Raw genomic sequence first — 72,089 nt, 5'->3', positions numbered from 1 at the left:
TATATATATATACACACGTATGTATATATATACATACATACATACATACATACACACACACACACACATATATATATATATATATATATATATCATTCTGCTTATCGGATAATGGTCTCCCAATGCAAAAGCCTCAAGGATCTTCGTTTATGTTATTGTGAGAAGGAAGTAATGTAGGGAAGTTATGTGCCATTCTTTATATCCCTGAAGTGAAGTAGACATAAAATGCAGCTACACAACATGCACTGAGCTGTAATTCAAGCTCCATGTGAACTGTGTGGAAAGCAGTGACAGTCAGCAATGGCAGTGGCTTGGTTCAGGAAAGTTTTCAGGTAATGGATGACTTTCTGTGGCAGACAGGAGTCAGGCGGTCCTTAACTCTTGGAACCAATGGCTATAATTAACAGATCACTGTTCTGAACTTGGCTGTCTTGCCAGATTTGTACAGAAATGTGTCATTATCACCAGGGCAGTGTTGATGGGTTTGTACGAGGGCTGTCAGCATTAGCAAATTAAACACGATGGAATTAAAATCTATATGTAACGCGTCATTTTTAAAAAAATCAAATGCAATCCGGTTGACATTCCTGTCTTTAAAGCCTCTGGGAACGTGGCTTAAAATAGTAAGATTGCACATATTATATCAAAGTGTCTTATTAAGTAGCTACAAAAATGTGAGCGAAAATAAATATCTGTACCTTGTTCAAACAGCTCATTTTAAGGATAACAGCATTTCTCCAGACTGTGTGGGCATAGCAGGTCATGTTTTGATGAACACCTCCTCGGATCCCACCTTTGTCAACTGTCTCTCATCTCCACAACGACAGCTTTGGAGCAAAGCAGAGCTGTGTTCCTAAATCCAATCTGACGCTCTACACTAAAATGAGAGAGCTGTCGTCCGAAGCCACAGAGTGTGCTATTTCTCCAGGATTTAACCAACAGTTAGGTTCATCACACATTCACTCCATTTGGTGCTTTGCTCCTCCTTCTCCTCAGCCAGATTGCCCAGATTGCTATGCTCTGGATAACGAACTGTACATTTCAACAGCGCTCCAGATTTACCAAATGGTAAATGGACTGCACTTGTAAAATGCTTTTCTAGTCTTTTCGACCACTCAAAGCTCCAACGGTCCAGTTTGTTCAGTGTTCAAATTTACCTTTTTGAAAGGAGTGTTGAGGGATTTCAGTTTAGCATGTTGAATTAGTATCAACTGACAGCTGACTTTGAATTTTTGATTGTCTTTATCCATATGATGTGATATGGATTGGGAATAACCACGCCAAATCAACCCAGTCTAAGGAACCTATAAAAAACTAATGACAAAATTTCAAATTTGGATGGAGGCAAATTTCTGATCATTTTTAATGCTTTTTATTATGCATGTATGACTCTAAATTACATTTTAAAAACATTTTGGGTGATTTGGATTCCCAGGGGCTTTAAGAGAGTGTACCAGCTGAGTTTTAAAGAGTAACTAAACCCCTTGCTTTTGGCTTAAGTGCCCCCTGTCTAGAGTGTGAAAAATGTCACCTAATTGTGCTGTCTCTTGAGCCACAGCACCCCCCTGCCCTTTGAACACATACAAAGCAGTCGGTTGGTGTGAGGGTCACGACAAGGCAGTGATAGGGGTCTTGCAGGCGTATGTCACCAGAATGAGTCAATAGCAAAATTCAATTGCAGTAGCAGGTTTGAAACTTTAGAGGGCAGTCACTATGAATATTTATACACAATATGTAGAATTTTGATACTTTGCACTCAAATGTCGAGTTTGACCTGAATCAATCAACAACACTACTAGCAGTGCTAAAACACTGATCCAAATAGAGACTGAATAAGTAAGAGATATAGAAAGAGAAGAAACCACTAAAAAGTTTGCAAAGACCTATGTTCCTGCTGCTGTCAACTGTTTACCTGCATTCCTGCCTGTCCGTAACGTTGCACACAAAGAAAACAAAGTACAGCTGGAGAACATGGTTAGAAATAGGACAGGAAAATATAAGTTTTTTTTTTTTTTTTTTTTTTTTTTAATTTAGTCAACAAGTTGTGTTTATTTGATTTTTGGTTTAAATGTATCAAGGTATGTAAGAAAACATTGCTGTATAAGCAGATATGTATTTTTTAATGTATTATTAATATTGTTGTTATTATTAGTATTGTTGTTATTATTGTTGTTATCATTATTATTGTTATATTTATTATTTACAATTGATACGTTTGTCTAAGTTTTCCCCTTTACCGAGATTTTGTTATGAAGTATGGGAGGGACTGGGTTTGTGAATGCTGTTCTGTTTACTTCAAATGGTCAAAAAAGCATATAAACATCACTTGAAAAAAAATCAATTAATAAATAAAATAAATAAATAAATAAAAATAAATAAAAAAAAAATAATAAAAATACTGGTACAATTTAACACTTGCGTCACTTTTTTGTGCTGCATTCAAATGCCATTTAACCCTTTGGACCCTGATCAAATTGGTTTGTCTTTCAAAAACGTGGGAAAAAGGCAAAAAGCCACTTGGCAAGAAATTTCCCGCTAACAAGAAATTATTAGATTTAGAAAATGTTTTTTTTTAAAAAAAGCTAGTTAGAAATTCACAGAGAACTACATCTACATGTAACACAATACAATTATTCATATCCTTAAATAATTTTTTATAGAATTAGTGTGATTTTAAGCAGTTTTTCACGCCCATGTTTCAAAGGGTTAAAAAAAAGATCCAAGAACCCAGATCTAAAAATAAGTTCAACTTTAAAGAGGGAATTATTTAACACAAGGTTAAATGCTAAATTAGGTCTGTATGAAACCACCCATGGTTAATATGATGAGATGGTCATGTGACAGTTGTGGAGCTATTATACAGGATAGTATTAGAGCCTACTGGAGGTAATGTTACAGCTTTGAATGCAACAGCAGATCGGACTGGACAGCAACCCTGAAACAGCTGTTAAAAAAGGGCATCTTAGAGCAGCTTATGTAATGTGTAAGTGCTGTACTGATGTATACCAAAAACAAATATGAATAGAGTTTGGGGATAAAAAATATTTTTTTTGCATTAAGTTTATTTGCAAAAAAATATGATACTGAAATTAACCAAAAATCAAATACATAACTAAGGCATTATGATTTGGGGTCAAATGACTGCTCAATGCCCTGTAGAGAGAAGCAACTCGCCGGTTTAGACCACTCCTGAATTCTGTTTGTCTGACTGTCAACAAGAATTTCAGTTGGAAACTTCCGGTCACCAGTTTTGGAACACAGTTCTAAACATTAAGCAGTTAAAATCTGTTTCGTTACAGATTTTGGTTCAGTTTAGAAACTATGGCACAGTGTTTTGTAGCAAATTACAGTTTTGCATTTTTATTTGGTACTCTTCTGATTTACGCCTCAAACCAGCTTCTCCATAGCCATTTAAACCTATGTTATTATAATAATTATTATTATTATTCAATTATCCAGGTGACTGCTGTGCTTCTATGTGTGTGATTATGTAAACACTTGATTACTAGTGTGTGGTGTATCTGATATTACTAACTTTCACAAAAACATTAATTGAATAGTCATAACAAAAGCATCTTTCAAAAGCAATAATTGCCATTGGTATAGTGATCCACTGTATGAACATAGCAACATCTGCTAATGACTAACGAGGAGAGGACAGATGTGTTCCTTTTAGTCTCTCTGATCATTATTTTTTCAGATCTACTTTGTATGATTCCTCTCTGTATAAATGGCACTCCCTTGGTCAAAAAGCAGACAATGCCATATTTCACATTTCCTTTCACTTCTGGTGGCAAACCAATTAGTCCCACATATGATTTCCGAGAACAATTTATTCGTTAACCAAACCATTAGAGTCGCCTCCATGATGGTGCCAGCTGTGGTTGCTAGGAGACGTGATGCAAATACAAAGCCTCCGTCATTATCATGCTGGTGCTCCAGCATAGCTACAGCACATTTACATGTACTATTTTAGACAAAATAATTATGATTAATGCCACTCTACTCTGCCTCCTTTATCTTGTACTTTCCTTCTTCATGTAGCCTACGTCCTATTAAACATAACTTCCCTTCCCTGTCACTCTTTTCTTCTTTCTCTTCTATCCATCTCTAATCATTCCTATTTATCTCTTCCTTAATCTGAATTACCCCTCAGTCTGTGGGATTTGTAAAGCATTTGAGTGCTGCAAAAAGCAGAAATCTCATAAGTTTTCAACCTGTTCGCTCGCAACTCATAAGATTTGGACGCTTGGTCAGTAGCCCTCGCCCTCTGATACCGGGGCAGCCTGTCGTGTCTGTAAGAGATGCACTGGGCCGTGCCATTACAGGGTTCCCCACACTTTCATTTATAATTAAAACATCTGCCGCCACAAATAGATTTTTGGAGCTGGATTGGTCATTAGGAGTGCTATTGGATTATGTAATTTATAGCAAAACATCAGGTGCATTCAAACTGAAACCATTCATTCTGCTGGGTCTAAAACTTTGCTTTTACTTACAAACATCTCCTAACAGTTCCTCTCATTCGTTGATATGATCTGATCAGCTGTGATCAGATCGGCAGAACAATTAATCATCCCTTAAGTGACAAACTGCTGTGGGGGAAAAAAGAAGTCATAGAAAGTCCGCCTGCTGCACTGCGTTTAGGAACCAAAAGTGTTGGATTTTCAAGTGAGGATGTGAGGATAAAGGATAACACAAAGGATCACAAGCTCCAATAAACTAACATAGTGTAAAGAGAAAGACAGTCCGTATAGTGTGGAAAAAAAGGTGTGGTGGATGGGTCAAACAACAACAGGACTTTCACCCACATGAGCACTGTTCCTTTCTTTCTAAAACCAAAAGTTAATGTTCAGTAATTTCAGCTACGTAACAAAGTATGTCACGACTTATGTCATCTAACATATGTGATGTTAAGCTACATATATACAGTATATATCTATATATATATATATATATATATATATAGAGAGAGAGAGAGAGAGAGAGAGAGAGAGAGAGATACATTGAGATTTAAAATCTATTTTCCAAGAGTGACCTGGCCAAGAGAGCAGCTTAAAACAAGGTAACAACAATAAATATAGACAGACAAATACAACTATCATATTGACACACATTGACATTCACATTGACCAATTGTGCTATTTTCTCAACCTTTTGAAAAGTGACTTAAATTTTCCCCATAGTGATAAGCTCAGACAGTTTTAAGTCCATCTGTAAGCTTTTTACAGTGTCCAATTTCTTTAGGCAACGATCAGGTGCATTCATAAAAAGCAGATCACCATAACCCAAGAAAGGTCAAGCTGTTGCCGAAATCAAGTGTTTCCTTGACTGAAGCAAGAAACAGGATTTATTTCTGAAAAAGAAACTTAATTTGAGCTTTAGCTTAGAAACAAGGTTATCAATGTGAGGTCTGAGTGACAAAGTTTGGTCAATAGTAATACCAAGATACTTATAGGCAGGGCCGGCTCTACCCAATTTGGTGCCCTAGGCGCCCTAACCCTAATCTGCACCTCCGCACCAAATAACGACATATCACATGCTCACACATAATTTAGGAACATGTCACTGTTTATTTATTTGTAATGTTAATATATATATTTTTTTCTAGACAGAAAACACTAAGTGAGGGCACCAGTGGGCATAGAAAATTATTATTTTATTATTATTTTCCCTCGAGGCCAAGGGGGACTGGCAGCGTAGCAGTGCCCCTCCAGCAGATTGTGTCCTTGGCGACCGCCTATATTGCCTATGCCAAGAGCCGGCCCTGCTTATAGGTGTTAACCATTTCAATTTCAACTCCTTGGGCAGTTAGGATCTTAGGAAGAGTATATGGGAGTTTTTTTTCCATTTGAAAAGAGCATGGCTTTAGAATGGTCTGCATTTAAAACAAGCTTGAGTTGAGTCAGATGGGACTGATAGACATCAAAGGCAGACTGCAGAAATGTTGGAGTTTGGGCTACTAAGTAACAGATGCACTTATTTTAACCCAAACCATGAAGTTTTTTTCTGACCCCAACTATATACTTTTGTTGCCTAAACCCTGAATGAAGTATACATAGTTTTGTCTAAGTTTATTTTGAAAAGCAACTATGCATGTAACAAGCAGAAACTGGCATTCCATCCCTGAGTGTCCAAAACTAACCTTGACAGTAAGATATTGTCACTGACTAAGCATGGGTATTTTACGAGTTGGGAATGAAGATGTATTAGAGTTTCAGCCCCTACTCTTACATATGTTGTGGTTTTACAGGAGCAATATTAAAAAGGAAATACATTTAGTCCGACAAAGTGACTTGAATTTAAGAGATCTCTGGTTAGTGAGATGTCAGCCGCCACGGAAAATAGCCATAACCACCCCTAACAGAATGGGATCCTGAGGCGATACTGATCTGCAATCACTGTAATTTGAGGGTACTGTTTTCGGACAAATAATGCATGTGGCTAAACTCATAAATTCTACCTGCAGTTTTGCAGCAGAAAGGGTCAACTATACATTTAATGACACATAATGGTAGAAACAGGTACCTCAGGCATAACCATCACCCTGGACTTGAATTACATGATGCTCTTCTACACTAACGGACAAAGCACTTTACAATTTGTCTGGAATTCATCCTTTCACCCACAAACTGATGGTGCTGCCAAACAAGACGGTGGCTTGACCATTGACACCACCTTATGTATAGTGTCCTGCTCAGCTGCACTTGGACATGGAGACAAGAAGAGCAAATCAAACCCCAAACCCTGTGATTAATGGACAACCCGCTCTACCTCACGAGCCCAGCTGCCCCTGAGATAATTAGTCCAGATATTTCACACAGTAACCTTTCACTTATTTACCATCAGGAAAAGTTTTGTGTTTTAAGATGCATGTGAGTAGTAATTAGCAGAGAATTGTCTAGCAACAAAATGTGTAAAGTTTGGCGAATCATTTGGTAAAACTTTTTCAAAAGAAGCCAATTATTGATGCAATCTCCTCATTAAATTTGACAAAACTCTTCTCTAGATGCTATTAATTAAAAAAAAAGTATCAGTGTTTGTATTGAAGTTGGTTATTCTGGCCTTGGTGTTAGTTGTTTTCAGATCAAGACCAAATTGTGTTGATATCCCCCCCAGTAATAAAAGCTGCCTCCAAATACAGCCTGTTCTCATTCTGAACTCATAAAATACCATCGCTTTGACAGTGTTTTTACTGTAAGATTCCGACACGAAAAGCCACCTGTCATGTTTGCATGAATTACAGCTGGACCGCAACATCTGAGAACATGGCTGGACAGAACTGGTCACAGTGTTCTTACCTGTGCCAGCAGGTGCCACTTTGTGGCAGGTGCAAAGCTGCTTTCACATGATACACACACGTGTGGCATCACTTGACAACATGGCTGGACAGAACCAGTCATGTCCACATGAAATGCATAGGCTGGCATTAGACGAAACAATGTTGGTAATAATGTAATATAAGGAACACAAGGGCGCCTATAGGTTGGCTAGAAATGGTGTTTGGATGGGTCAAACAAACTCTAGACTTTTATGAGGGAGTCCGGTGTTTGCTTCCTGTCTGAATGTGATGTTTTTTTTCTACACCTTACCATGTGCCTCCTTCCCTTAATCCTAACCATCAATGACTTTGTTGCCTTATCTCAATCATCCATGACAACATATGCGCTGGTTTTTGTTGCCTAAACATAACCACGTGCAGTGTAATCCCACCATGTGCTTGTGTTGTTATAACAGTAGCGGCTCTCCAGAACTTAGAGAGCAGACGCAGAAGGATACCTAGAGTGTAAGTCCACTACAGAGCAGCAATATGTGATGACTTGGAATGAAACCGTGTTGCCACATACTCACACATGACTGCTACAGAAAGCAGTACTAAGTAACTGCTACCATAAAGTAAGGGGTCATGTCTTACCAATGTGAGTGTGCTGTGTTGAATTAATGACCACTCTTACATCCTGGGAAATTAAACCTGTATGCTCTGAAATCCATAGTCATGTGAGATGATCAGAGTTTCATCTTGGTGCATGCAATGCAAAATATGTCTGAGATGTGTGTTGCTAAGCACAAAGTCCCTGACAGAGCTGCTTCACTCCCTAAAAAGTGAAAAAAAACCCACATAACTGCAAGGAGTATGCAGAGCATGTCCACCTTTAAAGACCGACACTCATCTTTACCTGTGGACTCATTACAAAGCAATTACTAGTAATTAGCTTATATGAGAGCTGTTTTGACTTAATGTGATGGTGGGGAAAAAGTGTTAAATTTAATTTTTATGGCAGTTGTTTGGCTTGATAAATATTATTATCTCAAGGTATTAACTTTTTATTTGCGTCACTGCATCCCTGTTCACACCTGGAGGATGAGCTTGTCCACAAACGGTGAACATGATGTGATCCCGGCTCACTGAACTGAACTGCCAAATCATCACATCTCAGTCCAAGTGAGTATTTGTGATATACATCTGAACAAGGGTTTTCAGTGTAAGGATCAACTGCCAGCTTTTATGACACCACTGTTGGAAGCATCTGACCTGTTGGCCATCTGCTCTGTAGAATACCTCTGACATCTTGAGAGTCAATGGCCTGATAAACTATGACGGTTCAGAGAAAGGGACAGGCTGAAACTCTACATGAGTCCAGTGTTTCTGTATTATTTTACACATCAATATAGCAGTGTTGACTCATGGCTCACTTCAAGTAATTCCTTCAACCTTGATCAAATCTCTGTCTCAGAAAACAGAGGGTGACTGCCAAGGGTGACAACGCATCATTAATGCTAAATACCACCAATGAGAAGGTAATTGGTGGAAATGAATACCATACAGCGAATTTGCATTTTCATAATAAATGCTACACCACATAAACACAGCTGCCAACAAGTAAGAGTAAGCTGAGCAACCACTGTAGTTACAGTATTTAATGTATTGTCATAGACTGTGTCACTCAGAATTTAAAATGTGATTCATTGCCAGTGGCATTGACAGCCATAGAACCATATGGACACATGTTTATACACAACACAACTAGAATTAGAGCCACGTGGTTGTATGCCTCTGTAAACTAGTCAAGTTTCTCTCACAATTTATACTCATGTCTGTGAAAACATGGATGCTTTACATACATCTTCAAAGATTCATGTCACCAAAAAGTCTACCCTTCTATTCCTGACTGATGTAAGGAGTGATGGACTGAAAAGTGTTTTTGCACAACATTATGATGTCAAAACTGACCTTTGACCTCTTGGATAAAAACATACAACTACATAATTTTATCTTGTTTAGACCTTTGTGTGAAATTTGAGCATATGAATTCTCGAGTTACAGACAAAACCACGGTCCCCGTGACCTTGACCTTTGACCAGGTCATGGTCAGTTTACTCTCAAGTCCAAGTGGATATTTGTGCTAAATGTGAAATCCACAGTCTGTTCCCTCAAGCCCATCTTTAGAAACTGCGATCATGCATCTTATCTAATCTAATCAGTTCATCCTTGAGTCCCCTTGAACATGTGTACCAAATTTTTAAAAAATACCTTCAAGGTGTTCTTGAGCTATAGCATTCACAACGATGGGTCAGATGGATATATGTACGTATGGACAGACAGACAACCCAAAAACATACTGCCTCCAGACTCAGCTTTGCCCAGCATGGAGGCATAAAAACTATAGACAGTGGAAGTGAATAACTGACCTTTGCATCACAACGCGATGTGCTGCTGGGAAATGTGGGGTCCTCGCATTCGTGTAGCTGGCACTTGTCATTAACCACCTAACCAAACATCATTTCAAACAAAGCACACTCCCTTGTAGCATGAGGAACGTAACAAGGCGCTCAAGGTTTTGAACCACCCTCCAATTTCCCCACAGGACTCTTTTTCACCAAATTAGCTCTGGTTCTTGAGCCGGTTCTGTTCAGGATTCTTGGAACCTTGGTCTTATCTAACAAACCAGCCCCGTTTTTCCACCAGCTTTGTACAGAACCATTGTAATCAAGGATGTGTCATCAACAGAGGGCATGACACAGTGCCCAAGAGAAGTTAACAAAATTGCACATTGCACTGATTACCTGAAAACGCTTGTTCTGTTATCACAGTTTTTACCCCCAAAACAAGCACAGACCAACAATAAATAAGACTGCTACACACTATTTTTATGACAAATTCTCACTTGACTTTTCAATCCTCTCTTTCCAACCTGTAATATATGACATGCCCACTGATGTCATCATGGTTCCCACTTCAGCTCAAGGAAAACCTGCTATTTTTTGGCTCAAGCTTAGAACCAACTTTTTAGGTTCTGAATCATTATATTTTGGTCAAAATGCTCTGAATGGTACAAAATTCGGTGTGGGAACCAGAATGGAACTGGTTCCATGTTGGTGGAAAAGTGGTACCAGAGGTCTTGGGTACATGACTTCACGCATCAGAAACCCCACCATGGATAAGAATTAGGATCTGAGGAATTATGAGGGTTAATGGAAACCTACCTAATACTATTCATCTCACCTATCATCAATTGTAATGCTGTGTCTGATCAGTGTATACACAGTTTAATCTGTGTGTATCACAATACCTAAGTGGAAACATTACGTATTATGTACTTTTTATTGACAAAAAGGGCAACACATTGCCAAAAATTTCAACGCTAGGCAGAGGTGGAAATGTTGGCATCCAAAAAGAGTCCACTTGATAAAGGCGGATGGAAACATATTTGCGGCAGCAGCTTCTTCGACTATAGACAAAAGGTTCATGTTATGCACCCACTCACCATTACACCAGAAAGCCTGCAAAATAAAAAGGAATAAACAAAGTGGGCATTACATAACCACAATGTCTCTAGTTGAAGTCCAGACAGGGCCTGATCCACCCTCTTATCCATCAGAGGGTTGATGAGGGTGGCTGCTTCCACCCTCTCTATCAATGTTACATTTGAAAGGACACAAGGATTGGAAGAAAAGTCACTTATTATGTAAAGGAAACCTAAATGTCATCTTTTGTAGGCAGCAGCAATCAAATGCTGTGGCACCATTTCATGATGTAACCTTGACACATCTTTAGCATATTTCCATAAAGGTAGGTGATGGGAACACGCACTGATTCACAGTAATTATACTAAATGACTTTAGTCATTTACTTGTGCAGCATTTTTATGATGTGTTCAGATGGAACGATTTTAGAGGCAGAGCAACTGGATTCAATGTAAAGACACAAGTGGATGCCAACACACGCAAATTTGCCCAAACTAAGGTGACGACTGTTTGCAAGTTGAAAATGTTTCACCAATGTTTCAAAAATATCTCACTTCTCCTGAAACTGTTTGACTCCACAGCAAATCATAGTTTTCAGTCACTTAAGTGGCAGCAAATAACAGACTACAAAAACATACCAGTTTAAAAGTTAAACAAATAAGAGAGGCAGAGATGTACTTCCTGTTCAGTCTAAAGAGTGTGAAAACCCCAAAGAAAACTCCTCCATCCACTGCCAAAGTTCAGTGCCAAGGTTGGACGTGACTGTAATACACAACAGCTGTTTACAGTGACATTAAAATGATTAACATTAAATTGTCTTTTAACTTTTTTTTTTTTTAATTGGTGACAATTCTTACAAAATGATCATAAAACTACTGAAAAACGTCCAGAAAGCTAGAGGTTAAAAAAAAAAAATTGCACATTGGGGAATTATAATTAATAACTAATTATAATTAATCATATTTTAAAATGAAGATGTTGCAAAACTTATTATTGAAAAAATCTTTCAAAAAAGTTCCTAATGATTTTTTGTTGTTAATGATAGCAGGTGGTCTTTAACCATCTAGGGTTAAGGTGGATCATAAACCAGTTTTCTTGCAGATCCATCCATCAGTGCTCTTATCTGGCTAAAGGGTTAGCCTAAACACACTTAGACCAAACTCCACATGGTTGATTTGCAAAACACTACAGTACACCAGCATGGCATTCTGCCACATGCCAATGGACAGTATAAGCACAGCAGCAATTCTAGGGGTTCATTTGTTAAACTCTGTGGAAAATCCACATTAAATGTTTGTGTACATACAAATAAGGAAATGTACGTTCATTCATTAAGTCACCTTTACCACTTATCCTCTTAAGGGTCGCAGGGGGCCCGGAGCCTATCAGCTGGATAGCAGGGTCAACCCTGGACAGGTCACCAGACTATCGCATGGGTGACACAGAGACAACCTTTCACGCTCACATTCATACCTATGGCTATAGAGTTAGAGTTTAGAGTCATCCATTAACTTGCAAGTCTTTGGACTGTGGGAGGAAGCCAGGGAACCCGGTGACAACCCTCGCTGAAACAAGAGAACAACTCTGCAAAAAAGGGCCCGCCCACCCAAGATCCGTACCTCGCCCCAACCACCGTGCCACCCAGAAAATGTGCTTACGTCAAAAAATATTCTGATTTACAAAATCATGCATATGCCTTCCAGTGCATGATTTTTTTGTATAAATCACAAATCAACTCAGAATTGCCTGCATGTGGATCAGTCTCATATCCCATCCTCTACATGCCAACATTCTACCAGAAATGGTCAATGCAAAGCACTTCATGAATGCTGATGCACAGAAATTAGCCTGTTGATCAGTGGCTTTTTATGGTGATGAAAGGCAACAACTGGAGGAAAGATCAAGAAACTTTTTTTCTGACACAGCGGTGCTTGTGGGTGTACATACATAGTTTGATGGTTGGTAGAGTCACAATAGAAAGGCTGTGAGTGAAAAAAGTCACTGCATTTAATGCTTCATCAAACAGGACATACCTTAAATTAAAAAAAAAGGTCTGATCTAAAAATGGAGGCCAAAAAAAATAACTGCACTCCACTGTCTTTGCCAACTTACACAATCCATATGTGAAAGGTCGAGAAGATGTGTCGAGTGGAGTGACTGGAAAAGATACAGTGAGTATGGCAGCCTTTGAGGTGTCTCCAGTGCGTTCTGTGCACCTGACAGCATAGCCATGTTCAACGTAATAATTTTACACACATCTGAATACTAGACATACTTGGTGATTTATGAACAGTAATACAATATATATATAAAAAAATTTGATACTATTCTGCAGTACTTTAATGCCACTTGATTTCTATAACTAATGATGATGATTTCATCAGGTAATGTGGTTGAGGTAAGGAAGCACTCAGTATTTTCACACATGGTATAAGGGAAAGGAAAGCCAGACACTGCTGAAATTTGTAACCTGCTACAGCTTGCCATTATCCAGCTGACCATGAGTGTCAGCAGCATACTGTCCAGCCTTGACCCTCTCCTCTGTGCTCCAGAGATGGGGAATGTGATGGTGAGTCAATGCTGATATTGAGCATGATTTGATTTTAGATTTAAGGTAACTTATATATTTTACAGTTAAAAAATGCTTATGGAAAAGTCATGGCTCACTAGTACAAGCACAAATAACAGTGCTGCATCTGATTGTTTTTTAAGTGGATCTGTCAGAAATGTGCAAAATGAAATCAATTTAATGTGTGCAAGACATAATTATAGTACGTCTAATGATTCCTCCATGTTTTCATCTAAAATTGTCACATGTTGCAGCTTTGCAGTGAACTTCCCCATCTATATATTATGCTCTCGGTATCCTTTTGTGTCTACTGTTTACGTTTCGAGATGCAGCTTCTGTGATGTCAACACAAACACATGGTGGGATTACACTGCACATGGTTAAGTTTAGACAACACAAGCACATGGCAACCAACACTAGGATGTCAACAAACACACATGCCGGCACAAGTGGTTAGGATAAGGGGAAGGAGGCACAAGGTAAGGTCTTGAAAAAAACATCACATACAGACAGAAAGCAATCACAAGACTGCTGCATTAAAGTCCTGGGTGTCTAGGATCCATCCACCGCTGCTTCTACCTGCCCTATAGATGCCTTTGCACCCCTTAAATTGTGTTCCTACCAGAAGCGTTTTCACCTGACGCCATCCGGTGGCACATCATGCGTACCTGGCAGGTTCTGTATGCCCATGTTGTCAGCTGATGACATCAGCAGTCAATACAGATGAAAAAGGAATCGGGCTCTTACACAGGAAACACTGCAAAAGCAGTATTTGACAACTTAGAAATTAGAACGGGCTGGTATGTGCTTTGTTTGTATGCTAATGAGCAGTAGAAGCACAGCAGCACTTCGGCCCTTTTTTTCTGCCACCATGTTTTTCTTTGTTTCTTTTATCACTTAACCTCCTGAAGCACTTTAAGGATTTAAAGAGTTGACCTAATTTAGAGTAACATAAACAAATCTGTCTCCTCTTCACAACTGCTCTCAGCCTCTCTAATGTTACTGTAAACTGAACAGCCTCGTTCTTCTGGTTCAAGTCTACCAAGATCACATGTGCAGAGCAGCACCAAGCAGCGAGGAGCATGGGGGAATGGTTTGACACTCCCATCTGACTCAGGCCTAATGGGGCGGCAGGGTCATGCTGTTTAATGGCAGTTAGCTAGCTGAGTGACAGCACTGCACCAGGCCAGGGGCTCAGCTGTCACGGATCGCAGGTGTGCTGCTGAGTTATGTGTCATTGTGGGATGCGATAAGGTCGAGAAGAGACTGAGAAGGAGAGTCAGAAATTGATACAAAAAGATAGAGAGAAACAGAGCAAAGTGAGGGAAGAGTGCTGAGAGAGCCCAGCAAGCATTTGGCTGGAGGTGAAATGCAGGAGGTGGATGAATCCAACCAAACAGGCACAAAACTGACAGGCATTGTCAGTTTTTTTTCTATATTTAAACCATAGAGCCCACTTTAATATTACACACACTCACATCGCTCTGTGCAGAAAATGCGCTTTTCAAAATCAAGCTTTTAAAAATATTATACATTAATATTATTTTCTACTTTTATTGTTTTTTTTTGTTGTTGTTTTTTTTACCAACATCAGTCCTAATCATAAATATCATATATTCATTAGTTTTCAGAAAGACCATTTAAATGCCAGGTGATGATGCCACCATGTTTTGAGATTTAGAAAAAAAGAAAAGAAAAAAGGAAAAACAGAGTATTTTCAATATACTAAATGCTAAGTAGATTTTTTTTTTTTTTGGGATGATGACAGGCTGGGATATGCTAATGATTAGCAGCAACATTGATTGTGACAGTGCAACTAGTGCAAATAGCATGTGTTTTCTCCAAATGCCAAATATGGTAAAAATGACATATTCAGGTGGAAAACAGTTAAAACTACAAATAGAATACCCAGAAATAATTCAATGCATGTTTTCATGCTTTGATGGCTGTGGGGTCAAAAATTGCAATTGAATGGGTTTCAATGGCATATTTTTTGCACTTTGCGCAGTATGAATGTAACAATTTAGTTTCCACAGTGTATTTTGGACTTATTGTATGAGCTGAGCTGGAAATTTCATGATCAATCAAAAATACACAATCTTGCCAAAATTGATGCCATATGCATGAAGATAGCCAATATTACTAAAATATGAAGAATGAAAAAAAGAATGAAAAATGCACCAAACAATCCCTAAGGGTTAAACATGAAACTGATACATGTTCAAGTTCAATCCACTGACTGAGTCTTTGCCATGTACTGACAGAACCATGGAAGTAAAAGAAGACAAAAAGTGAGTCAGTCAGTCTGCACACAGCTGATCCCAACTGCATGACTCGCCCCTGCCTGCAAGTTAAGTGGAAAATGTCAGCGGCAATTATAATGCAAAGCTAACCTTTTGTGAGGGAGATTACTGCATTGATATGTTGTAGCTTGTCATACATGGTGACAAAGGATTCTTCCCTGACAATTCTTAGTAATTCTGAAGAGGGAAATTGCTTTGCCTGCACAACCCGGAGGTGACTACACAATGCTGACAGAAATAAGGCTTCTTCAGGGGCTGAACACTATTGTTTGCTGTAAATAACATATTAACACGGAAAAAAACATGCCAATGTTCAGGTAATACAATTATTAGAAAAGTATTCCTGCACTTTATGTTAAAATTTCATAATATTATCTAATAAAAGTTGACCGACTTTAAATATGCATTTTTCAAATCAAGTAATAGTAATAGATGTTTGTTTGTTTGTTTAGAATTTCTGGTTTACCCCTTTGAAACGTGAGCAAATTGGTTTAATTTGAAATGAATAATTGAAAAGAAGTGACTTGAAAATAATGAAAAGTATACCAAAATTACCTGAAAATTAGTCAATTATAAGTACTTAAAAATATAATAATAATTTTGTAAATTAATTTTACATATGTAATTATGTTAATCGGTGTCTTGTTTTTTTCCCCGACATTATTTGTCTTCGCTTCCTAAAAATAATTTCTTATAATTTGTAAATGTTTAATTCAAATTTGCTCATTGCCTTTTTTCCCATTTTTGTAGGTAGTGCTTCAATTTGCTCAGGGTTCAAAAAGTGATATACTTGTGCAAGGCATCTAAAAGCAGCACAAGGAAAGTAATGTTGCCTCAGATATCAAAGGGTTAAAAGGTGAGTGTACAATGTATTGGTTATTAAAGCATCACTGTGCATATGATAATATGCATATATTTTTAGAGGATAATACAAGTCCACAGATGCTCTGTGTGCAATTCAGGTACCCTGCTTTCTTGCTCTTTCAGGCATATTAGGGCTCTGAAGGTGTAAATCACTTTTGTGTTTGCACTGACATTATTAATGATTGGTAGCTGTACTTCCCAAGGCTTGAATGCACATGAAACTCTCCAGCAACTGTATTAAAAAACATATGCTTCTTTTTTTTTTATAAAGGCAAACGTACAAAAACATCAACTACGACTCCCAAGATGCATTGTAGAAAGGAAATATTCAACCACCTAACTTGAAAGGATGCTTCCCAAGTTGTTTATAAGGGAGGAAGATATTTAATTTAGCAGTTTAAACCATATAGATTCTTGGCCAATTTTGATTCATTCAGCACTTCAACACAACAAGAAAAGCCTCTATTACAGCATGGATTTTCTGCTGGAATTTGCAACATAGAAATGACCACTGAGGCTTATGGGTAATGTTGTATTTAGATTTACCAATCTAAAAGAATGAGTGATCTCTTAGAAACAAAGTTGAAATATTTATCACCTATGGCTATTTTATGCTCTTTATTCAGGGGCAAAAAAAGATGTAAAAAAGTATTTTTTCTGTGGCAGGATAAAAGCAGGTGATTCTCTGATTATCTCTGAACAGAGTAATATGATATAGTATATATATATACATATATAAGGTACAAGGCAGATTTATTGTAGTAGAGTAATATAGAGTAGAACTGAGAAAATGCCTTTAATATCAAGTTCATGTAGTAGGTTTGAGGTTGTTCTGGGTTTTAATTCATCAAAGTTTATTAGTTTGATCAGTAAACCTGGACCATGAAATATGGCCCCAGGTAAGTGTAAGTAAAACATGGGACCTCCTCCAAACATCAAACACTCTTTGTGGTGGCACTGCTATACTCCCCCAGGAACCGTTTGTTTGGTCCTTTAATTAATCAGAAAAAGATAATGACACCTGAGTAAGTTCACAACAGCACTTCCTCAGATAGCAAGTTGGTATTTTCAGAGCAGTATTATCATCATCATTATTATTATTATGCACATGGTATAAAAAGCCTTTGTGAATGGTCTATGAAAGGGACCATACATTTGATGTGTTGACTAAATTCAAATCCATTCAACCCACAAAATGAATTTTCTTTGTCCTGTAATTTTAACATTTTTTTTCTCAAGCTTTTTTCTTTTTTTTAAATTAAAAAACAAATCCAATATAAAGGAGCAAACATGAAATAAGGACAATTCCACATTTTGGTGATGATAACCACAGCTGTCATACAAAGTGTCACAGATGGAGTGCGAAAAATTCTAAGTAGGTATATTTGTGGTTGGAACGTGACCGCCCACGATGCCTACATAGTCAGCTCCCTTCACTTCTTAGTCTGGAAGCAGACAGGCCGAAGAAGTCCTCAATGAGCATATAGCTTTCGAGGTTAAAAGAGAGGCAGTTGGGCAAAAGGTAACAATGAGGAGTCTCGTCAGTTGTTTGGAACTGGTTCGGTTTTGTGGCGTTCGATCTGGAGCAAACCACAGTCCTCTGCAAAGTTTGTTTAAAGGCTGTCGCAACTACAAAGCAGCAGCATGACTGATTTATTTCACGATCTCAAACAGAGGCAGCAGCCTAGTGGGAGAAATGTGTCTCACTCGGAGATGCACAAGACCACATCAGCCCACAAACACCCAGTAAAAAGCAACTGACATTAGTGGAATCATTTTCCCGTTGTGTCCCGTATGACAGGAAAGTGCAAAGCTGTTACTGATGCAGTTGTACTGCATATCAGTAAAGATACAGTGTCCATACATTCAGTGGAAAAGCCTGCAGGTTTATCCACAAGCTGAAATCTATCCACCCCAGGTATGTGCTACCAAGTCGCTCTGCCTCATCTGTACAGCTGCACACATGAAAAGATCACAGAGAGCTGGAGGGAATGTGGTTTCCACCAAAAACCAATGGCTTTATTTGTTAACATGTAACTAATGTTGAATGATGATGATGCTGTCTTAACTGCAAAACTGTACAATATGCATTGCTGAATTGAAGCCTCTACATTTTTTAATTTGCCCTTTTAATTTTCATCATCAGAATCAAAGCAAAACTTGTTTTGAGTAATTTCTTTGTCATTTGTAGGTTGTTTTTAAGAGGGGAAAAAATCTATTACAAATGTAAATCGAGTTTGGTGTGAAAAAATCTGAGATTTTATATTTCAGCCATATCGCCAAGCCCTACATTCTGGACATTTTGTTTGGTTGTTTCTTAGCTTTTAAACCTATTGACTGGAAAGGCAGTAACTGCATTGAAAGTGTAAAGAACTAAAGATAAGATCTCTCTTTCTTCAGTCATTTTCTGGATTCTGAATGAAAATGTAATGATAGAAAAAGAAAAAACTCACATCATAAACAGTAAATAAATGGAAATATCATCAGCTCTGGCAGTGTTTGATGGGCCGAACAACTAACCAACAACTCTTGGGTGTTCATACAGAGGGAAACACATCTGCAGCATGTTAAGCTTTGGATTTTTTCCTATCAGGATTCATATTTAAATTTTCAACAAAAAAGTTTCATATTACACAGTTATGCAAACTACACAGAGGACAGATTTTATGGGATTAGAAAACACTGGATATTTTCAAGGTAATGCAGATGTGAGTGATAAAGCCTCCGTATCCTTTGCCTGCTCCTCGGAAAATATTCAACAGCAGTGGAGACAGCTTTCATATATTTTTGAGCTGTTGTTACGGGCTGCAGTGTGGCGACTATACATTTGATAAGCCTGCTGATTGTAGAGACGGGAGCTACAGCTTCAGGCTGACACAAAAAACAATCTATGTGCCCCTTTGTGTCAAAGCAGTGTTGTGCAACACAGTGAAACTGTTGCCTTGAGCAAAGAAAATATCATCTTGCATCAAGGTGCAGAAAACACTATATGGGTTTGTGGTAAATCTGTCTCTGTGCAGAACTATTAGGTCCTGCAGGTCCATTAATCAGGGGCCTCTTGGGGTTTTATAGGTCCAGGTTAAGTCTGATAGGTGACATGGGCTTTTGCTGCGGCTGCAGACAAACTGTGGGTTAAAACTCCCTAAAGCATTAGATCAGTCGTCGAAGTCAGAATAGTTAAAGGGCATCTTAAAACCTATTTGTTTCCTTTTTATTCAGCTTTACAAGTTCTTCTGGGCAGTCAAGTTGTTTATTGCTTCCAAAACAAGCCTTTTCCCAGTTTTACCATTTTTGTAGGTTAAATGGTGTTAAACAGATCACATTCTTAAAGGGATACTTTGCCAATTTTTACCCAACTTTGTATCCAAACAATATGTGTGGTATGTGTATGTAAAATGTGGTAAACTTCCCTCTATCTGAGCCTCAGAACCCTCCTCCCAGTGACGTGCTGTCAATTGTAAATCACATTTTCTAAATCAACAGTATTCCATAAAATAAACTTGATATATCACTGTTTATTATTGTGTTTTCTATCTTTAAAATGTTTATTACTTCAACAGTTAAGACATTACAATGAAAAAATATGGCAGTTGAGCATCAGCAAGTATGAAAATGATTGGGAGAAAAGCAGTCCTTTTAGTCCACCATTAACTGTTAACATGAGCCAAAAAATCATGTTGCACATGCGCACTTCAATCCTGTATCCTAAAACATTAACATCAAAAAGCAAAACTCTTCTGTGCCTTATTGCAAAATATGCCAGAAATGCTCTTTGTTATGTGTTGCATACAACTGAGACTCCACACTGGAAATGTGTGCAGTTGGATTTGAACGTCACTACGTGGTGGCCACTGCAGACAGCTCAGGACCAAATGATTCTGCAAAATAAGATTTTCAAAGCAGAAAGGAAATTACAGCAAGAGGGAGGACTACCTTAGCCATAAGCGACCTACAGTACATCAACAAAAGAGACAAAGTGTTTTTAAACCGATGGCTACAAAACAAAAGATTGGCACTATACAGTATGTGGCAGTGCTACAGTCAGCGGCTGTATGGCTACGGCTATCCGGCTCATAAAGAGAAGTTTTACAACCTTGTAAGTAATGTTTTCACCAGGAAAGATTGACAGATGGATGTTATCTGAAAGTAGCCTCGGTCAACAAAGTGGTGATTCTGTGTATGTTTATGTTTGACTTGATATCAAATTGACCTGTGTTTTTTATTGTCGGTAGCTAAATGTGAGACAGAAACATAAGTTGGTCGCTCTGTGTGTGTGTGTGTGTGTGTGTGTGTGTGTGTGTGTGTGTGTGTGTGTGTGGTTTCCTTTTGATACTGAACAGAGGTTACTGCTGCTGAGGAGTTACATTTCAGAACCAGTTATTTTGTCTGCCACTGTATGCCAACACTATATCATCACTGATGAGAATTTCCTTGATATTAAGTAATGTAAGTGTGCCTGAGCACGTGCATGCATGCATAAAGTGAAAGAAGAAAAAAACTAATGAGCAGTAGTCTGGCTCCGCAATGCCTACCGCGTCACTGACTTCACTACACGTTTCTGGTCATCCCCACACAGTGAAACCACATGACATAATTTTATGCCAGTGTTTGTCAGTGTTCACTGGCTCTCTGGCTTTTACACGCATTATACGCTCATTTTCATATTTCCTGCAATCCTTGCCACCACCTGTCTCCCTCTCTCCCTGTCTCTCATTCAAACTGGGACCAAAGTCTAATCAAACAGTAATACCAGGAAGGGCTCATCAAATACCTAATATATCACCTAAAATGTATTCAGAAACATATTTTAGTCTCCCATTTAGTTGTAATAGCAGGACTTTGCCAACAGGAAGTGGTCCCCATGCTGTTTCAGAACAAGAGGCCGATAAAACTGAGATCAAACATTTAAATTAAGTAGCACTGATCAAATGTAAAGTAAGATTATGTTAGTTAGTTGCATATTTTTCATTTAAATGTTTCAGAAACATGTTTTTGGATTACTTTTTAACCCCTTGAAACCTGGATCAACATCAATTTTCTCATGCTGCTTTTCAGTTCCTTAACAAGTACTAAAACCTTTGAGCCCGAGAACAGGTTTGATGTTCTTAAAAGAAAAAAAAACACGGGAGAAAAGACAATCAGCAACTTGCCATGAAATGTTCAGTGAACTGCAGAAAATTTGTAAAAGGTGGCAAAAAATGACCTAGGCTAAAAATAAATAAAAAAATAAATAAAGGGAAAAATCATTAGAAAATGATCAAGTAGCTATGGAAAATATAAAGAAAAATATATTTATATTTATTGTAAATTGTATATTAAAAGTTTGAGAGAAAATACAAATGTACAAATATATATTATATATATATATATATATATATATATATATACAACATATATGTTGCTTGCCTCTATTAATTTCAGATAATTTTCTTGTAACTTCTTTTGATTTCTTGTAATTTTTGAAGTCATGTCTTGTTAAGTTACTCACTGCCTTCTTTCTAATTTTTTGTCTTAATAGGTCAAGCCAGTTTGATCAGCTTTTAAAGAGTTCACTGTAATACGAGATCATATGTTACCAGCCGGTCGCCATAGTGTCAAAAGGCCAGGTTCACATTATATGACCCACCAGCGGGAGCATTTATTGGTCCAGTACAGTGCAGTGCATTCTAGTTAGTAGTTAGGTAGTTGTAGGTTTTCTACCTCTTGAGCAAAGCTGAATGCGACAGTCCTTTTTCTCTGTTTGCTCTGGTCATGTAGCATCATTTTTAAAAGTATATGCGTCTTTCAACTCCATAGACAGCCAATTTTTATGAAAAGACCAATTTTTTATTGGTGAAATGCACCAAGGCTCTCTCTGTACACACAGCTATAGCTAGATTGAAGGTCAAGTTGTTTGGAGTGCTAAACAATGTAATATATCACTACAAATATTAGAGGAAAAAGTATTCATACTGTTGCAGCAGAGACTACCAGCAGTCTGACAGGGAATCAGTTACATAAACACAGTGGGTGTCTTTGAAGCTGATTAGCAATGGGAGTTCGCAGCTGTAGTGATAGGAAGTATAAAGTAGAGCAGAAAGCAAGGTAGGGTCAGTCATAACATGCCCTGTGGGAGCATACACAGAAGATCATGCACCGCTTTGTAAAACAAGCCTATCATTAGATCAATCCAGATGCTGAATATAAAGGGAAAGTTCTCTTTTGTAGCTCATTTGTAATTGTTAGCATGTTGTCTCCCTAAATCAGCTTAAGAAACATCTAACCTTTCTCTGAAAATCAGCTGGGTTTGTTTTTTTTTTTTTTTTTGTGCAACAAATTGCTTATCAGTGTACAGATTACAATTAATATACAGTAACTATGAAAGAAAGTTTGGCACAAGTGACCCTTTATTATCTAGGGGTGCTTCATTACCAGCCCCTTTCCATTCTGAAGTTGTTCAATACAAACACTTTGACAGTGCTTTGGGCATAAGATCTCGACGCCAAAAGCAACCTTTCGCGTCCACGATACGCTCCTGGAGGGCATCGATCTTAAAACCTAGCCGGACAGAGCTGGTCGTAGTGTTATTATACACCGCCGGACAACAACTGCCGCAGCACTGTGAAATGCGGACAGACGGCATCATTTGCCAGGTGGAACCTGTTCCATTTCTCATGACACGTCATAGAATGCTGTCAGGTTGAAACACTGGAAACAATGTTATATAAAGAGCGAAACAGCACCAGTAGGGTTGGCAGATGCCGTGGAGGATGGGTCCATCAAACTCCAGACTTTCATGCAGGAGTCCTCTATTCGCTTCCTGACTGAATGTGATGCTTTTTCTACACCTTACCATGTGCCTACTTCCCCAAATCCCCACCTCTTGTGCCAGCATGTGCTTCTGTTGCCGTCCCAGAGTTAGCTGCCATGTCCTTTTCTTGCCGAAACATAACTCCATGCAGTATAACCTGACCATGTGCTTGTGTTTACATCATGGGAGCAACATCCCAGAATGCAGCAGACACAGAAGGATACTTAGAGCATAATATGCAGATGTGGAAGTCTACTGCAAAGCTGTAACATGTAACATGTTGGAATAAGAACATGCCCTTTCAGCTAAAGAGACTTTAACATTTTTTTTAAGCCTTTTATGTATTCCAGCCACAATATAGGTTAAAGTACACTTTAAAGTCAGATAACAGGCCATGATTGCTTGTGTGTGTGTGTAGCTTAAGTGGTGCATTGGAGCAAGTAATGGGAGACAATGACTGGAGAAATGGATGACTCCTCAAAAGTCACCTTGAGTGAATAGAACTCATCATTCACTTGCCAAACACACACACACACACACACACACACACACACACACACACTGCTTCTCCACAAGGGACCATGGTCTTTGTCAACATTAAGGACACCAAGCATGTTGTCCTGTGCTCAGTGATATTCATCAGCCATGTCTTATACTAAATCTGCCTTCATCATAGCTAAAGACGGTGCTGCTGACAGTGATATACAGTGTGGCTCTGCAGTTTCAGTTCCATGTTTCATGAGATGTATCCATGATGCTCACATTTACAGTTTGAGTTGGCATTTCATTGATATTTTCGTTGATATTTCATGCATTTATTGTTAATTATTATTACCTATTTTAATGCCAAATTAAATGTTAATCATAATGTGTATATTATCTGGATGTATTACCAAAGTCTGGCATATAAGACACTTTTGGTTGAAAGCCAGCTCCAAGAAAATGAACTCTGCACTGAGAATTAATCTACTGAACTGGTCCCTAAAGCAACTCTTCATGTTTGGGTATTAGCATTCTTGCTTGTATCTCATGGAGATGCATTTCAGTCCATTTTAAGAATCACTTGGGGTGTGTGTGAGGTTTGCTACTAACCGAATCCTGAAATGTGCTGCAGGGCAGGCATTGATGGAATTAGTCCTGACAAATGGGCTGTACATGGATAAAGGTTACATAGATTGAACCAAAGATGACAATCAGGGGGCAGGACTCTCAGACCTCATGTGATGCCTTCAGGTTTCTTTATATCCACTGTACCCCACTAACCTCTAACCCTCCATGTTTTTCATGATTTGAGCTCTAATAACACACATGCTCGCACTGCTAGAGGCATGTATTCAAACCACATTCCCACTAAGCTCTATTAACATCATGCTTTCCCAATTCTACATCTCAAGGTTATTTTTCTCTTACTCTGGAATTGGCTACAGGGGGTAACTTTAAACATATTACTCAAGGTATGCATCTGATTTTCATTTAAGGTCAGAGGTTCAGAATGATTGGTGATAACAAATCTGCGTTTCATGAACTCATTTACATTTAATCATTAAGCAACATTTACACGGATACTCATCAACAATCCTGACTCACTCTCAGCAAATCAACCACATGGGCTTTGTGCTGGACAGTGGCAAATTGAATGCATATGCACCCACCCACTCCTCCTCAAAAACTCAGTTTACTTGATCAACTTGTCTTAACTTTCTAAATTTTGACAATGACATCTTTGGCAACATCCATGGAATGTTCTGCTAGGACCCTCCAGGGTTTACTTTTGCTGGTATGAAAAAATAAACGCCCACAAAGTCCAGTGGAAATATTCATTAATAGCAAATTATATAGGCTTATATTGTGTGACCTATAAGATATTTTGCCAAGACGACTTGTTTAACTAATATCAATTTATATTATGCATAGCAGATTGGAGGTTTTTAATAACAGACAGGTTTTCAATATCCACCAAAGCCATAGGGAGTGCGTCACTACGTCCATGGCAGTCATAGCATGCCCGCTGTAGGTGACAGCATTATTAGTGTTATCCCTACCATTATACTGGGGGTCATTATTGCATATTTTACAGTTTTGCATATTGTACAGCTTTTTTTTAGTTAAAACAGCTTTTGCTTTTCTGCCATACAGAGCAAAACAGGAAAATGACTCCACTAATGTCGGCTCCTTTTTACCGTATGTTTGTGCGCTGATGTGTTCTTGTGCATCTCGGAGTGAGACACATTTCTCCCACTTAGCTGCATGCCTCTGTTTGAGATGGTGAAAAAAAATTGGTCGTGCTGCTGCCTTTAGTTGCAACAGTCTTTAAACAAACTTTGCAGTGACCTGTGGTTTGATCGAGATCTGACGCCACAAAACAGAACCAGTTCCAAACGACAGACGAGACTGTGCTCTTCATTGTCATTAACGCTTGCTGTCATGTTGTCATGTGTGAGTATCTCTACAAGGTAAGCATGGCTGGGGGGGAGCAGCCCACTGTGAACTACGGAAGCCCTAGGTACAGGGCTGGATGAGGTTAAGTTAGGACTGGGGTAAGAATGTTAGTATGAGCCAATCAGAGCCTGAGTAAGGCAAAGTAGGGCAGGTCAAATCTCAGCTATCACAGGAAATGCAAATTCCCTTTGGAGACATGATCACTATTGATCATCTCCAGCTACACTGTATATCCAAAATCACCAACAATTTATTGATCTATAGAAAAAAACAAAATTCAAACAGAAAATATTACACTTTATAACTTTGAGAAGTCATGGCCAATATAAGCGGGGATTTAACCCTTTACTGCTCTGATAGAGTTATTCAACACGCTACAGTAAAAGACAAGGTTTGTGAGAGCAGCTCCAAGTGTGTAAATGAATCAGTGTAACCTGAGTCCCCCTAAAACACCTCTCTTTGGCTGCTGCTGTAAGACCCCTAGTGTTTTTTCTCTAATTAGTTAGACCAAGTCAGGCTGACAGCACCTACATTTGCACATGTTGCAGTCATGCCTTTGAAACAATAGAAAGCCAAAGTGCAAACCACCACATCAAATGCAACACATCCATCTAACTTGGTACTAATTTCTAAGATCATTTAGAAGCCAACTAAGCCTTCCTCAGCTTTGCTCTTCCAGAAATGCAGCAGTGTCAGGTACTGGTGCTGCGTCCATTCAACCCAAGGCTTTACTACTTGTTATTCATCCTCGACGCCTAATGTAAGGCCGGCTACAGAGAGCACCACAGGTGTCCCACTCAGACACACACATACACTCACACACTTGGTCTAAGAAACCTGCTGGCTTCGGTCCACTGATTCCTTGGTGAGCGACATGCATCATTAACAGCTTCTAAACTGCAGGGGTGTCCTGCCTCCAGGATCTTCTTACAGGCCGTCCGTCTCCCCCCACTCCTTACAACATCCCACCCACTACACACACACTCTTTAAAGTGCTACTAAAGAGGCTTAACAGCCCATTCCAAAAAGCCTGCATGGGGCATTTGTACTCTGTAAAAAAAAAAAAAAAAACCTGCTACAAGCAACAAATGGTACTTCCGTGAGTGCCCTTATGGAGCGTACACTAGTTGATGTGCAGAGATGGTTAAGGGCAGCAGCAGGTGAGTACAAGCATTTTCTCTCTCCACACTTGCTTGCCAATAATTGTTCAAAGAGGCGTGAGAACTGTTAGAAGTGAAGTCTTGTAAGGACTTATGAAAGCACACATATATACATACTTTCAAGTGTTCAGACAAGTGTTGAGGATATAAATATGTCAGGATGTGATGTGAAATCGGAGGTGCTCGTAGTGTGCAGGTCTTTTCTTTGAAGTGACTGCATTAGCAGATTGATGGAAGGTAATCCTTAATGAAAATGGCATTTCTTGCGGTGATTTGAAACATCAAAAAAAAGAACACTTGGCTGGCTGAGCAGGGTTGACGCGCTGCAGGATAATGGATCTGTCGAACATCACACAATAACATATAGACTGTCTTCCTATCTGAGCTTTAAAGACGTGCTAGTGTTTGATGTCGACATGGTGCGGATGCATTAAGCGGCAGCATGTTGATGATGTGTTACAGTAGAGACTGAATGCTGCGGCAGGAATAATGGGATCTTTATACAGGTTTGTGTATATCTGAATATAGTGATGGTCGCATAATTATACATCACTGGCATGTTTCTAAAATGATAATTCTGTTAATGTCATGGAAATAAAATCCCCAAAACCGCATTAGAATTCAGTCCATGAGATTAAACATGCCTTGAAGCGATTAGGAAAGTGTTTGGTAGGTACAAACCGATAAATACGACGAATACTGTGAAGCAGAATCTAAAATGGCTTCAGCAATGGATTGCACAGTAAAATGAGTGACTGTAATAAAAGGAAATTGACATATATTCTGTAGTTTCAGAGACCTACATAATGTTAGCATTATGCATCGTGTAGAAATCTGAATTACTATAATATTTGTCGGATCAATCCATGTTTAAAAAAGGCTATGTTTATTTCAGCGGAATATTTTGTCATTTTTCGTAATATTCAGCGGAGCATTTTCACATTTCATGGATCGAAATTAACTCTAAAGCTTTAAATTTGATGAATGCCTTCACGATAGTAATGATGATAAACCATATCATTTCCATTGTGAGCATATAATGAGAGAAATTGTCTTTTATAGCGATAATATCTTGCAATCATTTTTAAAAGCCATCATACAGCGCTACAAAGAAAACGCAAAAATATTCAAAGAAACACTAAAAAGCAAAGCGGCATCTCTTTCCAAAATCACAGAATGAAAATAACCTCAGCAAACACATGACATCAAAAAGGTGCAGTGTGTCTTTAATTCTCTGCCTTTGTGGTGGCGGCGGCAGCAATAGAGAGGGCATTCCAGGCGAACCACAAAGCCAAGGGTTAAAGACGATACCACGCTGACTCTCCCTAAACGACATGCCACGCCATTTTACCAGCTCTTTATTTCCCCGTCATCGCAAACCGGCTTCAACTTCCTGCTAGCTCGCATGCCATTCAAGGACAAGTAGAACAGGAGGGGAGATAAAAAAAAAGGCGGAATCAGTTTCAACAACATTAAGGGAAGGTCATTGTCTGCGGGCTTACCCTGGGAGAGACGCAGAGGGCCTGAACCTGCCAGAACCTATCCACAGCGACCGGGAGCGGGACCTGCGAGAGACCAGAACAACAAAGACAGTTTGTGACAAAGCTGAGGCGCCGCAGTCCGAGAGGAGTGAAATCAAATGTGACATTTTTCATTTATTTGTAAATGCCTCCTTGGCGGCACACTCACTCGAAACGACAGTTGGGCTCTTACCAAGTTAAGGGGAGCTGATGGTAGAATAGAGGGATCCTGACAGAGGTTGTAATGAGATGCCGCATTAGGGCCGCTCTCTCATCCACTCTCCCCTCTCTCGCCCAGGAGCACGCCCTTCACTTCCAATATACTACCCCAACAATTTGGAAACGGTTAACCCTGTGAAAAACTACACTAACCCTCTTTCGTGCTCCGATAGAACATTCTTTGTGGGTTTATTTTGTCAGAGATGCCTTTGATGCTACAAATGCCTTTGTCAGAAGGATTTTGGGGCATTGGGAGCCTTGGGAAGGTTGGGAAAGGATTCACAACACCGGCCCAAAATATATGAATAGGAGGATTGTTTGAGGCTGTAAAGCACTTGATTGCAGTAATGGAGAGTAATTGAGTACATTCACTCCAGAAATGTATTCAAGTAAAAATTAGAGGTACGTTAACTTTTCTTGTATTTCAATGGTATGCTTTACCATTCAGAGGGAAAATTTTGACCATTTACAAACTATCTAAACTTGTATATATGTATTCAATTCAATGTTTAATAGCTGAGTTGTTCCCAATATTTTTTGGCTTGTGTTCTCTCTGCAGATAAATACACCCCAAACACTTCTAGTGGTTCATAAGTGATGACTGAGAGTGATTACTTTTGTAAACTTTTGTCTATGTATTGCTTTTTTGTAGGTTTTTTTTTTCGGGAAAACCAAGCACATTGTACCTTTCAGTAAAGGACTTTCAGTACTTCTTCCACCACTGCTGAACTGTGCATTATTTTAAACACTGCATTATAGCATATGTTTAATACTATCTTAACACTAACACTAGTGTCACTTTCACTACATAAAGTTACATTAGCCTTTGCAAGAGGTCCTTAACATTTGACATATAGCAAATACAAAAACCATTATGTTTTAAAATGACTGAACAACCATAAAAAGTAATGATTGAGTCATAATTCCTCCACAAACTGGGTCAAGCTGGAAAGAGGTCTCAGTGGAGTAGCCTGCAAGGAAATGAACTATTACCCTCTACAAGTGTGTGTAGTGCCCTCTAAACTGTCCTTGCAGATTGAGTGTGCTATATAGTGGGCAGCAGGTGAGCAATGAGTTATGTACTTCATTAAGCTCAAGTAATTTCCCTTCTAGATATAACGTCGCCTTCAATCCATCCTAGCAGCCATCAGCTATATTTAGCTCTCCACCACAATGCCACAGCTCATCATAATAATGTAGGTAAAGGTGTTTGGCTGGGGCCAAGTTATACCAGGTGTCATTAATATGGAAGGAATGATTCTGGCCTATATTACACAACGGATGAGGACGGGTTCCAGTGGCAACTCATTTATCATCCTTACTTACTTAACTTATTCCTTAATAATTCTGCTGCTGTAATTAGATCCATCATGAGCATGATATCATGTCTCTTAGATACTGTATTTAAATCTGATTATATAAGGACATCACTTAAATGTAAAATGTTAATTAAACATTATCCATTTAATTCTGTAAAGATACATTTAGTGCACTTGTTATAATGCACCAATGCTGTTCTTGTGAACCCAACAGATTGGGACTGTAGGTGGGTTTCCATTAACCCTCAAATTGCACAAATTATAATTTTGAATTTAAATTAAGCCTTAAGGAAAACAATAAACAATAAAGGTCTTATGCTGGCATGAGGTGGTATTTCAGGCAATTTCAAAAATCCATATTTGGCAAAACTGCATCAGAAACACTTTTTTGGCTGTTATAGTTTACATGACGCTATGGCTATGCGGTTGTTGGCAGGAACTGGCTCCCTCTGCCATGATGCAGCAGGAGCTACAAGAGGTGTTATTACATCGTACTCTTCAAAAGTTGAGGGGATCATCTGGAAATTTTGAATCCACAATTCCCTCCTACATGGCTGCTCCCAAATACAAGGGGCTTGCCTTTCCATTATCACTCCTTAACACTCCTACATGGCCTTGAATTGAAAATAATGACAACTAGTGCGTGGCTGCAATAGAAATAAAGCTGCTAATGTTTTGAACATCCATTGCCATGCTTCTTGGAATGTTATCGCCAGAGGAGCATTTAAAAGTGACAGTGGAAACACAGTCATCTTGCAATAGTGTTTTATCAACATTTCGAAAATATCGCTTAAGTTTTGTGCAAATCTGAATTAAAAACTGCCCAATGTAGCCGCAATTCTACTTTGTACACAATGGAATAGTACACAACAATACAGCAATGGTGCAGTGCTTTTCTTCCCATAATACTTAAGTAAAATCTCCAAGCAATATTTCTTTTGGCAGGACTAGTAATAGACTACAGTAAAAAAGTTGTTTTAAAACACAGATCTGCATGGTGGGCTATTTGAGGACAAGAGGGAACATCGTCCCCCTTTTAGCAAAATGACCAAAAGGCATCCTCCATTGTTAACCTGCCCCCACCCCCTCTCCAGTCCCTGGATCCAGATCCAGATGCCATCTGATCCAGACCCAGACCAGATACATTCTTGAGAATTATTCAATGGAGTGTTTTCATTTTAAACTGCGAAGCATTGTAGTGCTGGTTTAGCAACCATGAAACTCACAGACCAACTGCATGTGTTAAAATCATCTCACGTGATGCTACTCAGCCAATCAAATATGAGTGTGACACACACAGGGGAGAGACCAGACGAGAGGCTCCACCTGGAGAAATAAGTGAGTCAGAGAAAAGAGAATTTTTATGTAAGTCAATGAATCATAGTGTAAGTTAGACGAGTTTAAATGCCAGTTGGGGGGTAAACATTTTCAAAACTGATTGAAATTGTTAAAAATGAGCAAATCTCCTACTGGATCGACAGGAAGCCTTTATTGAACCAAATAAAAATGTGTAATATCAAAGTTTTGCTCACACACAGATAATTATCATACCATTCTGAAAGTCTCCTCAGGTTTATGGTTTTAGTGTGTTAGCATATTTTCATATTTGTCTGGTTTTACTGACTGCAAATATAAAGGATTACTTCACTTTCACTGCTCACATGTTTTCATGAAAAACACTCTAGTGAACCCACTGCACACTGACATGCCCAGCACCAACATGCTAAAGTCAAGGACTAGCTCATACAGCGATGGAGGCAGGGCCCTGTACAGGAAAGTGGCGCGTGACCCCCCAAAAATGTCAACTGTTGCTGCTCATCTAACTTAAATTGGGATAAAATGATTTGATCATGCTGCTCTTCTAGATGATCAATTGGACCAAACAGATCAAACTCTGACAGTAAAATGAATCATTTCTTGGGAGGTTGAGACGTCTCTTTCGGCGTCTAGCCCACAAGAACCCATGGTGACAAAGGTGCAACACATATATAACACTATATGCGTTCGTGTACCCATAACATCACTTCCAAAATGGCGGTGTACCCAGTGAGCACATGTGACAAAATGCACTTATTTTCAAAAGCTTTTTGTTTTTGTTACTAAAGGTAAGTTTTCACCCAGCTAATAATTCTTATGGTTCAATAACACATTATATATTATATTTAAGCTGTTGTTACCACATTAAACAAAATGATGTAAAACATGTTAGTTAAATATCATGGTGACATATGTGTCACATTGGGTCTTAAACCCCTAAAACAGTCATGAAAAACCTCATGATGAATTTTTCACAATGAGAAAAATGGTAATGAGATGGTACATTTATTAAGCTGCTTCACTTATATTCAATTAATAGATGTTCTATTGCTTAATTCAAAGAATATTTAAACTGACGTAAACATAAAAATGATGTAGAATTAATTGAATTATATAACTTATATATTATATAATAATAATATGTTCCACTAAGGTGTGTTATTTGTTTTTATTAGGCCTACTTTTGTTTTTAATGTGCGGCCCAAGCCGCGCACACAACCTGCGCAAAGTCTTTGGGCTATTCAGGCTTGTTTCATAAAAACAAAACAATAACTATTTTGTGCATTTTCAGTATTAACTCTCTAACCAGATGTTGTTGGATGTTCTGTCAGATTTCTCTCTTTCGTATATTGGGGCAGATGCAACCCCCAGCCCCCTGTGGAGATTACGCGCCCGGTTGAGGGCTCTTAATCAAGAGAAATGTGACGCCGGGAGGACAAAAATTATTTAAAAAAAAAAAAATTGAATTAAAAATTATTCAAGCTCATTCATTTTAAAATTAGGAATACATTTATCATAAATCCCCAATGTGACAGAAATGTAACATTTCAGATCTCTGACGCTACGGTAATAATTCAAAAAGAATTTCAGAAATGTGTTCCATGCGGCCCATTTGTTCTATTTTATATTTACCAGAATTTTCCTTAAAGAAGAAATGGGTGCGGGTTCTTACAGGCTCAAGAAAAAGTTCCTTTTGGGCCCGATGACATTACAAATGTAATTCTACTGTTTGCATTTGTAATTCTACGTAAACTAGTCATAAACCGTGACACACTTCCTGGGGGCCTGGACCAGCTATTAAATACAAAGTAGCATGTGCCAGCCAAAAATAAATGTTATTCTCAAGAGTTAGTGAAGAGTTAAAAATAGAAGAGCAGACTGTTGCTCTTTTTGAGTGTTTGCTAACTTGTTTGCATTTTAAATTCTATAAGGTTAGTCTTTGTCAATGTCCTAAAAAGACCAAAAACAGCCCACAGTTTGTTTGACTGCGCTGTAAACGGGCACATAAGTTCTGACAGAGTAGCTGCTCAAGGATGATACTAGGCTGCAAATTAAAAAAGAAAAAAGATCAAAGCAAGTACGATTGCTAGTAATTTCAACACTGACTCCATAAAAAAATCTGAGCATCAAACACTTAATTTCCTGTATTCTTGTTAATTTCTGGGCATCAATTTGTGTCTTTTACGGGGTCGATTTTTTTGTATGAATGTCTTAAATTTTGTCAAAATGAAAAAAATTAGGGTTGCAAATTGTAAGTACATTCTTCAATCGAAAAAAATAAATAAATAAAAATAAAAATTGCTAAAACCAAACAATACCAAATGTGTTTTTACTCAAAGCTCAAAGCAACATACTGAATACAAATTTCACATGTTCAGTTCAATTCTTAATGACTGATTAATTGATCATAGATTATCCCTATTCATCCCTGGTTGATACATGTGTCATCACCAACAAATCTCTGGGAACTGTGTTAAAATGCATCTGCTGTTACCAGCAGTAACCGTCACGTTCTGTCAAGTCAACCAGGACCGAAATGTCCGAGCCTCTAACACTTTTATATTGGCACTTGTTAAGATACGACTGTGAACCCCAAAAAGAATCATCATGCAAATCTGCTGCTCCCCTCAGCTCAACAGAGCCTGCTGGCATCTTTCAGCTCAATGGTTCACTTTCACTTCTTTTACCATGTTTCCAAATGCAGCAGACAGCTGTTTACTGCAAATAAAAAGGTTTGATAAATCAAGTGTAAACTATCAGCCAAACTCCAAACTGCAAAAACAAACAACAATTAAGCAAATTACTCTAGTGGACTTAGTGGAGTCACTAAACTAAAGAGGCATATTTATTGCATTCTGAATTGCATGCGTGTTCTTTTTGCTATAAGTAGGCCTGCACACTGCAACTGCCCTAACACAGGAACTTAAATTTTGATTTCTTGATGATATATCAGTCATAGTCAGTAATTTTTTAAGTAAAAAAAAATAATTTGATTTGGAAGGCAGGAAATCCAAATAGTCTGGTATGGGTTTTTCTCAGTAGTTGGTAGAGACCACACAGAGCCAATAGAATAGTGGGATGAACTAATGAATAGCAGATTTCCAGTCATCAGATTCCCCAAAACCTCATGATTGTTGCTTCAAATAAGCTGGATGTGTGGACAGGGGAACTGCATGGTAACTGCATGGTAAAGTGTGGTTACAGCTGTGGCCTGAATAGACCTCAATTTAGGACTAGGAAGCTGTGTACAGTACATTTAGTTTGCTGATGTTCTACAATTTCATCACAGCTCCTCCTAACTGCAACTCCAGCAGGAGTCTAAATTAGAATAGGAGTCCGTGCAGTCAGTGAGTTGCTTTCAGCTGCTTGTGGCAACCAAAGACAAAGTATCATAAAAAAAACCACTGTGACAAAGTCAGAAATTTTCCAAAGCCACATTGTATCTTCAACAGGTTTCTGTAAAAATGATCTATGATCTGTTATCGACTTATCACATACTAGAGCAGTGGTTCTCAACCTTTTTCATGTCAAGAATCCCTCAACTGATGATAAATTGACTCTTTGGGTATATTCTTGCTGTGAACTATGCGTACTCATGATGGCTGCGTGCGTCCTCTGCCTCAGTTTGGCATGTCCACTGTGTGACGCAGACATAAGATGCAGAATGTCTATAAATAGCAGGGACAGTGTGTAGGCAGAACAGATGTGACAGAGTAAACACAGCATAAGCTAGGCGTACTCCCCATTGTCCCGACGGACTCAATTTGCAGGCCTGATGTACCACCAACGTTGTTGCTGCTGTCACCTTTTCTGCCTTGATGTCAGCAAAAACCTGAAAGTAACCTCCTCGAGTGTCGCCATGTCTGTTGTTTATATCCCATGCATCCGGTAGTTGTATACAGCCTGAGCTCTTTTGTGTGCCCTCCAGAGCTATCCTCCAGTAACACTTCACATATAGGCAAGTATATATACAAAAATGCCCATGACGCAGCCAGATGCAGCCAGATGCAGCCGGACGCAGCGCGAATATGTGCATGCAAATTAAAACAGCAAGTATATCTCTGACCTTACTCACATGCGGTTGGGAATCACCAGAGTTCCCCTGATACAATATTATCACAATACTTGTGTCGCAATACAATATCATTGCTATGTTAAACGTTGTGCAATTATTGTGATAACATACATTGTGATTTATTGCAAATCAAGGAAAAACACCTGTTTTTAACTTATAGGATAAAGTTTTCTGTTTATCTCACTTCATTGAATTCTATTTGCAGCAACATGTATCTAGTTTCTACTAAAAAAAACAACTAATTCTATTGTTCTAGGAGGCTACCAAAAGTTAAATTGGAATTTACATCATACATAATTTATATTTGAAAATGTCAATACTTGCTGGCCATGTTTCCATAAAATATTGCCACAAAAATATCACAACACTATGCTCTACCAATTTTCCCCCCTCCCCTATGCTATAATGAATTTAACTGTGAAAATAAAATATTACCCAATATTCTGGGGACCCCATGGAACTTCCTCAAGGGACCCTGGTTAAGAGTCAATTTAGAAGAAGAATAATATTTACCAAAAAGTATGCAAAAGGTCTTGAGAATTGTAAATGCATTTACAAAAACATTAACTAGGGTTCCGGCATGTTTTTAGATATTTCTGTTCTGAAATTCAAATCTGTGGTCTCTTCAGCGCTCAGTGCTTGTATTATGTTGACAGGAGCTTATTGCAAAATCAATACAAGAAAAGCTGTAAAGGTCACCAATAAAATAAGAACAGATAATAACATCGACTTCACTCACTAAGTTTCTCTCATTGCCATGTATGTGCCTTAAATCTTGCAATACTATAAATTGTTCACTCAGCAGTAAGGTAACTAAACTGACCAGCCTCGCAGTATAGATGGTGAAAGTGTCAGACTGTACAATGTACATTACACCCCTGTAAAGTGGCTGTCCATCAGGATCCGAGCACTTCCAGGCAACAAGCCAGTTACAACATTAACATTTTATCCGCTACTGAAAATTACACCTATGTCAACATCCATAGGAAGGCTTTATGTAAAGCTGGCAGATTTTGGGACAACAAGAAACACTCACAGATGTCTCAGTCACAGCAGTTGTATAAAAATAGCCTTGAAATAGCCTGAAACCATGCATTAAGTTGCCCACAGTGAGTGATAGTAAGTGGTTGTTTTTTATGAGCATTTTGACATCCTGACTTTCAATTTAATGCTTTGACAGTTTGAGTAAGTGGAGGACGTGCTCACAATGTGCCTTTGCCATTACAAATTAAATACATATTACATTAGGACTTGGGCATTAGGGGAGCTTGACATCATGAAGTAATGAACAAAAGCATTTGCAAAAGGTGCTCTCCTAAATACTGCCTAAGGCTCGGTCACACTAGTGCATCGAAATCTGCTTCAGTCGCATGTTTAAAAGCCAAGGACAGCTCAATACTGCATTCTAACCAGACACTCTACTTTATCTAAAACGTATTCCTGAGCTTTAAAGGGATACTTCACCGATTTTCAACCAGCTTTGTATCAAAACAATATGAATAGCATGTGAAGATGAACTGTGGTAAACTTCCCGCCATCTAGCCAGTGCCTGCATAACACAGCGAAACTCAGCCGGATGATGCAAATTGAAGCAAAACATGTGAAGTTTCATTGGCTCTTTGGGCTGTTCCTCAAACCACAGGCCACAGCCACAGAGATACTTGTGGGGTCAACTTTCACAAAATGATGGGAGGCCAGGGGCCAGTCGTAGCAGCCCCAAATGTGTTTTGAGGACTTAAGAATGTTTCTTGGATTTTAGGACGTTTCTTGGATTTGAGGACATTTCTAGGATTTTGGGACATTTCTCAGATTTAAGGACGTTTTCAGGTTTTTGGGACGTTTCAAGGATATTAGGACATTTCTAGGATTTTAGGACATTTCTTGGATTTTAGGATGTTTAGGACATCTGTCTGGTGATGCAGGTGATCCTTCACTGGTACTTCTTTTGATAAACAAGCTCTATTTTGATGCTGTTTTATGCACTTTGGCTCCCCATGTACACAAAAATCACAAAAACAATTCCTAATGTGAATCACTATTTTTATTGTGAATTATAAGTGGTTGGGGTGCCATCCTGCATGCTAGCGCGGGCCAGATTTGGCCAGCAGGCCATAAGGTGGGTATCACTGAACTGGGCAGTGCTTATCGAAAAGAAAAAAAGAAATTCTGTTAAGCGTATGTTTCTAACCTAAATTGTTTATAGAAACATATACTAGTGTCCTGTTTAGCGCTTATGGTGAGAGTTTGTGAACATGAAGTGGGCAACAAGCCAAAAAAACAACAACAAAAAAACAGTAAGATCAAACGGTAAAATTACGCAGCGCTGATCAAATCTAAACCAAGATTCTGTTTCTGTGTTGCACATTCCTCACCTTGGATGTTTTCAGAAAAATGTTTTAGTGTACTGTTTAACTGCAAAACAAGACTGTTTCTGTCCAGCCATGTGCTGTTGTTTCAAACGGACAGGGAAACATTATGTAACCTGCCAGCAGAAGCCAGCAGGTCTCTTTCTACTGTGTACATGGCACAGTTTTATGTGAGGACTCTCTTATATTATCTGTGGATACAATTTGATTTCTTGATATGTGACAAATATATTGTAGCGAGGTTTGATCCAGGGGTGCTATTGTGATGAAATACCCCAAAAATAATCTTGTTATTTGCGGATAGAGCAGAATTATCTTTTAGTTGTTTCACCAGCTGTCATCGGTTAATGTTAACGATGACTTTCGCCAAAATGCACAATGCAGCATTTTGATGTTACAAATGTGCATCACTGGCATCTGCATTTTTGGCAAATAATTAATAGTTTGAGAGGGAAATGCCTCTAAACGTGTGTGGATTGGAGTTTGCCAACAGAATAGTCAATCAGGCGTTAGCTCGTGTTAGCTAACTGCACACATCATGTTCCAGCCACACATGGTCTGCTGTAGCTAGGTAGCAGTCGGGAATGTCTGACAGCTAATGCTAGCAGATGGTAAAGTCAAAATACCTCAAACACAGTCTCAAGCACATCACATTGATATTTTAAGCTCATCACCTTAATCGGGATCTCCGGAGCACTTAGAGCTGAGTAGCAGCTTCTCCTCTCAGTCTGTGAGACTGGCTGATAACAAGAGAGCTGCCAGCAGGATCAGCTTCGATTGCATCCAAGATCTTGGACTTTAATTGCCAACAGCAATCATTAGGACTGCATAGCAATAATGGAATTTAAATTTGATGACTTTTTGGGACTATTTTTTATAATTTTTTAAATCTAAATATTCAAATGTATTCAGTATAATCCAAAATGACATTAGGTGTAGGTATAATTCATTCAAATGTCAAGTCTGTAATATTTTTTTGTATCACTCAATTTGTGTATAGTTTTCACATTATTGTGCATTTGCTGTTTCACAACTGAAAACACACCAATGGCATAAAACTCATTTGGGTAAAAAAAAATGAGAACAAACATTCTGTGGGTCCATAAAATCCAGCTTTATTTATTAATTAATTAATTGATTAATTAATAATTAATTTTTATACCCTCAAAAAATGGCTTGATGTCCGTTAAGGTCACTTTCACTTAAAAATCAGATATGGATGAAGAGGAGATTTGACCTGTATATTATTTGGAAAAATTGTATTTTTCGGTAATATACACATAAGGAATGATGATAAAATATAATGCATGATTCTGAAAAGGTGTTTCTGTTAGGATTTCTCATGCATAGGTCTGGAAATTCTAGACCACAGACTGTGTAAATGATGGACATGGCTACTGTGACGTCACCAATTAGTTTGTGGACTGCCATTTCTTGGTGTGTACTTTGAGTTTTGATTTTGGCCTCTGTCCCATTCACTAACATGGAGGGGTGGGCTTTATGACCTACTAGTGTTGTATGGTATACTGATACTAGAAAAGTATCTCACACTCACAACATCTACTATAAATAATAAAGTAATAAAGTATCTATGGTCAACTGACCCGTACAAACTATCTTAAAAAACATCTGATTATCCCTTTAAGGAAATCATTTCATTTCTTAAATAGGTCACTTTAGTACAGTCATGCTGTTTGACTCACATCCCCTGTGGTGTTGCCAAAGCTATAAATCTGTCACTTGTTTAGACCCATGTGGGGAGAATGAAGTCATGATCCTAGCTTTTGTTTATTTTGCAAAGTCATTAAACACCTGTAGTGTGGGTTTTTGATGAGATCTCTACAATCTACATGCTCAGACTGTGTGCTCACCTTTGCACTACAGAAGTAATATCAAACTAATGTTGGATAGTGAAGTTATTAAATTGGAACTAGTCTTATGAGAAACAAATGTTTTAAAAATATGTACTAACTCATTGCATCTATAATACCTGAATTTTGAATGTTCTACTAAAACCTGTAGAATGTGCATGCAGTGTGCAACAGTCTTTGACCAGCGGCTGCATGAATTACAAAATATATTATTTTCTATATGGCTGTGGAGCATGCACACCTGCCTTTACTACACTTACATTATGGAACCTCAGCTCAATTAAGCTTTCACCTCAATTATTGTGCCGTTTCATCTTCAGTTAAGAAAATGTAGTTTCAATTTCCCAGTAGACATAACCAAGGGGGAGTGACCTTGCCTGACACCATATTAAATGGACCAGCAAGAATGTTTTTTGTGGGTATCTAAGAGGAAAGGCTGGCTGTTAAAAGTCAACCATTTTCCCATTTCTCTATGTCATTGATGCCTGACAGGCTGTAATTTTCATTCTTTCACTCCAGCGGAGCCTACTGAGCTGGAGATTATGGAGATGACGGTTTGGATTTTTAAGCACCCTCTCCATCCACTTTTAAATCTCTATAATGTCGGAGCATAAATAAAAACAGATGCCTTTTATAAAACAAGCGGGCAGTGGAGCTGAATAACATTGTGCTTCAGTGGGCTTACATTTATTACTGTCACCGCTGAGTGAACACTTCCTCCAGTCAATGTCAATCTACATGTCAATGGAAACCCGCTTTGACTAATGGCTCTACGAGAGCCCGGACTGAAAATCTTGGGTAGAACATTAATTTTCTAATTTCCCTGTCAGTGTCAATTTCGTCATTCATTCTGTCAATAATACTGCATTGTTCATGTGCAAAGGCCATTTAAAATGTGCCTGCATTAACCAATTATTGGCATGCACAACTGCTGTCAATAGGGGACAGAGCTTTAATTAAAGCTCCGAAATCAGTCAGTCAGTAGTAGTGACTCTGATTAGTCTAATTTGCTGGAGATAGGGGGGTGTCAGTGACACTGACCTGCCCCTCTTGAGTGGCAGAGGGAGGAGGGTCAAGCTCATGCAGGCGTGTCGGTGGTCACCCCTGCATTAAATGAAGCAGAGGGTTTGAATCATCTTCATGTCTCTTTGGATGAGCATCTCTGCAGCTGACAATGTCTTGACTGTCAGTGGCCTCCTCAGGGCAAGGTCAGATCGTTACTGCTTCACTGTAACCGCAAAAATTGTCTTTCAGCTCAAAGGCCCTGCACTTAAAGAGCAACTTATAGGCTGAATTGTTTGCTAAATTTATACTTAACATGTGTGTAGAATTTAGGGACATATATAGGTATTAGCAGAAACTGAATTTTAAAAGTTGTAACAATGCCCTGCTATAATCAGCTCGTGCAAGCAGGTTTTTCAAACATGAGTAAACATGCTGTTCCCCCTTGCTGTATTTAATTTTTTCAGTGCTGTGACTTTTGTATGCTTGCTGGTTATAGTCTAGCACCTGGTTGCTACTTTTTAATAAAGCCCTGACCTCGCCTGAGCACTGTGGGGGTGCACACCCAAAAACGTCCAAAACACACAAAATAAGGAGAAAATAAGAATGACCGCAATTTTATGCCTCCACAAAACCAGTCAAGTGCACTTACAGTTTACAGCCATGTCTGTCCAAGCTCATACACAGCCATGACAGTCGGCAATGATTAAAATACAGATGTTGCTGCAAAGACGCTTCAAATTCTAAAACATGGATGCTTCAAACACATCTTCAGCCCTGCTGCACAGAAGATCTACAATCAGCACAGTTTCAAGATTACTGTCACCAATTCAGGATCTTACTAAATGTCTCCTCTTCTGCTCCAAAGTTATGGTGTAAAATAATGGCCAGAAATTTGTTTTTGCAGAACATTATGATGTCCTAGTGAAGCTGACCTTTGACCTTTTGGATATAAAATGTAATCACTTCATCACTTTAACCAGTTAGATATTTGTATGAATTTTTGTCATAAATAACAATAATAATAATAATCAATCATCATCATCATCACCTTTACTTATATATTACCTTTCAAGCTTAAGCACAAAGTGCTTTCCAGATTAAAAGTTTTACAAAATAAAAAACTGTATATCAGAAACCCATGCAGCCCCTCCCCCACCCCCTTATGACTTAACCAAAATTAAGAACATCAAGAACATTAGAGCTCAAATACGAAACATCACTGCATGCATAAACAGATTGGGGTGAAAATACAAGAATATAATTTAATAAATAAATAAGTAAAATGTTGATAAGAGAATTAAGCAGATATAAGCAGATAAGGTGCTAATAAAGGCGATGATGTCATATAAGAGATAATGTATGAATTTTTCAGTTATTGCCAAAAACATGTTTTGTGAGGTCACAGTGACCTTTGACCACCAAAAGCAAATCAAATCGTCCTCAGGTCCAAGTGGACATTACTGCCAAGTTTGCGGGATTTCCTTCAAGATGTTCTTGAGATATCACATCCACAAGAATGGAAAGGATAGAAAGTGGGACATGCAACTGTAGATATGTCGAATGGACAGACAGAGGGACAACCTGAAAACATATGCCTCCAGCCATGACTAAAATAAGAAAATAGAGGCAGGGGGCAGAGTCTCTGCAGAAAAATACACCTTTACACAGACAGACTCAGTCTCCTGTGCACTGCCGAAGTACCCTTGAACAAACTGAGCATGGGGCGTCCAGGCAGCACCGTCACTCCAGCATCTTGCCAATTCCATGTCTGTGAGTCCTGTACGTGTATATTGCAACTATGTTGTGTTTAAAATAATACAAGGCGTAAAAAAAAAATTAACTGCACCATCCACCCCCTTCAAAACAACAAAAATACTAGCTTTGTTGCTAGGTGCCATTTTTACAGTTAAAAAAATCAGGTTGCTTAAGAGGTCCTACATTGCCTAATGTAGTGAGGAAACTGCAAAATTAACCCTAATTTGAAGAAAAGAGCCAGGTCCCTGGTAGACTATGGCACACTGTCTGAAATGTCTGGTAATCATGTCTATCACCCACATTTGAGCAGGCACGCGACACAGCAGTGTCAAGTGGACGTTGGTAGTCATTGTCAAGTAAATCCAGTGAATCCCACATTGGTACAAAATTAAATTGCAGGCTAAGAGCAATGTTTTATGATTATTATTAATTACCATCATTATTTCTGCCTGTTCTTTTTCTGCTAAGACAAGTTGTGTTTCCTCTAAAAAAAGCCTATCTGAATAATTACAACTTTATTCTATAAAATGCTTCCAACATACATGGGATTTCACATTGCAGTTACATTTATTTCTCTTGCATTTCAGTTTGTTTCAATTTTTACTTCACGCTGTCTTTGTGGATCATTATTTTTTTAACAAAAAAAATACTAGATATACCACCACGTGGTTGTATGCCTCCACATAGCAGCCAAGTTGCAGTTACAGTTTACATCCATGTCTGTGAAAACATGGATGCTTCACACACAGAAGATCTATACCATCAGTACAGTTACAAGGTGGTTCTTGAGTGTTCTTTAGTTATGGCCAAAAATATCATGTGAACCACCATGAATCCGGCCTCAGCCCTTTGCTGCATGTCACCCCCTCTTTCTCCCCCTTTCACGCTTCTACTGTCCTGTCCATTGAAGGCTCAAAGCCCAAAAAAATGATCTTAAAAAAAAAAAAAGAAATACCTTAAAGGTGTTCTTGAGATATCACATTCACAAGACTGAGACAGAAAAGGTCACTGTGACCTTGAACTTTGACCTATGTCCACCAAAATCTTATCAGTTTATCCTTGAGTCCAAATTGACATTTGTACTTAATTTGAAGAAAGAAGACCTTCACTGTACTGTACAACCAACATCTATCTCTGTTCCTTAAGTTTCAAAAAACTGCACTACAAACTATGTTTCAGCTGCTTTACTGTATATATTACCTCATACAATGAAAACCCCCTGGCTTTTGCACCCACCACATTGCACCATATGGCCCCCATGTGAATATATATACACAGCATATGTAGGTACGTATATACATTATGTCCTATATTTTTCTCTTTCTAATGCCCAACTATTTAACTCTATGTATACATTTTTTTATTCTTTATTTATCTTTGTACTTCTTTGCACTGTGGGCATGGAGAGAAATGTAATTTCAATTCCTGTATGTCTAACATGCACGTCAAAATTGACAATAAAGCTGAGTTTGACTTTTTGACTTTGACTTCTGGTAGTTTCATGCTCACCAGTGGTAAAAAAAAAACAAAAAAAACATCCTTTGCACTTCATGAAATAATGTTTGAGAGCAAAAGAGGGGCTTCTTCTGTTGTTTGGATATGGTTTGGGTATGAAAAGTCAGACATAGAACTAGGGTTGGGTGAATAAACAAATATACTCTATGCATTGCTGCTTGTTCTGTGTGGGATGTATAAGTGCAATCATCAAGTATAAACCATCTCTTTCTTTTTTTTTTGTCACTGGCATGAGACTTGCATCTGCGTTTCGTTTTTTCCCTCTTTCTCCTCGAGTCACACACAAAGCAGGGCTTTTGCAGAGCTCCATACTGTGACTACTTAGTCACATTTTGTGACCATGGAGCACCAGTACGACTTATAAATCTTTGCAATAAATGAACTGAACTGCTGTTAGTTTGTTTCCAGCTCGCAGTGGGTAAATCCCCATACTGTGTTTACAGTTTAACTTTCTGCTGACACTTACATCCAACTGTTGACTAGAAGCTTCAGTCCACAGCAAAAACATCAACACTTCTGGCCCAAGACAGGGCCCTTCAAAAGAAAAGCACCATGGGCCCTGCTTTGATTTATGTAATTCTAACAATACTTTACTTAACTTCACTATAACAGTATTTTATTTAACTTTACACATTAGTTAACATTCTAATGGTTTATTAAACTTAAATATAACAGTAGTTTATGTAACTTGATTTTAAGGCAGTTGCTACTTTATTTGTAACTGTAGTTCATTTTATAATTTTGTATTTTTGTATTTTCTATTTAGAAGTTAACATAAGTTTAAAAGACATTTAAAAAATATTGAGATAGATATTGTGTATCATGATATAGCCGAAAAATACCATGATATTATTTTAAAGCCATATCACCCAGCCATAGCTAAATGTGTTCATTTTTCTGGTTTCAAACAGATTTCACAGCCTGTTCTCATTTCCAGGTTTTCACATGCCAATGCTTGGACATGCCCGTCTTTGCCATCTTTATTTGACACAAAGTACAAGTACTTGGCATGGAAATTCAAGAAAAACTAATTTTTCTTCACAAAAGCCAAGGTAACCCAATATGACTGAAGAATGCTGATCCTATGAATCCACATCTTCTCATGATCAGGTGGTTCAATTTTAGGGTAAGACCACAAAAATTTTGGTACATTAGGCCCAAGGAGTTTTGGTGAATAGCAGTGGATGTGACTATAACTTTGTCTTTACAAGACAACTCCACATAAGTGAAGTGAATTATCTGAATGTTACTGAATGACTGTATGGACTAACTACCAACAGAATGCCTTCCAGTGATTTTTGCTGTTCTTTCTGCAGAAACTGCTGCCTTGCCTGGAGCTGAATGACACCAAAGTGCTGCACTTGGGGTGGTGATCCGCAGGGAACCACAGCCACCACTATTGGACAGGCCATGCAACTGGCACACAGTATTGGCAGGACTGCACAGCTTGGATGGCTTTGCTAGAGAAAACACTCCAATATGCTAGAGTGAGCTCCTAAACCTGCCTGCTGCATTTCACACACTGGACCACCAGACACCCAACGCTCAAAGCAGTGGGTGTCTCAGGCTCTGCACTCATCCTACCTGACAGGTCGCTTCTATCAGGTTACATGGAAGGGATCAGCATCTGAACCTCTCATCCTGACAACAGGAATTACACATGGCTCAGTCCTTGGTCCTCTCCGCTTCTCCCTCTACACAAGCCAATTAGTGCTGCATGGCGTCTCACCCAGCTATCCATGTCATTCACCCATTTGACACTTAAAACTGGTTTTCCTGCTGACATCTGACAGTGGATGTCAAGGAACAGCCTGAAGCTCAACCTTAGTGGTATAGTACCAAGCAAGTTCAACAGAGCTGAACTTTCTTTGTGTTAGTTGGCTTGAAAGAGCCTAAAACCCCAGTCAGCAATGACGGCTACCATGAAGGTGGTTATCACTTGTCCTTGCTTTCCTCCTCAGGCTCTCTGTGCTTTTCCATGAAAGGGCAGTCATTTCACTTTTCTACTGCACAATAAGGGTAGATTTTGTGCTGCTTACTTCCACCTATGCAGAATAAGAAAAGAAGAAGCGAAAAGCAACTCTGCTGGTTGCAAGAGAGAAATGATGGCACAAAATGACATACTGTGTAGATATGCAAGTCGATGTATTTATTTTACCATGTGATGCACTCCCTATGCCTTGTGTTCAGACTTGACAATTGCTCTTTCTACACCTGATAAACCTTAAAACTGATGCAGCAGATTTAAACATTAAGGCCTACTCAAGAACTGCATTAAGATCTGACACTGTCATACCTTACAAACATAGTAATTATTTTACCTTGTAACCTATTTAAAGTGAAATGATTTTATTGATTGAATATTACTTGTGATAAATACTAATAGACCAATTAATTTTCTAGTCACTGCACTATAATCTGTAAAAATAATATACTGTAATATCACTTAATATCTAATATAATATAACAGCAGTGTAAAACAGACTTCTAGAAATCAGGACCAGCATAAAATATAATCCAAAATGGTAACGTTGGTTTAAATGAAATATGCCCCATTTCATATGCAAGTCAACGTCATTCAAACTAATAATATTATGAAGTATTATGTTCTGCTACCTGCGCTTTAATAGAAGGCTTCTTTTACTGCTAGCATGGAAAAATAGACTAGAGGACATCATAAACATATTCAATAGTTCAGTGAGAGCAAAACAAGCTTGCAAATAAACAATATCCTTGCTCAGATTCTTTGCATCACTGATGAAGGTTCCTGTGGCAAAAAAAAAAAACTGCAATGTAATATATACAGTAAGCGCAGCTGTTATTGCACATTACAGCTCAACAAGTCTGCTTATTTACCATATTCCCTTAGCTGTGAATCGTTGTCACTCATAGACTGACTACTGACTATAGAGCAACCCTCTTTTTCAGAGGAGTTGATTAGTTAAAGGTGCTATTAAACACATTTCAATCTGAAACCTGGAACCTAAAGTAGTCCAAAACAGGTTAAGTTAAAGGGAACAGACTTCATAGCAAAGAAAACTGGATTAAGGCTCAACATAGCTCACCAGCTCACTAATCCTGCTTTGTAGTTCACCCCTCTGGACAAAACTGGGCTTGTGTTCCTCCTGGGCAAAGAGTGTCCTCACTAAACCTGTCCATTTCTGTTGACAACACGATGGTGGTGCCACCTTTGACAAAGATCATTCTGGAAGACACCTTGAATGACAAACTGGTGTTCATGTAAACACTGCAGCAGCAGCCCACTAAAGATTTCTTCTTTACAACATCTGGAGAATCCACCCTTTCCTCACTAGAGAGACGACCCAGGTGTTCATCCTGGTGCTTGTAATCTCCCACCTAGACCACTGGAGCCCCAGCATCTGTGTCTGATCTCAGCAGCTAACCCAGAATGCTGCTGTCTGCCTAGTATTCAACCATCCCAAGTTTTCCCACACTAATCCTCTTCTCAACTCACTACACTGGCTCCCAGGACTGGGCGATATGGCCTATAAATTAAATTTCCAAACTCGATTCCTGATTTTAGTCAGTTTTTTTGTAAACTGCTAGCATCTAGCACTGAGCGATATATTGACTGCATTAATGTATCGCTGCTCGTTCCAAGTGGGATGTATAAAATGACCATATTGTGAACATTAAATTGTCACTTCATTTTATTAGGCCAACATGAGGCTCACTTTGGCATTTCGGCTCTCTCCCTCTTACAGACACACTCACAAAAAAAGATTCAAACATTACACGTCACACACGCTCCTCCGCCCAGGTGGACAACTCTCTCCTAAGTGATTTTGTGTGAGCAGGTGGTGTGTCTTTTTGTAACTGCAGGGCTCCAGAGGGCGATCATTTAGTAGCATTTTGCGACCAGGAAGCATCAGAGCAACTTGCAAATACTATTATTATATGAACTGGAGAGCTGTTAGTGTCTAGCTTACAGTAAACAAATCATCATGTTTAACAGTGCCAATTTAACATTTTAATGTTACATTGGTTAGTTAAGTCAGTTAAGCAGAGAGTATGAGCGGGCAAAGCAGGTGCTTTTGTATCTGCAGAGCTCCAATCTTGATGATGTAGTCACATTTTCTTGACTATAGAGCAGTAGTGTGACTTGCAAGTCTTTGTAATATATGAACTGGAAAGGTATTACTTTGTTTCCAGTTCACAGTGAATAACTGCTGTTAATTTCAAAGCATAAACATCCCAACCCTTCCTGCCCAAGATGAGCTGAGTGCTTCAAAATAAAAGCACCAGTGACTCCGCTTTTGGTTTGTTTTCATCATAACCATTCTTTATTGAAATTTATCATAACTGAACTTTAACTTTATCATGACAGCGTTTTATTTAACTAAATAATGACAGTACTTTCTTGAACTTTATTATATGACAGTAGCTACTTTAACCTTATTGTAATTAAAGTTAATAAATGATTATGAATTTCATTAATCTACTGTAGCAGACTACTGAAATATAAAAGATTTCAGATTTTAGATTTCACAGTATCGAGATATATATTGTGTATCGCCTAAAAATATTGTGGTATTGTTTTAAAGCCATATCGTCCAGCCCTACTTGCATCCATTTCAAAACACTGGCACTGGCCCACAAGGCAGTGAAGGGAACTGCGCTTTCCTACTTCCAAGCCATTGCCAAACCCCACAACTCAGTCTGATCATTGCACTCCTATTTCCTGTCTGAAAAATCAGAGCTACCCCTTTCAAACCACTTTGGGTTTTTTTTTTTTTTTTTTTTTTTTAGAATTTTAAGAACATTTAAAAAGTAAAAATATAATAATAATAAAGGGTTAATTTCCACCTCACTGCTCATGGCCTTTAATTGAGTATCTTGGGAATCACATCCCCTTCCCCCAAAATAAAATAAAAAGCATGTTTTTATTTATGACATATGCTACACTGTATACCTGCATAGATGCAACAATACACAAGTGTCGTTTCGGAGTTGTGCCCTTGGGTTTCCAAACCTAATGTAATTAGGAATGCAGCCATCTCACCCAGTGAGGTCATGGCATTAAATGGTAAAGTACTTGGACTTAACAACACTGTGCTCGGTGTTGTTTGCTTTCAATGACACCCAAACCTTTCTCATTAACTAGTCCTCTGAATACTGTGCCACTACTGATTAGACACAGAAAGAGCAACCCATTCAACAGTGATCCTAAATTGACGAATTTAACACACCAATCATGTTGCTGTGACCGTGCTTTATGCTCTTTCTAACCCTAATCATTAGCAAGCGGCAAAACGGAGAAGCTGTATGAGTTGTGTATACTTAAGCCGATAAGCCGATAATTACTGCCCACTGTTCTCTTTGTGTTATTGATAGACTACATTGGCCCATAAATGGGATAAAGGTCAGGGTGTAACAATTGGCATTCATTTTCTTTTTACACTAATGGACATCAATAGAGACTGTGTACTGCTTTAAATGGCAAAACAATTTAATGATGTGTTGTAAAAAAAAAAAAATAATGATCATAACTAAGGGAGAATCTACTTTAATGACAGTCATGTACATGCTGAAACCTTGTTATTGTGTTTCCATCACAGAAAAACTGCAAGCAATGATCCACTGCTCTAAAAGCAGCAGCAAAGTTTTAAACAGGGCCGGATTTACCTGTTGGGAGGCCCGGGAGTGTGGACCCTTTTGACCCCCCTTCCCACACACTCTTTTTGCATTGTTTATCAGGATGCATTTAGATTCTATTGAGGAACAAAGCATATTGCTGTCTATATTATGCGGCTTCATTACACCTCACCTTTAGCTGCAGAAACCAATGAGTATGCTTATTCTGGAATACAACTCTGTTCAAGGTTTGCTGCGTGTTGGTTAGTTAACAAATGAAGTTAATTAAAAAATTTTTTAAAAGACTGACAGTAGTTGACGGTGTAACTTTGTAATGACACACCTTAGAAGAAAACCGCACATGCACAGTGGTAATATCACCGTTCTCACAGGATCCAAGCATTGCCAGTTTACAAGGCGACAGAGGGGGTTGCATTTTCAAAAGATTACACTCTGGAACCCAGTTTCAAAAGTTTGCTTTTTCAGGCCTCCAAAATGTCGCTGTCGTGTGAACAAAAGGCCACACTGCAACAACAGTTCAGCATTTCATGCAAGAACCATTGCTGTGTAAACCACTCCTAAGTCTTGATAAATACAAAAGTTATTTACAAACCATCAAAGCCCTTAAGAGAGCTCCTACTGTGAAAAACAGTATCAGGGGGGATTAGGGGTGAGAACTTTTAAGAGGCTTAAGAGTTTCTTAAACAGATGAGAAAATCTAAAAAATTTAATACGTAATAGAAATATTTTCCAAACACTGAAAGACAGTGAGTAAATGAAATGCTAGATTAGATGGTGCAGGAATAATTTTGAGATCGATCTCATTTGAGATGCGCTGACATCTCCCAACCAATGCACTAATATTATAATGCCAGATATTAAAGTATAACAACACTAAAATATTTGCCACTGGAAAAATGCAACAGTGCAGCAGTGAGATCACACCTAAAGCCCTTTTACAGAGTCAAATTGTGGCACTTTTCATTGTGACACTTTATTTCATTTCCACCGGGTATCCACACTTTGCAGGCTCACAAAAGCACGTCTGTGACAACTAATCACATCTGTTATATGAATGCATCACACCTGGCAACGGGGTCAACCACACCTCCTCACTAAGATGAAAGTTTCTGCCCCTCTTTGCTTAGATTTGCTCTGAAAATTGAATCACTCCTAAGCTAAGAAGCTAAGATAGTAATTTTTAGGCTAAATTACGAGCTCTCCGAGAGTATTCTCAGAGTATTTATGAATATGGCCTCTGGAGCCGCCTTAAGTGCCCCATCACCTTGATGATGGCACAGGCACAGATGTCAATTTTGCAGGTGTTGATACTTGTTGGTTCTAAGAGAAATTTCTTCCAAAAATATGAGAATTGCTAGTTCTCTGAAGAAAATATAACTGCAGTGTGATGAATCAAGAACCTTTAATACATGAGCTCATGGAGAGAAGACACACATTAGTTCTCTCCTGACAATGAACTGACTTATATTATATACCTCATCTTCCACTACCACCACAAGGAACAAGATCTTAATGAACATTCCACATGAACAATAAAACAGTACACCACTAAACTGATAGAAAAATACAGTACCCATTTAGGGCAAACAGATAACCAAAAAGTGATAAACACCACCAGGTGGGAACATCTCAAAAGGACAATCACTGCACCATAGAATCTTATAGACAGGATGTACAGCTGCTCCTATCACAGAGAGACTTGCCTAAAAATCTCCCACATGGTGATAGACAGTGGGGGCATGTGGCTACGAGTCATAAATAGGAATAAAGAATCAAGATCAAGTCACCAGTTTACAAATGCTCTTCCTGCTTAAGCTGGTAATTGGCCATGTTGAGGTTTTCGAGGCACCAGGCACCATGCATCCATCTCTGCATCCATATCTACACAGTGGTGGACAAAGAACGCAACTCTCTTACTTGAGTCAAAGTAGGTTTACTCCTGGTCAAATAATACTCCAATACAAGTAAAAGTTGCTCAGATGAATCATTACACAAGTTAAAGTACTGGAGTACTTACTTTTAAAACTACTTCAAAGTACTTTTTTTATTTAAACACAAGTATATTGTCACAATACATTTACATCATACGGACTCTAAAATAATCATTGAATGCACTGACTTGCCTGTAGAATCTGTAGAATGAAATCTTGTTGAGTATGCTGCAAAGCCTAAATTAATGTCACAGAAACATAAATTGACAAAAGGACCACCACCGTCATTTTAATTATTTGACATTTCCTCACAATTTCTAAGGAACAGAGATAACATTTGTTAAACTTCCTGTGAATGGAATCCTATAAATCAAATTTCCACATGTATGTTGGATATACAGATCAGTTCTTAAGTAAACGCATTTCATTATTGTCCACCACTGTAACTACATCAGAGGCTTGGTAGAGGAATCAAACACGCTGCCATCTCTGCCCCACTAGTATCCTGCTATTGTACGGGCATTGGAACTTGAACCCAGTCAAGTTGCCCTTACAGTTGACGTCCATCTCTATGAAAACACGGATGCTTCACACACATCTTCACCCCTGCAGCACAGAACACCTCTGCAATCAGCACAGTTTCAAGATTAGTGTCACCAGTTCAGTATCTGACCAAATGTCTCCCCTCCTGTTCCTGACTTAAGACTTTGAATATTGGCCAGGAAAGTGTTTTTACAGAACATCACCTGATTCTACTCAGTTCAGTAAGTCCAAGTGGAGGAATTTGAGGAAATTCCCTCAAAGCCATCTTCAAATATTGCATTTACAAGAATGTGATGGATGTAAGGCCACGGTGACCTTGACCTTTGAACACAGACCTACAGACTTATGTACGGATGGACAGATGAACAACCCAAATATAATGCCTTCTGCCATGGCTATTGCCAGCACAGAGACATGAAAACACTCAGGATCACTGCTATGTACCCTTCAGAGGTATCTGCAGAGCAAAATTACTGCCTTCATACAGGAGGAGCAATCATGCTACAGTTCTGTTGAGGTCATGATACAAAAACAAAGTAAGACACATCCCCCCAGTGACTTGAGTAATGGAGCCAATCAGTCTGGAGCCTGTTTTGGGATACCTCTATCGACATCATCAGTGACATGAATTAATTCACTGACTCTGTGGTGGATTTAATTTCCAAAACAACAGAAGCAACTGAACCCAAAACTGGTGTTAAATCATTGCACAACCAGAAACCATGGATTACAAGAACCATCTGGGGTTGTCATAAATACTCGCACTGCATGGACAATTATGAAGCAGCAGCCTGGGGCCGGCTGTAGGCATGGGCAGGGGTGGGCTCAGCCCACCCAAACTTCCATCTTGTCCACCCAATCAAAAGTTAAGGAAAAAACATTTATCCAATGGAAAAATAGAACAGACTACACCAGTATCGTTTCTTACTGATGATTGGGTGGGCAGCCTACAGCCCGCCTCCAAAATTTGCCAACTGTTATTATGAATCCCACTTGATATCACACAAGACTCGCCCTATTCCATCAGTGATTGGTTGTCATCGTTATTTTTTTTGTGTTCTCTAAGCTTAACTCAAATAGTTAGCTGACCTACCTCACATAGCCACCCTGTCTGTTTATTGTCGACTGTCTTTGAACTGCGGGGAAATATATAACCCTCCTCGGTCTCTGCTGCACCTGTCGGGGTCTCTGTTCAGCAGCACCGCCCTTCCACTCTCCATCAGTATTCTATGTCTTTTTAATGTGTTCACCGGCAAGACGAACACAAGCACATTAATACTAGACATCCACTGAACGAAAGGAAAAAGCAAGCTAGATAAATAATTATTGTCTCTTGTGTGATGTAATTAAATAGATAAAACCGTACATTCATCGCGGCTCACTCCCTCTCTCTGGCTGTACAGTTAACCTGGGCATGGCGGGAGGACAGCCGAGCACTTGTCTGCCTGTCTTGAAGGTGCAGCTGCAGCAACAGCACCGTCTCTGGGGCTGGGCTCCTGTACAGCAGCTGGCCTGGTGCAGCGGCTGCCCCAGGAGCCCTCCCACCAATAGGGGTTTGCCTTTTTAAGATATAAATTGCAGGATGTTTTTAGAAAGTTCACATATTCGCTCAGTTTAGAAACTCTGTGCTGCTAGGGAAAACTCATAGTTATAGTAGAAGTTAGGATCTACAAACAAAAACAATAAAAACATTTTGCAAAAAAAAATTAGAGATCAATAAAGAGATTCCTATTCTTAAATAAACCCTAAAACCATTTTTTTTCAGTGTCATCAGGACTACAATTCAAATTGGCAGCCTTCAGGCCACTATTCGGCTTCGCTATCATCCTACTGTACATACCGACCAAGTTGCCCACCTGTTATTTCAACCAGCCCACCCTAATATTTCCCCTAAGTGTGTATGACTACATGTGACAAATAAATGAATTGATTTATTGCTTGTGGTGCATATTACCAATTTTGAACCAGCACAATCTTATTGCACATGATGATCACAGGCAATGACTTAACTTCCACTGGGGAAACCAGCCCTATGCCTCATCTGCTTGTTTTTCCAGTCTGTTTTAACTGATGAGACACCTAAAGACCATTGTCTGAAAGGTTTGTTGTTGGTGTTTATTACATAATAGGGGTGCACGATAATATGGGCGCGTCATCGGTATTGTCTTTAAAATGAAATATCAGAATCGGCCAAAATGCTGATTTCTGTTGATAAGACAAACCTTTTTTTTTTTAAAAAAAATGAACATGTACCCTGCTGTTGTGCCATCATAATAAGAGTATGCATAATACGATGTTAATTCCACAACAGAAATGACTTCATGATCACTAAAATGAAAAGAATGGGGAAAAATGTGGATATATTGATATTGATTATCAGCCAAATTAGTTGTTATATAATCTGCATATCTGATATCAGCAAAAAAAAAAAAAATAATACTGTGCACCCCTCATGAATAAATGGAATAATTACAAGCAATATTTTCACCTATGTCATCAAGATACAGTATGAAACTGGGCGTGACTTATTGCAGATGGGTAGATTTCATTTTGTGTTTTACAGATTTTTTCCATTTTTTTGATTATACCTGCACTTGTATGTCATGAGGCTAATGAGAAAATAAGATAATCAATTTCTGTATCAGGGGAGGGAAAATTTAGGAATCTCACAATTTGATTTAGAATCTGTTCTCAATGCAAAGCCAATTCTTAATTCAATAAAAAGAAAGGAGGGCATTAGCTTCATTAGTTTCTCATTATGTGATAAACAGGAAGAAAAGCAGAAAAAGAGTGCTCGAGAGCATGTGAATCAGGTTTAAACAAAATACTGCACTTTTGTCTTGCAAAACAAATTATCCACGTATTAAATCAAATATGCGCTTCATCCGGGCACCATGCCCTCACAGTCGAGTACCGCCTTTTTAATTTCTTTAAAATAGCATTATTAACGACAAAAATTGATTTTCTGTGAATCACAAAAGATAAGGACTTCTGTGAATCCATTTCTCTCCCACCCTTAATTGTTATTTATTAACTCATAATCACTACAATTTTAGCCAACACAATTTAATAAAATACGCTACACAGAATTTTACACAGCATTTGCGCGTCTTTATTTCTTTAACAACTGTTTTTGTGCCTCTGCTCAATTTGCCTCTCTTATTTTGGCTGCAGCAATGTCATTTTTAGATTTATCAATGTGTGCAAAACCCAACAGATGCTCATACTTCCTGCACAACAGAGACAGAAGCAGTACATTGAGCCATGTTTTACATTTATTGCATCAATTTTTTGTCTTCCTTAACCAGATGGCTGAAATACGAATGGGATGCAGTACATCCAACTAATATTTGAATTTTACTTGAGGTAAAATTGAACCACACGACTGTAAATTGGATTCAATTAATAAAAAGTGTCTAGAGGCAAGTAATAGCAAAATGAAAAGTCCAAGATTAAAGCCATTATAAAATTGCCTTGAAAATTAACCCATTGAAATGTCTTCTGTGACAACTAAGTCAAAATACTGATCATAGAATCAGTATGTTTACATATGTCATGTATTATTAATGAATTGATGTGTTTCATTTGTTTTATAGTCAGAATGAGTAGGCCTTCTCTGATACTGCTTTATAATTAAAACCAGCTCTTACAAATAAAAAACATGCAATGATACAGGCTTTTACAATGTCAAATATTCAAACAGTTAATGAACACTATAAAGTATAGGAAGGAGATACCTGGGCAGAAGGAAGGTTTCTTCTTGTTTTTAATACCAGCAAAGTTGCATTCACTCAATACAATGGAACTCCAGAAATCAGTTGGCTTTTTAACACAACTGGTTTCTTTGTCTCACAGTCAATGTGTTTTTTGAATGGGTTTTTGGTTAGGTTAACACAAGCTGAAGAGACTTTCACGTTTTGTTCTATGACATCAAATAAGTCAGTGAATAGCCCACTCTGAATGTCGAAGCTTTTATGTGTCTTGAAAAAGATGGTTGATAACAAGTGGCTAAACGAGACTACAGATTTTTATCACACTGAGTCACGTTGAACACAGCTTTACAGCCTTGTTGTTGCGGTGACAGTAAGTCATGTGACCATAGTGTAGTTCATTTATACCCTAATGTTAGCTTTTCACTTCTGGTAATTGTATTCAGGCATCAAAAATCATAAAAGTCTGTTCATATGTGAATATTATCTTGCAGAACAAAACATGTACTTATAGTATCATGAACATTTGTTTACCACAGGTTTTATTCTCTGCAAAAATCCAAAATCCAATGGAAAAATCCCATAGGCTTTTTGTCAAGGGAGCCAGGGCTGGCACTAACTTTCACACTGGCCAGTATAAAAAATGTTATCCCTGGAGAACTCTAAAGTCAATATTTAATGGTACGGAAATCTCAGATTCTGGGTTTGATATCAAATAGGTGCTAATTGTGTTGGTGGTTATGTAATGACCAAAAACTGTTAGTTGCTTTCTCACTGTTTCTGACTTTCGTTGTATCCTCTCGATCCCCTAATGCTATGGTTTGGGCCTTAACTGTTGCAAAGTGTTTCGTCACAAACATAAAAGCATCCAGATATAGAATCCTTCCTACCTTGGGGATCTCTTTTGATGTGAGATTGACAGCTTTAACTTTAGAGAACAGTGACTTGCTGACCTTTGTTGTGTTGAGCAACACAGTGACTCACTTGTGAAACATGTCCATTTGGCTGGATTTTCCATCTTTCCAAATGGAGATTTAAAGATATTTTGTCTGCGCCACACACAGTTTTGCCAAAATTGATAAGACACAAATGGACTGGTTAACAATATTAAGTATGAAGCACAATGGTTGCACTGTTGATATTATTAGAGTAACCCTAAACATCAAGACGACCCAGGTCTCACATAAACCTCTACCCAACCAGCCATCCACCCATCCCTCCATAGAAGTGGACAACACCACTCCTAAAAAACTGACGTCGCCCATGAGGTCAATCATCGCCTGAGCTCTGCCAGTAGAGCCCGCATGAGGCTCAGGAAAGGAGTTGACACACGACTCCCCAAACAGATCTTGTACTTCCAGCTGAAGTAAGTTCAGCTGGCTTCCAATGGGCAAAAAATAAATGCTTCAATGTAGTGTTGGGTGATATGGCTTTAAAATAATATTACAATATTTTAAGGATTTATTGTGCTACAAAATATTACCCCAACATTTTTTAATGTCCTTTAAACTAATCTGAAATGAAATTTTAAAAAGTATTGTTAGAATAAATTCATTATAATAATTATTTTGAATGACTCAGCTAATCTCAGGCTGGGGGTGTTGATGTTTTTGTTGTGGACTTGAAGCTTCCAGTCAGCAGTTGGATCTTAGCACAGTTAAACAGATACCGCAGTGTCTTTAACTGTGAGGATACATTCACTGTGAGCAGGCAACAAACTAACAGCTCTCCAGTTCAAATATTACTACTATTTGCAGGTCGCACTGCTGCTCCGTGGTCACAAAATGTGACTAAATAGCCACGTTTGGAGCTCTGCAGATACATACACACACACCTCACCTGCTCACACTACTGCCACTACCACTCATTAAGTTAGACTGTTACAGCAGCGGTGTTAAACATGATGATTTATTCTCTGTAAAGTGGAAACACAAAACAGCTTTTCAGTTGATTCATTCAATATTCTGTCAGCTGTAACTTCCCTGATTTTTTATTTTTTATTTTTTTTTATTTTTAGAATTTGTGCGGTGTCATTATTTGAAGGATTTACTGTCAGGTGGCAGGAAAAATCAGGTTTGTCATTACAATATGTTGGTACAGTTTGTCAGTGCTGAGCTGCCTCAGTGTCTTTTGAAGTCTTTTTGCCCTCTTGTGGTGAAACATTACTGAATGCAGCTTTAAAGAAAGTTTATTAATTTGACAGTATCTGTGCATCTTTAGCTTTGAGCCAACATTATTAGAAATGAGATTAATTCTCAGTGGTATGAGATAGATACTATAGTAATATCAAAATGTTGTATTAAAAAAATAAAAAGAGAGCGTGTCCGCAGAGAGGCTGTACACTACGCTAATGCACTCTGCAGGCTACTTTTGTTCTAGCAGAAAAAAAGTTTGAGAGAAATTAGCAAAGCAAAGATAATATTTCTCATCCTCACATTTAGTAAATGCTTGGGGAAATTTCTAGGGGTCGCACACTATACATTTCTATAGATGTAAGAATTGATATTTATGAAGCAGGAGTCAGTGGACAGCTGGAGACAGATCGAGCAGGACATTCACATCTCTGAACAGGTTGTGATCTCTGTTGAGTTTCCTTGTAAACAAACAAGTTATGTTTTATATTCAGTGTTTTTCTCTGAAAGCCAATGTAGCCTGTGTGTCCTTGAGGTATAATAAATGTATGTCATGTAAATGTGTTGAGTGCATTTCTTTTCTCACAGACATTTACAAACAGTGGCGAAAAGGTTAAGAGTACAGAGAGAGCATTTTGATGAAAGTGAAAATGAAAAGGCAAAAGCCACAGGCTGTATTGCATTTACCAGTCTGTTATTGTTTGTAATTTCTTATTATTGTATATTAGCTAAGTTGTTTATCTGTGTTGATTTCTCATTAGCTCCTGTTCTTGTTCATAATAAATACAATAAATATAGAAACCAATAATAACCTTGTTTAGGGCGCCGAATGTGCTAGTACTGTCATTGTTTGCTAACACATCATGATATCAGTTAGTAAACACAGTTTGTAATGTTTATTTTTTGCAATAAAACAGACTAAGTATACATAATGTGAAGAAAATTCTGAAAAGTATTTTTTGGCAGTATGTTACTTTAAAGCAACACCATACCATAATGGTAAGAAATAGGAAAAGAAGAAGGTTATTATGTAAAAATAATTTAATTTTAATATTATCATTAACTTTAGATGATCATATAAAGCATATGAAGATGTGAAATATTGATCTGACATTTGGGACAGACCAGAGCAGGGGTGTGGAGGCTCAGCAGGCCAAAGCACTTCCTTCGTGAGGAGGAGCCCACTGATAATCGCTATGATATATTACAAGATACCCCCGGGGTCAAGAGAGAGCTGGGGAGGATGATCGGCCCACAGGACAGAACACTGTTATGACCACCCATGACGGACAATCGACTACTGAACAGCAAAGCGATTTTACTTCGGGTCTGCAGATGTGGGAAAATGTGCAAAAACGCAAACAGTCTGAAGATACACCAGTCAAAAACGAAATGCCTGCAACCTTAACGTAATGTACAACACACGGCATCCTGGTGAGATGGAGGAGAGGCCGGTGCAAGAGGCAAACCACAGCCCCCGGAATCTCCAGGTACACGACAAAGAGGGAAGCAGGAACAGCATCGCTGATGGGTCAGAGGACACAAGACACCACACAGAAATGGAAGGCATTCAGGAGAACAGGAGACGGGGAGAGAACACTTGTGCAGGAGTGGCTCGAAGGAAACGAGTTAACTGGCCTGCTGCAGGGGCAAGGAAGGAGTGGGAGATGTTCGACCATGATGTAGACCAAGTGCGGGAGACAACCTTGGCAGGGGATGTGGGGAAGCAGTTCAAAGCCATGGCATCCATCATCTGGAGTATATGCGCTGGAAGTGACGGGTGAAAGAAAGGACAGACTTCACCAGGAACCCATTCAAATACATGTCGAAACTTAAGGGCGATAAAAGATCTGGGGAGCTGCAGGCAACAAAGGAGGAGGTGGAGGAGCATCTCTGCCAGGTACATAGCAACCCCAGAAGGGAGAACGCCTTGGGAGACATAGGGAAGCTCATAAAACCAGCCGAACCATCCATCCCCTTCAGAGCTGAGGACGCAACTTGGCAGGAAGTGAATACCTTTCTCAGGAAGGCATTCCGTACAAAGTGTACAAATATTGCAAAAGGCTCAGGAGACAACTCTGGAAGTTACTGAGAGTGGCATAGAAGAAGGACTTCCTTGCTGACAGCTGTCTGGTGGCTGAGGGATGCTTAATCGCTAAAGAAGAGAATGCTGCAGGGATCAAGCAATTCTGCACGATCTCACTCCTCAACGCTGCCTTGAACATACCAGCGTAATCACCAAAATTGTTAAAGATGCGACGAGGAACTGTGGTGACCTGGCAGTCCTGTGGCTAGACCTGACAAATGCCTATGGGGCAATACCCCACAAGCTAGTGGAGTTGACGCTGAAGACCTACCATGTACCAGAGCGAATCCATAAACTCTTGCAGTGCTACTTCAACAACTTCAACATGCGTTTCACCTGTGGAGGCTTCACTGGCTGCACAATCTCCATGATCCTGTTTTCCACAGCGATGAACCTCCTCGTCAAGTCAGCAGAGAAGTTGCGTCGGGGGGCAAGGCTGGCAAGTGGCATCCAGCAGGTACCTGTAAGAGCATTTATGAATGACCTCACCATCACTGAAAAATCAGAAGGAAGATGGATCTTGGAGGACCTGGTTGAGCTCACCAACTGGGCATGGATGGAGTTTAAACTTGAAAAATCCAGAAGCCTGGTATTGAGGAAGGGGAGTGTCCAGGTTCTGGTTCAAGATCAAGGATACCATCATCCAGACAGTTAAGGTGAGACCAGTGAAGAGCTTGGGGAAATGGTACAGGGCAGACCTAAATGATAAGCAGAGACATGACATTCCTGGAGAAGAGCGGCCTACCCGGCAAGTAAAAGGCCTGGGTTTACCAACATGGGATACTTCCCCGAGTGCTCTGGTCTCTGCTTGTCTATGAAGTACCTGTCTCCACCGTCGAGGTGGAGATTTAAAATCACATTTAAAATCAATATATTAGACCCTCTGTGGTACACATTGATATCAGTCGAAAATTTTTTTTAAAAAGTTTGCAATTTTTTTTTTTCACCAACATAATTTGGTGAGAGCTTTTTTTTTTTTTTTTTTTTAAATAAAATAAAATTTTAAAATTAACATGAAATTTCGTCAATCACATGAAGAACTAATCTAAAATCTAAACAATATAAACAATCTGTTGTGTCCTATTATTCTAGTTATCAGTAGAATGGTGTATTTTGAACGCATGTTTCAATGACTATTAATGGCAAAGAAAGGGAGCAATATAACCAATTTATGCTAGAGCTGGGCCACATGGCTTTAAATTATTTTGCGATAACATAAGGTTAATCGTGACACACAATATATATATCGACATTTTAAATGTCCTTTAAACTAATGGTATCTACTGAAATACAAAATTACTAAATGAACTGCAGTTACAATAAAGTTAAATCAAGTAGCTACTGTCATACAATAAAAGTTGAATACACTACTGTTCTAATAACATTTAATAAAATATGGCTATAAGGAAGTTAAAGCACTTTTATAATGACATTTTTAAAAAGTATTGTAACTTTTAACTACTGTCAGATAATGTAAAATATGCTGCTGTGAGGTTTGAATGAGGAGAAAAACACAGTTGTTACCGTTTCATAAGCAAAATTATGTTTTTTTATATTATTAACAAATTAATTGTCATTAATGTTATCAATAGTCAATTAAGTAAAGTGCTTATAATATGCAACCCTAACACATAAAAATATCTATATGGATGGAATATCAGTATGTGTTGTTTTATGTCTTTTAGTGATGGCTATTGATTAGAAGTTGGTGAACTTCAGCTGTCAATCAAAGCAAAAAAGATTCTACAGATAACAGCGTTGTGTCTTCTCTCGTTACCCACATTTAGCTTACTGAGGTTGGTAATTTCAGAGCCTGTTTGTATCTTTAGCCAAACTAACCTATTGTTTTCATTCACAATCATTTGTGTATTGTCTCCTGCACTCCAAAGACTTCTATTTTTCAGTCTCCAGTGGAACATCACTCTCATAATTACCAGGGTTTCATCTGACCTGCACTCACCCTGCATCTGTCAGAAGTCTGTTTCAATCCAGTAACTTGGTTTAAAAGATTTAGCGAGCATTTGTTTGCCGCAGGAAGCAGTGCCTCCTCATTTCCATTCCGCTTCTCACTCTGCAGGTCGCTTCAGAGCAAGCCATCCGGTTTTCTGCCGTGATTGACAGCTCTGAGACACCTCACGATGACTCTTCTGCCTCTGTCATGTTTCGTCTCTTTCTCTGTCTTCTCTCCTTTTCCCTTTGATGCTCTTTGTCTTTCTAGCGTACATGTATGCCTTTCCTTAACCTCCCCTGGGACCTCTCTATCCCCTAGCCCTTGGAAACTAAAGGAGTGCATGCAATAAAAAGCTGGCTGAACGGGAAAATATATATATAATTTCTGGTTTCTCTTTATTCTTCGGCCTCCTTCAGGTTTGCTGCAAAGGCATCAGAGACGCACTGTCGAAGCCCCATGCTGACTGACAGCTCCGGAGCCTATTATGGCAACTTTTTATAAGCCACTGCACCTTGTGACCCTCTGTCTTGAGACAGAAATGCACTGGAAGCATCAGATGTGCACATTTTCAAACAGAGAGTGCCTTGAAGCATTGCTTGGATCTAGGGAGCATTAAAACCGAAGTGTTGCTGGTTTTTTTTACGGTTTCTAAAGCAGCATTTTTTTCCCCTCAGATGATACCATCAATCAGATTTTTAATTTGCAGTCACATTGTTGCAGTTTTCACACCCAGCTTGATATTTCTATGAATTGTTAAATAAAGAGACTCTATATCAGGTTATACATTTCTTCATAAGGTTTTTGATGTAGCATTCACAGAACAGCTGCTGAGTGAGATTTCACTGCAGAATTTCACCAAACTGTTTGATAAAGTCCATGAAGCTGCTGAACTATATTGCATTACACGCAACTGTGGTTTTGTTATTTAGCCTAGCCCTAACTGATATGATTGGGGTTGACAAAATAATAGAAATACCTGTAAGTTGCTTATAATGTAATACAATTCAACAGTACTATAAACTGCAGCCTCCAAAATCATCATAGTTGAATATTTAAAACTGGGTAAAACGGCAATGAGCAACTTAAGAAATGATAAAAAAAAATTGTAAAAACATACAAGAAAATTACCAAAAGGACCCCAAATGAATAGGTTTTCTTTTTGAAGAAATAACCAGAAAAATGTGCTTATCAAATAAAAATAATTATTTAAAATAATTTTAAATACTTAATAATGCTAAATCAACCTGCCTTCACAACATACACATAGATCAACATTTTTTTAAAAAATAAAAAATTTCAAAATCCACTAAGTTCTTGCTACTGTTTTGAACAGTTGTTTTTAAGTTTCTCCTGGCCTTTCCCCCCATGTTTTCAAAAAAGAAAGGAACCAATCTTATTTTGAAGGTTTAAATACAAGAGCGGCACAAGACAAGTGATGTCGAGTTTCAAAGGGTTAACTGAACATTTTTACTTTCATGACGGACAATTTATGGTCAGGCTGATGCTAATTTACCAAATTAGTTTTAGCTAGGTGTACCTAATAAATTGGCAACGGAGTTTACTTATTTGTGCTAAATCAAATTGTCGTATTCATTTGTATTATTATGCAGTCCATTGCAAATAATAGCAATAAATATCAAAAGGCTCAGGAGACAAAAGTTCAAGCTGAAATCAGCTTCAGGAGGACCTCTATCTTTTCATAAACAAACCGGATCAGACCAAAGGAAATCCCTGAATCCACCAACTGAACCCTAAATGTAAATCAGTCAAACCACAACAGCACAGACTGTTTTTTTCTAAATAAATGCCACTCTTGGCGCCATTCGTCAGCCTCGGTGCCTCAGTGAAAACCCTCATATTCTCTACACCTCAACAACATACATCTCTCTCTGACTCTCTCATCAGCTGTTGTCTCCTCACTGCTCTCATCATACCTTCTTGCATGTTGCTCATGTTGTCTTTTTCCTCTTCTCCCAGGACGTTCCTCCTGTCCGTTTGCGTCCCATCAATCGCTACCATCTTCTCCCTTCGTCTTCCTTGCCATTTCCTCTCGGGTGACTTGTGTGTCAGGGCTGATAGAGATATTCTCTACATGTTCTTTCTTGTCCCATGGGAGAAATGGTGTGTGATGTTGACTTGGAGAGATGGACGGCCGTGCATGGAAATCCAAATCCTCAGGAGAGAAAAAAGCTGTCCTGTCAGGAGAGGAGAGGAAGACAGTATGATGAGGCTCCTGCCTTTAACATGCGTACATGTATCTGCATATAACTTGAGATCATATCCAATGACATTCATCTTGCAATAAGATCTAGGATTGAATTTAAGCTTTTATCATATGATAATGTCACTCTTTAGAGCTCTGTTAAGGTTTTCTATTTGCATCTGCTTTTCTCTTTATGTTTTTTGTCCCTTACATCTGCTGGACCCGAAACAAATTACAGAAATACAAAATTCATTGTTTTAATATAAAATCTCAGTCAAATGCTTCATCCTTTTTATAATTTGATGTCTTTAAAAGTCCAGTGATTTTTTTTTTTTTTTTGCATTTGTTCTAAATTTGTAAAAGAGAAAAACATTTTTTTTTCAGGTTTGGACACACTGAGGTTTAGGTATTGGCTGGACTCTCATCACCACAGGCTAACTTTTTATTTTCTATATGTGGCTGTCTCTTGCGAATTCACCAGAGTCATTGCTCATATGTATTTTTTGGTAGAGAAATCATTTTAGCTTCTTTCCACACTACAGGAAATACACTCCTTACTATACTGGCATTGAAGATGTGGCAGACAGGACCAGACACAGAACCAGCCACCATTTTTAGAAGTTTACCATCCAAATCATCTGTATCCTGCTGGCTTCTCATTACTGATACTTAGTAGTAGCTCTTGCACTTGTTCTGCATTTACTTTCTTTAATTCAAAATGACAGTTGTTACCATTCATACTTTGTTCCTCTATATTGGAATACGATAATGTGTTACTTGTGGAAGACATTTCAATTCTCAATTTTCCAATTTTTTAATAAAAAAAAAACTGTTGAAATAATTGGCAGTCTCAGCGGGCTTTGTTAAAAATGATTCACCAGTATCAATAAATGATGGAGTTGAACTAGACTTTCTGCCCATTATATCATTTAAAGTGCTCCACAACTTTTTCCCATTATGTTTACACTCAGTTAGTTTTGATTTGAAATACATCCTTTTAATTTTCCTATTTATACTGGTGACTTGGTTTCTCAGTTTATACTAGATCTGCCAGTCTTCTTTTTTTTGCAAGTCATGTTTGCCACACCTTTTGCTATATATCTTCTAACCATACACTCTTTCAAGTCTTGGTCAATCCATGGTGACCTAACATTTTTCACAGTGAATTTTTTCCGTGGTGCATGTTTATTAATAATTTCATAAAACACTTTCTCAAAAATTTCAATTGCTTCATCTGGATTGTCCTCCTTGTGTATATCAAACCAACATATATTTTCTACATCTCTACTGAACGATACTTGACAGAACCTCTTGTAGGATCTCTTATAGACCACCCTAGGAGCCACTTTAGGTACTTTTGCTTTTCCTGATATGGCCATATATGGTTGTGATCACTACATCAGATAGGAACTGATACTCTCTCGGCAGCGTTCATGAAAATGTGATCTAAACAGGTTGTTGTAATTTTACCAGAGCTATTTATACAGATGCATTTATGTTGTTTAATAACTTGAGTTAGATAACATGCATTAGTTATAGAGACAACTTTGTTTTTTAGTGGGCATTCATGTGATAAACAGTTGATATTAACATACCAACCATCATTTCATACAGTTTATCTAAATAGTCACTCTTAGCACTTAATGGTCAATAACAACATCCTACCAGTAATGGTTTGACAGGTGGTAAATGAACCTGCAACCAAAGAGCCTCGATGCTGTCTGGCATAAGATCATGTCTTTGTTTAGTTGAACTATGGCTCTGAATGTATAGGGCAACCCCTCCCCCATGTGTGCTCCTGTAATATATTTCAGTCAGCTTATTCCTGAGACTGCAAATGTTAATATGGGCTAATTTCAGTCATTTCCTGGGTAATTTTGTTGATATTGAGATGGTTTATGGATATGAAGGGTCATTTCACACTCTTGAATATATTGTGAATAATAAGTAATGATGTCTATACATCACAATTCTTCCTATTTTTGTTCAGTGTTACCTCCATTTATTTGTTGCTGCGTTGGTGGGCAGGTGATAAGTTTACCATATAGAAGATAGGCAATTTCCCCCTTTTCCCTGGCAGCTTTTAAGGCCAGCAACAGTTCCTTCCTTCTCTGCCTCACAGTGTCTGGAAAGTCCTCATTCAAATATATGTTGTTTCCTTTCAGATGTTTTGCCCTTTGCAGTACAGCCTAATTGTCCTGAACCTAAGGAATTTTACCACAATTGCACGTGGCCTGGTGGTTATGTTGTCCTTGGGTTTCCCAGTCCTATGCACTCTCTCCAGACAGATGTTACTCTGGTCTAGATGTAGCTTCTCTTCAATCATCTGTATCATTTTTTTCTTCAGAGTCTGGCCATTTTTCATTGGAAGACTCTGAAATGCCATCCACCACAATGTTGTTTTGTCTGAGTTGGCCCTCTAAAAAGTGTGATTTCGAGTCTATTGTCAGTGAAGATCCAGACAGTTTGTGGATATCCTTCTCATGAAACCCATAATCAGAGGAGAGCTTTTTGCGGGACAATTTAAATTCATCCACCTCCTTTTGAGTGAAATGGAGGCTGGATTTTAGTTCATATACTTCCTTCATGAGTTCATCCACTTTTTGGTTTGTAGTATTCATGATTATTTGTGTGAAGTTTTTATAACTGTTCTCCTGTCGCAGCATAAGTTCTTTAAAGTGCATTTTTTGTTGTTCAAGCAATTCACGCACCTGCTGCATGGAGACCAGATCGTCATTGCTGGTGGTGTTGACCCTCAGCATGGTGGTTTGCTGCTCTTGGGCCTGGCCTGGTAGCTAGCTGCGTGCTGCTGCCTGGTGGTGGTTTGCTGCTCTTGGGCCTGGCCTGGTGGTGGTTTGCTGCTCTTGGGCCTGGCCTGGTAATGAGCTGCTTGCTGCTGCCTGGTGCTTGAGCTGTTTGCTGACTGAAGACAAGTCTGGCCTGGTGTTTACTAGGCTGAAGAACTGGAGCTTGGGCTCAATCCAATTTCAGTCACAAATGCAACTTTCAGTCACAAATTTCACTCTTATGTAGTGAAGAAAACACTTACCAACGAGTCAATTAACTTTGACATAGGAAAATATAAGGGATTGCAAGGATTTCTGTCAGATTGACTGCCTGCTGTCAGACTCACTGCCACTCATCAGCACTGAATTCACCAACCATGTCCTGAGATCTCACAGTCACAATGCTGAGTACAATGTTATCATCATCAACAGAACCACTCGTTAAAACTTTGCAAGAAAAAACAAAGTAGTAATAACTGTAGTTCTCCTTTAGAGCAAGATGACAATAAAGGATGGGCATTCAGCCTTCACCTGCTTTCTACTTGTTTTGTGTTTGATTTTATAGATTTGGGTTCTTCTTTCAAATATGCTGGAGTGAATAGACTGGATACATGTGTCTGCTTAACAGAGCCAGTCCCAACACATAAGCAAGTTGTGTAATTTATGGAGCCTTACACAAGGCCCTGCCTCCCCCGCTTCTGTTGGTCATGGGGTCAGTGTTTACAACTCTAACGAAACAAACTGACCTATCACGACAATACTCACACACATAAAAGAGAGAGTGAAGCATGAGAGTGAATTGCAGAAACAGCTTTCAGGTAAACTTGTGTTCTCTCCAAGTTTGATGCTGACAAATAACAGAAACATGCAGTTGATTTGTCAGCTTGGCTAGCATCTCTGTCTGTGTGTGTTGCTTACCTCGCTTGGTCCGTCTGTGTGTTGCTTGCATGCCAATCATTTCCACAGCATGTTCTGTGACTTTGTGCCTGAAAAAGGTGAGAGTGAAGTTCAATTTATTACATTTGAGGAACTCCAACAGTGTGCATAAACTGCACGAAATGAAACTTCCAGGAGCAACCTCTGTGGGAGCATCTGACTGAGACTATTTGAAAATGTATATGAGGAAATCTTGGGGAATAGTATTGTTGTCTATAATTTACAGGTGCTATGCCACTAAAATTTATCAGTAGAGGAGATGCTGTGTCATCTGCAGGTACAATCACAGGCTAAGTAGGTCCACATCCAGCCTCAGCCAGGACTAACACAGACCCAGTACAGCTGGCTTCAACATGACTAACATAATCAAAATGTCACATTTTAACAATTACTAGAAATGTTGCCCTTTTCTTGGGCAATTTTTTAAACAGTGCTCCTATTGTCTTTCTTTCCATTTTGAACACTGTACCATACTTTACACAACATTATTAAATATTAGGGATGCATAATATTGGATTTTTTTGCCAAAATCTGATATGCGGAGTAGTAGAATCATATCATGCGTACTCAGATTGTGATGGCCCATCAGCAGATGGAGAAATGGAATACACACACACACACACACACACACACACACACACATATATATATATTGGTTTGTCATATATTGTCTATCTAGCAATCTAGCATGTTGGCTGAATCCAATATGTAATTTTAATGAAGATATTTCTAATTAATGTGTTTTCTATCTTCTACATATTTTCGGTCGTGTCCTACCCTATCTAAATTTAGACATTTTACACATGAAGTCAGGTGAGATTTAGCCCTTTCCAATGAGAACATAATACTGAACTATGCAATGGTAGACCAGCAGCTTTCATGTTTGGAGAGTTAAAATTACTGTTTTTCTCACAGTCAATGAGAGCATATGACTAGGAGCTGAATTCGGTCCTAGCCTCCCCTTCAGAATGGGATGTCTGATGGAAAAGAAAAGCAGTGAAAACATTCTCAATACAGTGTACATTTAAAACTGAAGCTGATTTTTTTTATTAAGTGACACTCTTTTCAGTGGCTAAAATATATTTTGTTGCTGAGCCCCAACTACAGCTTTGTTTCCATGTCAGACTCCATCCTGTTTCTCCAAACTGGAAGCGTGCCAACTGATATCTACTGCATGTAGTACTACTGTAAGTACTGCATACAACTCCACTTCAAAAATCCAATCTATCCCTTTGAGTTATGAAATGGCCAACATACAGAGATTAACCCTTTAAACCTTCACGGTTGGCTTGAATATATATATATATACACACACTGTAATCTAATATTAAATCAATAAACATTAGAAACAGTTGACTTGATTTTTTTCCCTTGTCATTTGATAATTTTCTAATGAAACTCTATCTCTCCCCTTTTTTCTCAGCAAAGTTTTAAATCATTTTCTCGTCATGTTTTAATTTTATTTTTATTCTTTTTAATTGTTTTATTTATTCTTTTTATTGCATGCTTTTTTCCATGTTTTTGAAAGAAATCAAAGGTTTCAATACTTGCGGAAAGGCTCCTGAACAACACACACACACACACACACACACAAAAGAAAAGTTGATCTAGGTTTAAAAGGGTTAAACTAACAGCAGGGCACATCGTTTAGTTTCATCCATTTTGTTTTCTAGAGGTTTTCAGTGGCATAAAAGCCTCACAGGGCTGTTGGCTGACAGTTAACTTTTAGGCTGGATTTACACTACATGGTTCAAGTGACCCAACTCTGATTTGGGTCATCGCTTTGTTCTGGTGTTAGCAAGAAAAAAGCACATGAAAAAGGATATTCTTAGTTTGGTTTCAGGCCTCATTCATATGTGGAAATAAATCAGATATGAGTCTGTAGTCTAAGCAGACATGCCAGATATTCCCTGGCACTGTGAATCATACCTAATTGAAAATGCAACAATGGTCACCCAAAAATGAAAATTCAGTCATTATCTCGCCCTCATGCTGATGGAAAGTCAGGTGAAGTTTTCTAGTCCACAAAACACTGCTGGAGGTTCACGGTGCAAAAGTGTTGCTCTCAGCTCCCAAACAACTGAATGGTGACCAAAATTCAAACATTAAGAATAAGGTGAAAATACAGGCTTAATACTGAAGCAAATAGTTATTATTTATGAGGAGAGGTAAAAAAAAAAAAAAAAAAAAAGAAAAGAATACAGGCAATAAATTAGAATCAGGCATCAAGACTAGTAGTGTAAATCTCATCTCATGCATCTGCGCGGGCACCATATTGAGAAGGTCAAGATCCGCTAGTAAACAAATGTTTATGTATTGAGGGATGCAGATTTTAATTAAATTTGTTTTGTTATAAACATTGTAAAGTGAGTGTGATATGTTCAATGTTTCTTAAATGTAGTGGAAGTATGAAGTTGAATTAATGAAGTTGCCGCTCAAAAATTCAGTGAGTTACAGTTGATTTTGAAGTGAAATCTGCATCTCTCAATATATGTGTATTTGTTCACCAGCGGATCTTGACCTTCTCAATATGGTGCCATGCAGATGCATGTCAAACCCAAATACATCCATGGTCAAACTGGGAAGCCGGAAACGCGGTCTCTACGTTTCTATATCTGTGGTAAATCCAGCCTTGTTTCAACGACAGAAGTAACCTTAATAATCAAGAAAAAACTGTTTGTAGAAGTCAGGATTTCACATCAGACTGCATCATCTCATGACACTAAGGCCAACTTAATACAATTTGTTTTTTCCAGAAATGTCCACATTTACCCTCAGTTCCCCTGTTAGTGAGAGACTGTGACACAAGGAGCTGATGAGGTCAGAGAAGCTGCAGTGTGTGTTTTGCTGCACCACAGTGGACAGTTTATCATGCAGGTCAGCCTCGGGATTAATGTTTCCTTTTGAACATCTGATAAAGAAGTATTGATTTTGCTTAATCATGCTCTCAATACGAGAAATCCACTGTGCGAGTTAAATGTCCCAGTGAACTATTGATCTCAGCTGTGGGTCAGGAGCAGCTGGGATCTGACACAGAGCGAGCACACGCGCAAACATACACACACGCACACACACACACTGCAGCTTCTGCTGACGTCAGAAAACATTTTTACTCCTGATGTAAAGGTGATGTCCTGTCCTGATGTGCTCAATGCTGCCACTGGTGGCCCAACACTGACATGACAGTTTTTGGCACCCCCTCATTTCACACTATTGGGAAATGAGGGGGGACAGAAAGAGAGAGACAGACAGTGGGAGACAGAGAGACAGAGAGATGGGGGACAACAAAGGTCCCTGTTGGAGGGTCTTTGATTTTTCAGTAAATATATACATATGTGAAATAAATACAAAATATATTCAAATACGTGTGTGTGTGCGTGTGGGGTGCACACACACACACACACACACACACAAAGATTTTTCAGTAAATATATACACAAACATTAAAATACACATATCCCACCCACCCCAGACCCCCTAAAAAACAGGTTGGGCAACAAATAAAAAAAATAGGTAAAAATATAAATTAATTAATTAATCAATTAAAAGAATGGGAATAAAAAAAACATAAAAGTAAATAATAAGTTACATGTAAACAAAGTGCCAATTGATTTGTTATCACAATTTGATCCACATTATATAGGCTATACAATGCTGTATATGCAATATATATACAATATGTTGCTGTGAGCTTTGACAGAGAAATTGGGTGCATTGGGTACTGCTTGGTACCACCATATTTTTTCTGTTTTTTTGAAAAAACAATAAATTGATCACTTAATCACCAATAACTGATTTAGGAAAGTGCTTAGAATTGGCAACCCTTGTGGATAGTCTAACAGCCCAACTGAAATCACATTTAGTAATTTATTTATGTAGTCAAAAACAATGTCAACACATTTTTATTTCCTTGACCAGTATTACTTGTTGTCCGTCATGTGAAGTCTGCAATGTGCACATGCATTTATGGCTATTTGGAGGTGACAGTTTTCCTGGGTACTGCACAGAGAACACAGGAACATGGGGTCAGTAGTAGATGGACAAATAAAAAGGAATAAAGAGCAGATATGTAAAATTATTTTCACTCAGTACAGAGCTAATTTTACCTACATATTAAAATAGATATACAAACATAATAAAATAAATGTCAGACTCTGGTGGCCATTTATTTAATGAAATGGAACAGAGGCACCAAACTGCTGCCTCTTTGTGTTATTTGAGGTGCTGCAGGATCCTGGCTGTCTATACATGCCGTACAGCTTCTAACAGTATCGTGTTGGCGGTGTGAGCGCCTGCCCGGCTGTCAGATTTGTTAAATTAGCTTTACTATGGACAGTTCCAACTTTCTTCACTTCCAGAGAG

This window comes from Plectropomus leopardus, chromosome 3, assembly GCF_008729295.1.
Source record: "Plectropomus leopardus isolate mb chromosome 3, YSFRI_Pleo_2.0, whole genome shotgun sequence".
In the NCBI taxonomy this organism is placed as follows: Eukaryota; Metazoa; Chordata; class Actinopteri; order Perciformes; family Serranidae; genus Plectropomus; species Plectropomus leopardus.
Note: the sequence above shows the minus strand (reverse complement) of the source record.